This window comes from Haemaphysalis longicornis, unplaced genomic scaffold (genome assembly GCF_048455015.1).
Source record: "Haemaphysalis longicornis isolate Haplotype H1 unplaced genomic scaffold, Haemaphysalis longicornis Haplotype H1 scaffold_6, whole genome shotgun sequence".
NCBI lineage: Eukaryota > Metazoa > Arthropoda > Arachnida > Ixodida > Ixodidae > Haemaphysalis > Haemaphysalis longicornis.
This window is the reverse complement of record NW_027526407.1, coordinates 117,055,757-117,127,845: the sequence shown is the minus strand read 5'-3', so window position 1 is coordinate 117,127,845 and position 72,089 is coordinate 117,055,757. Positions and strand designations below refer to the sequence as shown.

Below are 72,089 nucleotides of genomic sequence, written 5' to 3'. Positions count from 1 at the left end.
TGAAATAGATAAAGAATTTCGGAAGAAAGAAAGTGGAGAAAAAATGCCCGCTGGGTGGGATCCGAACCCACGACCTCCATCGGATCAGACCGGTATTCTGGAGGTCGTGGGTTCGGATCCCACCAGGCGGGCATTTTGTCTCCACTTTCTTTCTTTCTTTCCAAATTCTTTATCTATTTCAATGACATTCCGCATCCTCCGCTTTGCTTTCGTGCCATTCCGCATCGTCCCCTTCGCCATTCCTTTTGAGCTTCTCTACCGCCGTAGCTACCTCTCCGAAGGCCGAAAGTGGCTGCTTGTCATCCCTTGCCACTTGCGCTCTACAATCGGCCACTTCTTTCACGCAGATGCGCAGTGTGCCCACTCCGGACTGCTCAAGACATACCAGCGCCTCCGGCTGCGCTACTACTGTCGCGGAATGTACACGTTCGTCCGCACGTTCGTTCGCTCTCGTGCCGACTGCCACCGCCGAAAGTTACGACCGGACCCACAGGCAGGTGCTTTGCAGCCGTTGCCATGCTCAGCCCGACCTTTTGATCGTGTTGGTATTGACTTGTACGGGCCTTTACCGATAACGGCTACTGGCAACAGCTGGATTATAGTCGCCGTCGACCACCTCACCCCATACGCTGAAACAGCCGCATTACCAACCGGCACTGCGCGCGACGTCGCAAAGTTCCTTTTACATCGTTTCGTGCTCCGACACGGTGCGCCTCGTGAACTGCTCAGCGATAGGGGCCGTGTATTCCTCTCCGAGGTCATTGAAGCCCTACTCGCAGCATGCCCCGTTATCCACAGGACCGCTACAGCCTACCACCCACAGACCAATGGCCTTACGGTGCGTTTCAACCGTACCTTGGGCGATATGCTAGCAATGTATGTCTCTTCGGACCACACGAATCGGGACCAGGTCCTCCCATTTATAACGTACTCCTACAACACCGCTCAGCAGGCCACTACAGACTTTTCCCCATTCTTTCTTCTTTACGGACGCAAACCGTCATATCTCCTAGATACCATCCTTCCGTATCGAGGAGACGCCTCAGAATACGCGCTGATTTCTGAGACTACTTCGCACGCCGACGAGTGCCGACAGCTTGCCCGCGCATTCACTACGGAAGAGCAGTCACAACAAAAACACCGTCCTGATGACTCCAAGCCATCAGCTTAATTTTCTCCCGGCTCTCTCGTCTGGCTCTATATACCATCTACTACTGCCGGCCTATCCAGCAAGCTTCTTTCGAAGTACCACGGCCCATACCATGTGGTGGAGCGTACCTCTCCCGTCAACTATGTCGTGGAGCCACTACCGCCTTCGACGGATCTTCGCCACCGCGGAAGCGAAATTTTCCGCGTTCAGCGCCTCAAGCCCTACTACGATCCTCTTATTTTGTCCTGTCCCTAAGACGCCATGTTGGCTCTTTTCGGCGCGGGGCGTGATTGTAACGAGGAAGACTAGCCACCGTCGACGTAACGCTATCAGCGCAGCTACACAGCGGTGAAGTTGAAAGAACAGCCAGCGGAGCGTATTACTTCATGCGACCTGCATCATCATCATGGCAAGACTCAAGATCATCATCACCAGTCTGTTGGCACGAGAGCTGAGCGCGCACGGCAGAACCCCTTCGGACTCAGCTGAGCCTCTCTGCGTTTCAACGCCTTGCTGCCGTCCTGCCAATAAACCTCGCCATAATATATATATCTATATCTATATATATATATATATATATATATATATATATATATATATATATATATATATATATATATATATATATATATATATATATATATATATATATATATATATATATACAATGTCAGGGTCAGGGAGCAAACTGGTGTTAAAGACATATTAGTAGAAATTAGGAAGAAGAAATGGACGTGGGCAGGGCATGTAGTGCGAAGGCAAGATAACCGCTGGTCATTAAGGGTAACAGAGTGGATCCCTAGAGAAGGCAAGCGTTGCAGGGGGCGGCAGAAAGTTAGATGGGCAGATGAGATCAAGAAGTTTGCGGGAATAAATTGGTCGCAGTTGGCACAGGACCGAGATAATTGGAGAATAATGGGAGAGGCCTTTGCCCTGCAGTGGGCGTAGATAGGCTGGTGATGATGATGATGATGATATACAATGTGGGCATGGATGGGCGACCACGGAGACGCTTATTCGCATTCTTTTTCGTAGTCAAGATTTTCAACGCCCTGGGCGAATAATATTGGTGTGTGTCTTCGTATTCATTCTGTCATCCCCAACGGGTCCACGGCACAGGTTTCTACTTCACTTCCAGCCCAATGGACAACTTTCAGCGTTGCCGTGGAGCCAGTTTGCAACAGCAGCAGCGCGCACCTTGCCCGTGGTTTCGACTGCATCGCCTCCGAGCATCATTGTGCAGCCGTAACTTTATCGTAATGTCTGTGGCGAGTTCCTTAAAGCTTGGGACGGCGCACACCCTGATTAGTGGGCATGAAAGCGGGAGCCCGACGAGGCGCTTACGCGCATTCTTCTTCGTAATCCAGGTTAGTTGCCCCTACCAACTGAAATGCACTTGTTGTAAGTCTGACGATATCTTTGTAGTCGTGCTTCTATGTTCCGAAGCCTTGTTATAACCGTTTTGTTCTCTGCTCTTGACTTGGTGTGGGGATATTGAGAGCAACCCCGGTCCCGATGATATAATTTCCGAGGTCCTAGTGCGCATTCTATCAGCATGGAAAGTGTCCAAAGCACAATGGCGGATCCTACAGCAGAAATTAAAAAATAAAGTGCGGTTTTTGAGGCGATATCCGATAGCAAAATAAGACAAGAGAACGTGGAAGCTCAGACATCTATGATAGAAAAGTGGCAATCCGATCTTAGTGAAGTTCGCGAAAGTGTCAGCTGTATCGAAAATGATACGGCTGGATTACGCAGAGGACCGCTCTCGCTACGACAACCTCATTTTTTGTGGCCTGCCGGATGTCGCGCGGAATCCGGCGAGCAAGCAGAGGAAAAAGTTTTATCAATGTTTAAAAACACCCTAAAAATACGCATACCAGAAGACAGAATATCACGAGCTAACAGAATCGGCCAATTCAAATAGAAAAAATGTCAACCAGTGATTGTAAAATTTTCCTCTTCAAAAACCAAGGAACTTGTTCTGTCTAAGCGTGCACTTCTTAAGTTTAGTCAGGTGGCCATGAACAAAGATTTTTGCTTGGCAACACGAAATTCGAGGAAAAAATGACTGAATATGGCAAAGGGCAGAATGTCTCATTTAGACTTTGGCCTAATGAATTTGTCGTGAACGGTAAACGATACGGGTACAGTCTTTCCTGAGGCAGGCGAAAAGCAAAAACGCCCGTGTGTACAACATTGCTGCGCACGTTAAACATCCCGAGGTAGTCAAAATTAGTCCGGAGCGCTACACTACGGCGCGCCTCATCGCCTGCGTTTCGTCGGCGTGTTAACAATTACAATCAATCAAACCAACTATACGGGTGCAGTCCAGATAATGGATGAGTTGAAATAGTCCCTGCAGGTCGAACATTAGGCGCGGAAGGAATTAATCCCCGAAACCTTCGCTCTGGCAGCGTACTCGAGGCAAATGACGTTGGAAACGAGAGGTGTGGTGCTTGCGCCTTCAAAACACAGTTTCTTTCAATCGTTATACTAACATTCGCTGTTTATACCGCAAAAAAGACGAGCTGAGTGCAATAATTAATAAATGTGGCGCCGATATAATCACTTTAACGGAGACTTGGTTGCCTGATAAATTATCTAATGCAGAGTTATTTAGCTGTAAGGAGGAAGTATTTGATTAATTGCAGTGATCGAGGCTATAGAACTGATGGTTGTGTGTTGCGAGCCGTTGAAGAATGTTTTAAATGTTTCTATATTCCCATCTCTTCTGAAATCTAAGCAATATCGTGTTGTGTGAAAGTAAATTTTATGAAAATGATTATAAGTGTTTTTTTTCACTCACCCTCAAGTGATTCATCATTTAATAATGCTTTTCATGACTTATTAATCGTTATCACGGTTCGATACCCCCGGATAGGAATTGTTTTGATGGGTGACTGTAACTTTCCTAACATTGTCTGGTCCACATCATGTTTGTTTTCTGATCCTTTTTAATTCGAGTCTAGCAACTTCATCACTGTTTATTCGGACTTCGGCTTGTCGCAGCTCCTTATCAACCCTACACGTCTTACAAAGAATTCGTTTTGCCATCTACACCTTACACTTACGTCATCACCTGCTATCTTTTCAACCATAACGCACTTGCCTGGTCTAAGTCACCGCGATGAACTGCAATTTTCGCTTACTTTACCCCGTTCGGCATGGCAACAAAGGTATAAAAAATATTACAGACTATATAGCTAGCCAACTATTCAGCCATAAACAGTAAACAGGCCGGTTTTCTTGAAGTTTTCTTGCCTGATCACCTCGAACATTCATTGAACTTAACTGGCAGCTATTTAAAACAAAGTAAACAAGCTAGTTATCGGCACTTTACTCTCAGACGCGTATTTACTAACAACAAGGCACCCTGGTTCAACCGGAATTTGTTACGTCTCTCTAACACAAAAAAACGGCATTTCCAGAAGACAAAGCATTGATGCAATGCAGTCCACCGGTTAGCCTACAAAGCGGCTGGGGCAGCCTATTCCCTCTCCCTAAAAGTAGGTAAATCAACTTTTTAAAAACCACGCTACCGAATACTCTTGAAACAAACCCTAAGCGTTTTTGGGCTATTGTTAAAGGCGAAGAGTCTAACAGAATGTTTTTCGCGACACCTTCTGGGGAACTTATCCTTAGAAGATTATATTCTGAAGTACTCAATACACGTTTTAACATTAATTCTCGTCTTCCATAAACATCGACTTTCGTCCAGAGATGTAGCCTAGAAACCACTTTCAAATGGATCCAATAGTTTTTGCCTATGCTGGCCTTAAAGGAGTCATGAAGAGAAAACACAAGTTTGGTTCATTCGAACGGTTGCCTCGTTAGAACCATAACAACACCACTTATAACGCAAACTTCGCTCAAAGAAGCTACATAATTAGGAAAATAAGAAAAAAGGAAATGACCATGCGACCCACCAGCCTATTTTCCGACAGAACCTATGATGTCACTCGAGAATGCTCTGCGATTGGCGGAGGCCGGCAAAAGCAAACGCATGTTAGGCAGGGCTTACAGTTTGCATAGCGAGCTATATGCCCGTGAAACATACTGCACATTCTTTTTATGACAAAGAACGGTGGAGTAAGCGGTTGAAGTTCCGAACGAACACGCAAGCGTGTGCGCCAATGCGTACAAAACTACCGCCGGCCGAGCTCGACATCTCGCCGTCGCGCAGACGAATTTTCGGGTTCGAGGCTCTTCGGGGCCAACGAAGCGTTCCAGCACGCACAGCCGCGACCTTGCTTCGTATCGTAATCCCTTCACAGGAGGTTGGCCGTCATATCGCCAACCAGCAAAGGTAAAAATAAAAATGAGGGGAGTAAGGAACAGCAAGAAGCGACGAGATAGTGCCAGTCGTCGCATAAGTTTCGAATGGTGTTGGCTTGCTGCTGTCGTTACGAGCTCGTTTCTAGTTTACAACCACTGAAAACTTAAGTTTGTTCGAGTACTTTACAATAAAATTTCGTTGCTGCGTTTTCAAATGTCCATGTAGTACGGGCAAATCGTCGAGGGAGTGTGACATCCCCGCCGGTGAGATCTCCTTTCATGTGCTGCCAAACGACTAACCGCGGCGAAGCAAGTGGCTACGTTTTGTTAACTTTGCAAACGGAGGAGAAAGAGAGCTAAAGGAAGTACGAGTGTGCTCGCTTCATTTCCGACGAAGTGATTACGGCAGGGGCCCTTACGTTAGCTCACTCCTGGGACATGCTAGCGCTCGTCACCGACTTCGTAAAATCGCCGTCAAAGCGCTCTGACCTTGGGAAAAAAAGCCGTACACACCGCGCATTGACGCTCGTATCTTTCTGGTCGGAGCAGAGAGCTTGCGCGAACGGCTTTCCATACACGACACCGGCCAACTGGCATAAGCGATACTGCTACTGAAATTGTAATAAAAATACGGCACATACGTACCAGTCTGTATTCGTCCGTCGCGACGGGGCTGACGAGGCAGCGGTGCCGACGGCAGGGCGTTCGTCTATTGTGGCTATCGCGGAATGGTCGCTTTCCCGTCCATCGCGTATCCCACAACTCCTGCCGCTCGTGCACTTAGAAGCATTGAGCGTTCAAGTGGTGTGAGGTTGTTAAATGCAAGCCCTAGCTCCTCGGCGAGAGTTTTGTTCTCCGGATCAGGCGATTCCATGACTAGGGTTGCGGGTGCACTAGGTTTTACTAGTATTTTTAAAATGGCCGCCGTCTCGGTTTCGCCACGAGTTTCGGTTCCTGTCTGACTCCCGCGTGTGGGTGCTATATGGAGTCGACATACTAAGTATCTGTTTCATGGACCGGCTCGTATGACGCCATTGTTCACGTCACCAAATGTGCAATTTTAGCGGGAGATTTAAAATTTTCGCTTAAATTGCCTTATTTCTCAGTGAATAAAGCATCATTTGCTTCCGGGAAAGCGCTTGGGGTACTATGAAACACCTAATCTTTCGAATAAAACAAACTTTTGTTTTCTGTTCATGGCTCCTTTAAAGCAATAGTTGATAATTTATAGCTAATATCGTCTTGCAGAATTGACAGAATTATTAACATGGTTTTGAAAAATACGAGTGCATATTGTTCCATACTTTTACAATGCTTACTGGTACTTTGCCCAAAAACTGGAAAACAGGAAAAATTGTACCTCTTCTCAAATCCGGTGATGCTAATGACCAATTTAATTACAGACCAATAACTTTAACCTCTGTCGCAAGCAAAATAACAGAAAACGTCTTTTTCTCAGATCTGGTAAAATTTCTGGAAGAAAATTGTTTTTTTTGTTTAAAGCTGCACGGATTTTGAAAGGGTTTCTCCTGTGAGACGCAACTCCTAAAACTTACAAATGACTTACATGTTTGCCTCGACTCTGGTTATTTGGTTGATTTCTCGATTTTGCCAAGGCTTTCGCTAAAGTTAACCACTCCGTGCTTCTGTACAAAATGAGCGCGCTAAATATTGGCCCCACACTGCCTAGTTGGGTACGCCACTTCCTCACATCATGCGTCCAATTCGTTACTAAAAATGACAATGACTCAGCTCGGATTTCAGTTGATTCTGGCGTTCCCCACGGATCTTCCTTGGGTCCCTTATTGTTTTTAATTTACGTGAATCACCTGCCTAACAACATATCATCTCAAATATGCCTCTTTGCTGACGACTGCGTGATATATCGTGAAGTTTCAAGTGATACCAACATTTTATCCAAGCACGCAGACCTAAACAACATTTCCCAGTGGTGTTGCTTATCAAAAATAAACCTCAATACTAACAAGTGTAAATCCATGCATGTTTGCCGTACTAACTTAGAGTGCGCAAGGTGGTATTACCTGAACAACAATTGACTAGAATCAGTCAATTCGTACCGTTACTGGGCCATCCACATTACTAACATCCTTTCATGGAAATCACATGTAGAATACATAACGGCCAATGCTAATCGCAGTTTAGGTTACCTCAAAAGAAATTTTTACTTAGCTCCATCATCATTAAAATTACTGATGTCCATCACGTACGTTCGCCCACTGTTGCAGTACGCATCTGCAATATGGGATCCGAGCCATGCTACACTAACACACGCAGTCGGTGCCATACAAAACCGCTCAGCTCGTTTCATATTGGCTAACTTTCACCGTACAGTTAGCGTAACCGTCACAAAAGTGACGTTACATCTTCTATTGCTTGCTACCTGCCGGAAACAGTCTCAAATTCTTCTTTTCCGTAAGATCTTCTATCTAAATTCTTCTTTCCGTTCGCCTTGGATTGAACCTGCGTGATTCATTTAATCTCGACGCGATCATTCATAAAAAGATCAACGTACCTTGCCGTAACACATCAGCGTACCAACAGTTCTTCTTTCCCAGAACCAGCAATGAGTGGAATTGTCTACTAGCCGCCCTAACAAGCATAGCCGACCCCATACTATTCAAAAATGCATTGTCACACCTGGTTTTGTTGCTTCGTGTATCAAGCCCTTCTATTGTTCTTTTTTCTCTTGCTGGCGATTTTTTTTAAATTTGCATCTGCTTGCTAGGGTACCTTTTTTGCACATTTATTTTATCTCGCCCATCTCCTTGTGCAATGTGCTTCAATGTACCCTGAGGGTATTAAAAATGAATAAATAAATAAATATAGTGTCCTTGAGATCGTACGACTTCAGGAACTTTGTTGTGGTGAATTCTTTGCTTTGCGGCAGACCCAGAATGACAAACGAAATATATACTTTTTAAGGTGAATACAGACCCATATTTCACAAAAAGACAAAGTTTTCCTCAACACAAAATTCTATCCCAGCAAGTCTAGGCACTGAACATTGTGGATAGGAGCGTAATTGTCGGCTGTCGGCGGTCATTGCACCACCACTAAAGCAACCAGCACACACGAGTCGCTTTCTCTTACTAGTGCGTCATTCACCACCTAATGAAATTTGCACGCGATAACTGACCCTAAAAGTGACATGATCATTGACTCCCCACCGAGAGCTAGTTTTACTTCAGGCTATCTTATCTGGCCGCAAGGGCTCCAAGCCTATTGCGGCCTGGCAGGCAGCACCTTGGCGCACCTAGGCTTCCTGTGCCCTGCATGGCTGCTCCGTCACATCAATTTTTTCACAATACGAGGAGCTCGGGCTTCCCCCACCTCAGTGAAAAAGAACTCCTAGACCCTGGTTTTGACTAATTCACACTCCACGTCCAGATCATTGTGCACCATAGAAATCCGAGAAAGGCCCCGGAGGCGGTGCTCCCTGCCAGTGTTGTACGAAACAGCGTTTCAACGAACGGCGTTTCTGTAAATAGATCCTTTTGGGAGGAACGAAGAAATGCCATATTTTCATTAAGAGTGACTAGAACTGCAACGGTAACTCGTTATGTTTACGAAGGAAGGGCAGAGGAGACGGCGTTCCTTCTGGGAACATTACATTGCTGGGATTTGGCTGTTTTTGATGCCAAGGCTTTGGGGCGCGGATGCTAGTACAAAAAGCCGCAGGCCGCTACTGTGTTTATCTCTCGTTAAGCTGCCCAGTTTGTTTAAGCTGCAGTTTAAGCCCAGTTTGTTTAAGCAGTTTATGCTGCCCACGAAGGACCAACAAACCCAGAATCAGGTTACCTTCTCGTGTCCTCCCCAGGACACGAGAATGGAGTCACCGGCGATCCGCGGGCGAGAGAAAAAATAAATTTTGATGAAACTTAGCTATGGGTATCGATAGCCGTACTAATTCCAGGAAGCCTCAACTTGGGCCACGTCGACAATCTCGCCTATCAAGCGCAGCTGTTCTTCAAGCGGTAACTGGTCAAGGCTCTTTCCCAAAGCACTGCGTAAAGGTGGAGGTTGGTGGAGTCTAGGATAGAGTTTTCGCGGCCACCCATGTTGTGTTTCACGGTCGCGGGTTTTCCACAGAAGCGGCAAGGCGGAGAAAATTGTATTGGTGCAAACAGGTAAACCTGGTGGTGTAGTGGAAGGTATTCACTTGCAGGTCACTTAATCATACTTCCTGGACGTCCGTAGCGATTTTTGTGGAGAGGATAATATTGTAGGCAAAAGTCCCCAGAGTGGCATGATTTCCTTGTACGCTACAAGAGAATATAAGTTCTCGGGCTCCGCTTTTTCAGCGCTAGGTCTTCAGGTGAAATCTGAAGCCTCAAGGCTGGCGATCTTGTTGCCTTAGATGCCGCTTGTCGTCTTTTTGATAAGCAGGCTTGTCGTCTTTGTAGATACAGAGACTGCAACACGCTGAGACCTGCCGGAGAGCGCCGCCGAGACTGCAGAGTGAAAATTTGGGGAAGAAAATGAGTAAAATCCAAACTACCGAGATGATTATCATGCGACTAGGCTTTTATTGCATGCGCTTTGCACGTACTCGTAACCCTATTTACGAGGGTGTTACATCTGCTTCTCGTTACAGTGGTCGTGTAGGGATAACAAAAAATGCTCAGACGTTATACACCTCGATCATGTGTGCATACGGTTATCTTGGGCGTTAAGGATGCTTGATGGGGTGTGTGCTCTAGCAGTGGGATTCTAGTTTGATGGGAAACTTTTGCCGGCAGAACTCAATTTACATTGTCCTCACTCTCACCGTTCCCGCTCCAAACTACCCTGTCTTCTTTCTCTAACCATTTCTTTTGCCTTCCCAGTTTTAGCACCTCTTCACTCCCTCTAGCTCCTCCCTCTGTCCTGCTGTCCGGCTTCGCAGAGGTTTTATTAAACAATGGCTCCTCAGCATAATTGTCTTGGCATGTTAAGGACACACAGAGCACAAAGTTGTTTAGTAGGACAAGGACGCAAAGCACAGTTAAATTGGAAATCAAAAGGGTTCGCGTGCCTCAGGCACGAGCCCCTCTTCTCGCATGTCATTCCCCAGAACACTTGAAAATCTCCACAGTCAGGACTTCGGGCTTTCGGTGCACCTACTTTCAAGTCCACCCAGTAGAACGCTCAGAACGTATCCGTTCTTTTTTAATAAATTGGTAACGAAAGGCCTCTAGGCAATTGCACGGTTTTCCATACAGACGTGCTCTTTGAAATTGGTTTATTCAATGTGGTATGCAGATAAATACATTCATATTACTTTGTGACACTTGAGAGAAGCGTTTAAATGCTTCTCTCACTGAACGAGGCAGATCAACAGACCTATTGTGAAAAAAAAAACGCACTCTTTAACATGGACGTAAAAAGGGAACAACGCAGATGGAATTGAAAGAAATTGCCTCCAATCTACGCTGTGCATGTTGTTGGAAAGCAAAGCTTTGACACCCACAACAATTGCCCATTTGCCCATACGACATCACTTGAATTCACAGATGTAGCTATAGAAAAAGTGAGACCAGTGATTCTCCCAGCGCTTACCTGGAATTCGCGGGGGCGCAGTTTGAAACTCAGCAGCAGCTTCCTCCACAGCGAGGCCAGAGCGGCGGACGCCGCCGCTGTAGCCCGCCCGTGAGTCGGGAGAAAGAAAACGGAGAGGGGCGTATTTCGAAAGGTGAGTCAGCGGTACCTAGCAATCCTGATGTGCTAGCTTGAAGCTACACCACCGTGCGACACAAGCGCATACAACTAAACATTTCACCATGTGAGCTTACAGATTCCTATTTATACCGATTTATACTAGTTAGCTTAGTAAGTTTGCGGATTGCGAGAGCTCAGTGGGCTTTTATAATTCTTATTTATCAGAACCTATTGCTACACACGCCTTTTGTAATACCTCTTAAAATACAACCGAATTGGTAATCACCAATTTAGAAAACAGAATCCAATTCACGGCAAGCCGTGCGTAAAACGTAGTGTTTCTGTAGCGGCAAGATGTCTGAATGGGGTTTGTGCAATTGTTTTCCTGCACTGCAAACCACCCTTTAACGTATGGTCGCCGTACGACCACTGAATTCTCTCGGGTGCGGGTTACCATAGAGGTGCTGTTGAAAAAGTTAACCAAGCCGTGCGAAGGCATCGGGCAATTGAGGCGAAGCTGCACCGAAACAATACCAAAACAACCGCCGCTGAAGCAGACTACACAGTCGAACTGCAGGCGCTGCCGCCGGGGAGCAGGCACTCCCGTGCGGGGAACGCTGGGTGAATTCGCGGAGCCATCTCTAGTGGGCTTAGGGAGTCAAACCCTCCGCTTCCGTTCCCTCCCCCCGCCGCCGCCTCCGACACTTTAAGGGTTGTTCTACCGCAGGCCACGAAATAACCGTTGGCTGGTAGAGCTAGAAAGCTTTGCTTTAAAAGAAAATATCGTTTTCCGTGGTCGGAATCAAACCTGGGGACCTCACGTTACGAAGTCGGCGTCTATCTGATTGCTTCATTTCGACATAATAATAGGGAACGCCAAGCAGCTGCTAGCGATTCACGCCCGTACACCCCTAACCCGAACGTTCTACCCACGTAGCGTACACCTGAGGGTTGCTGTGGGTACTCTAGAAAAGTGGTGCGTACCTTCAGAGTACACACACTCGCAAAACAAGATTGGACAACCAAAGAATTCCTCACGCGAAAGCTCCGCGCTGAACCATCGTCATCTTTAGACAAAAGGTGCAAGATTATCATTGCCTACCACAGATTTAAAACGAACACAATACCGATCAGCCGAATCATAAATAAGCATTAGACATAAACGAATGTCAACACAAAAAAAATGTAGTCATAACATTCTCCAATATCATACACTACAGTTCAAGAAAAAGTGCACTCCCAATACGTTCAGGAGGTACATCTGGTTCTGTAGAGTTCACTGTTCTTCAGGTAATTTATTACTGCAAACAATTGCACAGCGAGACGAGAACTGATGAATATACTGTGCCTGACGCTTACAGTAGAGTTATAGTTCTATGATGTGTTCTCGCCAAACGTTTCATGGGCGCTTAACAGCAGTACTCCCACTACAACATAAAGTGTGCGTAGTAAAACTTGTCAGGTGCGTTTAATCTACTTTTCATGCTGCCTAATCTTGACAATGCTACTAACCCATCTGGCTATGTGCCATGAGGCTTGGCCGACAGTAAGAAGGGGCAGGCGAGTATATGACGTGGGACCCAACTGACGTAAAATAAGAAATCAACGACGCTCGTTGGCTCGAACCTTAAAGTCTGGATGACATCTTGAAACAGGGAATCGCTTCAGCAGAGATCGATTCGCCATTGGGTAGATACGGGTCCTGCAATGAAATTTCCGGTCTGCAAGCTCTGCGTCTCCTGATCTTTCGTACCATATTTCAAAGCTATCCACGGATATCATTCTGGTAAAAAAAGTGGCTGTTTCCTTTGAAATCTTTCGCTGTACGTAAGTTTTGGTCGTTTCGCTTGAAACGCGAAGACAGCGGAGAAGGTTTGCTTATATTAATTTCGGCCGCATTTTGCCACAGTGCTTCTATTTCGTTCCTGTTGTCGACAAGCGAATTCGATATTGTGGGTTGACCTCTGTCTTCCGAATGCCACTCCCCTGTCTGTGACCAATGTATACTTCGCTCCGGTGTAATATCTACGACAGCATTGGACGGAGCTCTCACTTCCTGTAAACCCCACAGCGTGCTAGCAGGCGATTTTAACTCTCACTACGTATCCTGGCACTTCCGAACAGATGCATGCGGTCGACGGTTATCGCAATGGATTGGTGACCACTCCGTTGTGGACTGGCCTCTTTGAAAGCCAGGCCTGGTAGTTAAGTGGGAAACGATCTTGCATGCAACCAATAGTAATCATGTCCTTGTGCGTTTTGAAATTATTGCGTCCGCCCGTCCTCCTAGCCTAAAAATAAAGTAACAAAAGCTTGATGTGGGCGAGTTGGTACATACTGCTAAAAAAAAGTAATTCGTAACTATCAATTGCTGTGCTAAGGAATTACAAGCTGCTCTGTTTACGATGGCCCAGGTGGATAAAGAGCATTTGGCCATGGAGGCTTTAAATATGAATAAGAATGGAGCAGTGAGATCGAAATTAAGTGTCGGCCACATGTAATGCGCACAGCCCGCGGTGGAATGATGATTTGAAATGTGCACACAGACGTAGATCTGCTGCTTGGAACAGACCGCTCCGTAATCAGTGCCCCGGGAATTAGAGTACTTTCAAATTCATCCGCGCTATATGTAAGCGGACTACTGCAAAGGAAAAAGAGTAGTATAAGTCGCGCCGCTTTGCTTCACTATCAGACCCACGGAAAAGGAGTGGCCTGCTTAGATTTTTGCGCGATTAGAATTTGGCTCCTCTAGAGGAAAACATTCACTCGGTTATCAATTCCCAAGATGAAAGAGAAAGATTTTCTTAACCAGATTGGGAAGAGATTGCATGCACGTTCACTTCTGCATTGTGCCCGTCCTTACAGGACTTACTCACAAAACTTCGGAGATGATCCTGTATGATCTCGAGGATGAATTGAGTCGTGTCTATGATGCAGCTTCTGGACCTGATGGTATTACAGCTCGCATGCTAAAGCCTTTGTTCAACGAGTCTACAGACTCACTGCTGCACGTGATTAAACACTCCCTACAGTATTCGTGCGTCCCATCTGAATGCCGGCTGGCAAAGATTGTTCCCCTCCTCAAAAAGAACGTCTGCGATACGCGTTGGACAATACTAAACAATATTAAACCCTTAGCGCTCACGTCCAGTCTCGTAAAACTAGTATAGAGTATTTTGTTACACTGAATTGAAAAGGTGTTACAACACGAGAACGTCTTCAGCCCCAAACAGATTGGGTTCAGGCGTGGCTGTTAAATATAGTCTGCCCACATTGATTTGGAGAGCCGTATTCAGTTGACACACCAATATAAAGAAGTTTACGTGTTGGTTGCGCTCGATATTGCTAAGCTCATTATGGCGTTTAATACCAAATTCCTTTTGACACGATCAAGCGTTATTCTTTCTCGGCTACCCTGTTTCATGGATCAGATCGGACTGTTTCGGATAGAAAATTCTTTTGCCCATAGCAAGGCCTGTCCTCTCCTATATACAGCCAAACTCGGTGTGTTCCCCTGGGCTCTGTCCTGTCTCCAGTGCTGTTCTGTGTCCACGAATTATGGAATCGCCCATATCCAGGCTGCTAATAGCCTTCGCTACATGGCCTTCATTGTTCTTCGGTAGTCTATATGGCCGTGGTTCAAACAACCACAGACGTACTTCGAACAATCTCTACTTCACACATTGTTGTGGGCCTCTTGGCGGCTTCCCTACTTAACAGAGTCTCATCCTGAGATATTTCCTTTATTAATGTTAACAGGAAAGTGTTGCATTGCCGGATACACCAAGATTTTGATGACTTCATATCCATCACAGAAATGAGTCTAGCACAACGAACACAGGAGAAACGCCAGAAAATGTTCATTCACGCGGATGGTGCTTCCGTCTAGGAGAGGTGAAACGAAGTAGTGCATGATGATGCTAACAAGCGTTGGCAGTTGGCGTAAGCTGCGTCGCAGTGACGACGACGGGCGAATGGCGCGAAACGCGCCGACTGATTTGATGTGCAGAGAAGCGCCAGCGGGTAGCGGAATGCGTTCCGCGTGCATGGCTTAAGCTACAAATTTTACATCTTGCGTTCCACAAGCTGGTCTCTTCGCAACAAAATCGTATGCGTATACGGCACGGAGCACGAACGAAGTGGTCGCCCTTTTCCTGAAGCGACCCGCTATCAGGGTGTCGCTCGCCAAGCACACCGACAAGACAGCCGCCATCCCGCAAATCATGCTCCTTTCGCTGCAGATTTCGTGGCACATTTCACTTTCGTGCTTTAACGATTCCTATGACAGAGGAATCAACCACAGTTTTTTTTACCTATAATGCTAAATTCTTTGACAGGCCTCCCACAGGATCATCTCAGCAATTTACCTTCCCATGCCATTATTTGTACCGATACATCTGTCCGGAAGGAGAACGCAGGTGTGGGTATTTTTTTCTCCCGGCCCAAATTGGGCGTGTTCCCTCCAGTTCTCAAAGTTGATTACTCCTTTTTACGCAGAATTTCTTGCAGCAGGCTTGACCCCTCTTATGCTTCTTTCTTCTAAACACGCAATAATTATCAAGAATTCATTTCCTGGTTGTTCTGCACTTAATTCCACAACCTCACCCCCCCTCTAATTCTTTATTGCTTTGCTTCCTCCGAGAACTTCTTTTGGTTTCGCTGCCTCAACATGGAGGTATCTGGCACAACGAATAGGCGGATGCTCTGGCAGGAACAGCATTGGGTGGCTGAGTAGTTGAGGTTCTGCAACCCAGCAAACCTCGTTACTTCGGCTCTCCTTCGTCGCCTGTGCCTACTTTGAAGTACGCCTGATTCTGTTTATGAATACTAGGAGCCTGAGCACCTCCTGTACTTATGGATGTGCAGCATTAGCCAGTGGCGAGCTTGCGAAGCCCTTCTCACCTGCTTTCGCTGCTGCGTGCAAAATTTAGTGTCCACGGCTTCCACCGCTGCAATCTGGCCCAGCCACTGCCATGCGCATTCTGAAACAAACGAGAAAAGATGGATAATTTCTTCATCTGCAAACGGTTCCCCTCTTTACGACCAAGCTATGTAGAAGGCGCATGTAACCGGATAGACGACCCACTGTCTGCCACACTGATTTTAGATGCGGCTGCATCTCATTCACTTGCCTTGTCCTTTCATACGGCGTTGTTGTCCGTCCACACCCCTCCCCCTACACTATAAAAAAATTATAGTTAGCGGCGCCCCGTTTCGATCCCACGCCCTGTGGGCGGAACGCGAGGTACAAGGTCCTCTTCCCACTGCGCCACAAAACCGAGAAAGAATGAAATGCTACGAACGCGCCTTATATCCTTGACTCATTCAAACTACGTCAAGAAGCTACTGATACAACGCATGATGAGGCAATGATTAACACTTGCAATAAAACAAAAGAAGCTCCCACTTACAGCAACAATGATGGAGTAAAGGTCGTTGCGACAGCGAAGCCTCAAGCATTCCACTTCGAGAGGTTGACCTAGATTGGCCAATAAAACATAATAATAATACTAATAAAAAATAATAATCATACGTGTTCCCGAGACGTTTCACGCGATTTCAGAATCAATCCAACGTAAACACCTAGTGAACCCCACGATGCGTCGCATCTACACAGGGTTCCAGTCGCGGGGAGGTGGGCGCAACTTTTATAATTCGGGGCAAAAGTAGCTGGATTCGGTCATGGGGATATTTGCCGTGTGTTACTCATTCATATTACAACCAGGGCGCCTGCCGTCTTACCTATCATCTGGCCCTGCGGGAATCCTATCAAACCTAAACAAACCTTGCAAACTGCTTTGCCTGTACCACATTCTCTCTTCGTTGTACTTACTTCCTAATTTTCATGGAAATGTGTTCTTTCACCTATTTTTTTACTTCTCTTCATATTCTCCTCACTTTGATTTCTCTACTCACCTACTTCCACTCCATTCTCATATTTAAATATTTTTTGGTTCCCCCAAAACAAGTTTCTCTTCCCCCTGAGTGGGTATGAGCCATTTCACTGGTACTGCACCCTCCCCAACACCACCACTCACGTGGCGCCCTTCGCCGGTTCCGAGAAGCCTGCTATCCGCCGTGTATGTAGAGTGATACAAGAGTTATTCGTCTTTCTGTGTTACAATATCTCACCGTTTCGTATTATAGGGGTGCCATCGCATTCCCTTAGTGGGTCTCTGTCGCGTGGCAGCATAAAGAGAAGGCGTTTTTTTTCCCGAACTTCTTAGATACCTTTTACTACAACGTGAGCTATCAAAACCCCAAACTTCTACTTTTCTAAACCCGAGCACCATGGCCAAACGAACGGTTACGATTCAATTTTCGAATAGGGTATTGTGGATATGATCCCTGAATCTTCAAAGCTTCTAAACAATATTGGTTATTTTCAATCTGGCGTTGAACCTTGGCAAGCTTAGTATTAATCATTTTGTGAGCATTGACCAACCGGTCACACCCTGACCTTTAGCAACGCCAGGAGAACAAAGAAAGCACAAAAATTATTCGTAATGTTAACTTATGAACAGGGTCGTCTTAATTCTGTCCGTTGTTGTGGATACATGTCTAGGGGAAAAGGGAGAGTGCCTAAAGAAAAAGACGGCAACAAAAACTCAGCCGAAATAAATGCAGGCGACAAGAATTTCCGCCATTTCAGGCATCTTCGCCCAACCTATTGCCATGGGTCTTAATATATTGTCAAGGTAGAAACAGTACTGCCGGTAGGAAAGTTTATTTACAAGAGCGAACCTGTCCCAAGAAGCAACTTGCTGCATCTACCTTGGAACGATCTCCCTACTTCTTGTTTCTCAACTGGGCCCCGACGTTCTTCCTGCGCACCCGCGTCGTCTTCAGGGAGTTATGGAGCTGGCGATTCCACAATTGGGCACGTGGTGCAGGCATTGATCTGTCGTATGGTTGCCCATGATCATAGCGGTAAAGTTCAAGGCGGTCACGAGTTCTGGCAATCTGTTACTGATGTTGTCGAAGCCGGCAGACTTTGCCACGCAATGTTTGTGTGAATAAATAAAGGAAAATTCGTAGGCAGCGGCACGGAATTCTGGATGCTATAAAAAGACCTGTTCATTTTGCATGCGCGGTTTGAGCCCGCCTATGACCACAACCCTCATTATAATGGCGGCTTGGGCATAGGTTTTCATTGAGCCTCGTTTCGTTCCCCACAAAGAGGAAGATACAGCCTTTAATGCTTATGTTACAGCAGGGAAAGTTATAATACAAAGGGAAAAAATACAGCCCTTACAAAATTTATTGCAATGAAACACACTCAAATTTAATTTTTCTTACAGGTTCAACAGCATTTTAACAATCAATCAGTGATGATTTCAATCGACATCGAGAATTGTACACAGGTGAGCTTTTCATATTAGAAACATGTTTTGTATAGTCGCTAGAACGAATAGACTGAATTTGACGCTTTTACACTTAACAAACCAGATGTATCACAAAATAGCTTAATGGTAGGAACAATTCCGTCCAGAGCTGAAGGTTTGAGATGTTAAACAAGCGTAAAACCTCTTGCTCCGTGGCTTCCAAAAACAATCGAGTTTAACGATAAATCCAAGTGCTGGTGGTGAGGTGTACTCATTGATAATCGCGAGAACTACGAGCGTAATTCTTTCAGTGGGGTATCGAAAAGCATACTGGATTTTGAAACGGTACTGCGGTATTGAAACCATACTGGGGTATTGAAAAGCGTACTGCACTGGGATATTAAAAAGCGTACTGGAAAAAGCGTCAAACGTATTGCAACATAGTTGATCTTTCACATGAATAATGGTCATTCACTTCTCTTTATTGATATTCACCTGGTTGATACAAAGCACTAAAAGTATTAATTCTCATAGAATGACAGCATTGGTGTGCCTTTTGGTGCCACCAAAGCACTGGATGGACCGAAGACATTTGAAAATCTTCTCAACTATACAAAAGGGAAATCTACTAAAAATGACACGGTTTTCTATTGGTTTACAAAGTCAGTAACACACTTTTCGCTTGTGTGCTTCTTAAGATTTTAGTACAGGCTGCAATATTAGAGTCAGAGTTTTTCTTTTTTGCACATTATAAATTCTTGGCGCTGTCAGAGGTCGGGATAAAAGAAACCTTAGAGCCCACTTACAGGATTTAATAACCGGTAGTATTGGTTACTATTGAGAAGAGCATTAATGGTGCGAATATACCAGGGAAGCGAGTTTGTGGCGGCAGTGAAAACACATAAAAACAAGCGTTCTGTAAACACACTTCAACAGGAATTATGAGAGGAAGTATCCGCGCAAGTTGATTCGTAATTTGTACAACTAAAGAATAAAAGTTCGCAAGTTACAAAATTGAAGTTGCGCGTGCACTATTTTAGCCATAAAGAGGCAGCTATGGGATGTGGTCGTTTAGTGTTCGATATAAGTGCTTGCATTGGCATAGCCAATATAAGGTATCGAGGTGCTGTGACTACAAGGTGATTTAGGTTCTTCGTCAGCAGAAATTGGTGCCAAGAGATTTGTAATAAAAACCACAGGAAACATATCGCAGGTAGCACAAAAGGGCTGAGAAACGTATATGCTGGGTTATCCCAGACGAAAAAAACACCTGCCATGTCCACTAACGCAAAATCTCGGGGCGTTACTCCATTTCATCTTCTTTCCAATGGGGGCGTGGCCTTCGGGGCATCTCTGAACTCGTCAGAGATGGCGTCCCATCCGCTACAAGCTTTGCAGCGGCAGCGGAAGCAATGGGTGCTGTCCCAAATAAATTTTGTGATTTACCTGTCCAACTGTTCAATTACTGCACAGCGACCTTCGCGTTTTCAAGAAGATTTTGCTAGTCGCCAAAAAATGTTTAAACCCACACCCGCAACCATTGCGAAGTCACGCTATTGCCTAGCCGATCCAATTGGTGAATAACGATGCCGTGTAGTTTGCCAGCTGCACTACGGTGTAGCTGCGCCATAGAGTTCCTCTGAGCTGTGCAACCCTGCAACCACATAACCCATCGTCGGGTTGCGTGAGTGATGGTGACTGTGACGAGGTTGCGCATTGTGCTTCATAAGCTGTTGTTACCATTGTGAGATGCTAAAAAACCGTGCAAAATTCCCAGCCAAACTTTCCGAATGTGCGATCGTCCATGTCATCGTCAGGGGGATTTTGTTAGAGACGTGATGTGTTCGTGTATTCTTTGCTTTTTATTTAGGGTGCGTCTAATCTCACCGCAACCGTGAGAATTATTTCCGAGTAATTCTCAAGCCAGTGTCTATAAAAGTTTACTGGCCTAAACTTTGCTGAGTGTTATCACCTCCAAACGTTACCTCACATTCATAACGTAACCTAACCCAACCTAACGTAACGCAACCGAACGTGTCATAACCTACCTAAATCCAGCTTAACTGCGACAAACCTAACCTAACCCAGCCCAACGACACATATTAAACCTTATCCAACCCATTCTAGAAGTCATATACGTCGATCGCCTGGTATAGTAATAACCAGAATAAAAAAAAAGCATTAAGCTATCACGATGAACGAAGACTCCAAATATTCTGAACGCCAAAAAACAGAAAGCATTCCCCAAGCCGGACTCGAACCTAAGCTTTCTAGTTAAAACCCAAGTGCTATACCACAGCGCTACAGGAGCAGATTTCGCATCCCCTTTTTAGGAAATTTTTGTTTCAGAGAATCTCGGGGTCGCATGCTTAGCCAATCAGAGGCGACTGCCATGAGAAATTTGTGACGGTAAGTCCCACGGTTGCCGGGATAACAGGCACCACCCTTTATATACGTGTCATAGAGTTTCTTACAGTATATACTAGAGAGGAATCTGGCGCTAGCGTCTATGCGGCTCACATCAAGGTCGTCTGTGTCGTCATGGACCGCCATTATACATCGTGATCGCCTTAGTTTCATCATTGGCTTGGATTGAAATGTTTTAGTCACCGCAAATTTAAAGAAAGTGCCACAAAAATGCGACGAATATTGTGCAATTATGTAAGTAGAAAATAAAAACAGGCTGTTTTAAAACTAAGGAAAAAAGAAGTAAAGCGTGTTTTTTTGCGGAACGGTTGTGCCTGCTGTTCCGCAGGCCAAGGTTGTAGTTACAAACAATGTTATTATTTGGGGGGTAACTCATTAAAGACTGATTTTATTAGTTTTACCATTATTTCAAATGATAAGTTGTTTGAAGAGTTTCGAAAGTTTTTGAGCGTGCCTATGAAAGGGTTGCCTTCGTGGTGAACCGGTGCACCGCGAGCGCCAGCTAGTTTCAAGAAAAATGAAATCGTGGCTTTAAACAGTCGTGGACAATGACAAGATAGGACGCATACAAGTGCCCGCATCTGCCGTATCGTGTCTTCGTCGATGTACGTTTGTTTCTTCTTTTCGTCGGCTACAAAGATCGCAACGGCATATTACCCGCTCCGTCATACACCCTTCGACTGCGGCATGAGCAACGTCAGGTGCGATCACGCATTGCCTGCTGTTTCACTGAACACGGCTGCCATAGAAACGGGAGGATTGCGGCTTCCTTGTTGCTCGTAAACGTGTTAATGCATAGTGAAGAAAGCAAATCCCCAAAACCGCTTAAGAATCCAATTGTCATGCCAAGCCCAAGCCAAAAAGTGTGTCTTCCCATGAACCCCCATGACGACATGGCTTACAAGGGGCAGTTTCCTCTCTAGTATACTTACTAAGGAACTCTATGATACGTGTTACGGCGTGCTCGGCAGTTGAGGGGACATGTAACGTATTTCGCACGCCTCACCGCTTATCGTTTAGTTTTTATGCCGACCAAGCCGGAGTGGCACTGTGTTCCTGTATCCGCAGTGCAGGAATAAAACAAGGCTTTTCATCTCAGGACAATCAAACGTCCTTGGTTCCCACCGGTTGAATTTATGGTTAAATACATCCAATGATGTCTTTAACAATGTTCTTAAGGCTAAACATGCCGTGTAGCTCTACCTTCTGGTTTAAATTTGCTCACGGTGTCTAACTTCACTGCTCCGTAAGCATGTGACTATGCTGTCCGCGAATTGAAATGTAGCGTGCAAGCTGTGCCAGGCAACTGTTGGTGGGTGAGCATCTGTTATCTCAGAGCTCTGCCATGGGCTCTTCGGAGAGTTATGCAAGTGAATGTTCTGAAGAGCCAAATATTGTGCTGTGCTGTGTGACTACTGAAAAGCGGTGCGTGGCGTTCTTAGCTTTTGGAAACGCTTTTTTTCATGGGATAGTGTATGAGTGCGGTGTGGCTGTGCGTGACATTGACTTTTTAAACGACGTCGAGCCCGTGGGAGCACATGTCTTGCTTTCGTTACCGATGTAACTCGAGCTGTGGTTAAAGGGTTAGGCATGTCGATAGTGTGCCTGTATAGAGGTATTTAATTATATAAATGGCACTTGATGTGTCTGGGCTAAACCATTAGGCTTCTGTTTTATTTCATGGGTTAGTAACCACGTAAAACGTTTTCTTCTGTATTAGATACAGTCTCGGGGAGCGATTTAAATCGTGCCCCGTAAATCTGATTAAATTTCAACTTCAACTTTATTTACCAAGAAGGGAATACATTTTTATTTGAAACACATCATCTGGGCCCATAGCAGCCTTGCTTATGGCGGGCCATTGCAATGATTATATCATAATATAGCAACTCAGCTATAAACTAATTCAATACGGTGTAGGCAACATGGTGCAGGCAATCTTCTCTGAACCTGGAGCTGAAGATTTACATGCCCTAAGGGCAGCCCTCAGCTGATACAGTATAAATTCAGAATCTTAACCGCATTTTGACGTTATTGTCACGGAGACACTTCTTTTCAAAAGTGGTATTATGTTTCAGGAAAGTGTTTGTGTAGTGGGCTGAACTGGAAACGTGTTGGAAGTGTTGTGCTAGTGTGCTAGACTGATCTTCGAGAGTGTCCCCTGTTGTGCTGACAACGGGTAGGGTGTATGTATGTATGTTGTCCTTTAAAAGTGCCATTAGGACAAAGCAATTGTTTGGTTCATTCGAAACATTGACTCGTTAGAATCATACTGACACCCCTTTTAACGTGAAATTCGCTCAAATAGGCTATATAATTGGAAAAAAGGGAATGGCCATGCGACCCACTAGCTCATTTCTCGGAACCGAACCCATTATATCATACCAGACTGCTCTGCGATAGGCGGAAGGCGGCAAAAGCAAACGCGAATAATCAGAGCTTTTAAGCTTGCCGAATGACCTATTTGCACCTAAATGTAATGCATATTTATTTCACAGCAGTAAGAATGGTGCGGTAAACAGCAAAAGTTACGAAAATACACGTAAACAGAAGTACCACTGCGCTCTGCTGTTGGTACTGGGCGCACTATGCTTGTTTCAGCTGCACAGCAGTCCGACGCTTTGGAGTTGTCTTATACCCCTGCTACACTGGGGTCTAAATGTCATTTGAACCAACTGTCATTTGGCTCAAATGCCAAGTTGTGCTGCTACACTAGGTTTTTAAATGCCATTTGGATCAAATGACATTTGAGCCAAATGAGCACCGAGAGAGACATTTAAGATTTCAAATGCCATTTCCAGCACTCTCGGATGCAGCGTCTTCGATCGGCAATGAAAAATATAATACTTCCGTACGTAAAACAAACAAAATATTGTTGTTTGTGAAACTTTGTTCACTGTTTATTTACTTAAAATACGAAATCAACATATTTAATTTTCATACTCTCAAAACCAGTGAGTCAGTTGGAAAAAACACAAACAAAAACAACGCAAGACAGCCATATTTACAGTCAAAACTGGTGTCTCTTCTAATTTGATATCATTTTACTGCCTCGGACTGCTCCTAAGTTTGATTGTTGTATTAGTGTACGAAAACGGAACGGGGCAACAACAGCGCCACTACAGTACAGCGAACAGTTGTGAAAGCTTTCAAATGCCATCGAAATTGTAGTGTAGCACGGCGGATTCTGAATGGCATTTGAAGCAACCCATTTGAGTTAAATGACATTTGGTTCAAATGACATTTGGACCCCAGTGTAGCAGGGTTATTACACGACGCTGGCTGATTGGCGTAAGCCACGTTGCGTTAAGTGGCCCTGTATGTCAAGCATACCTCCTGTTTTACGAAGCGATTTCTTTCTACTGTATCAAAAACAAGCCAGGCGTAAATGCGGTCAAAAAGAAAGCAACGCCGGAGTGCTGAGTATGCTAGCGTCATCTGGACGTTTGACGGGAAGAAAGGCTGGAGAGCCGAATGGCGCAGTGGAAGTTCTTTTGTATAAGCGCCGCTATGACTTCATTGCAGACGTCACCGAAACATACGATTTGGCGGGAGAATCAAACTTTTAACCCAAATTGACCAATTTCTCAGTGAATACGGCATCCTTTGCTGCCGCGCAAGCACTGGGGACACTATAAAACAGGAAACTTTCGAACAAAACAAACTTGTATTCTGTCTTCATGGCTCCTTTAAGTTGCGTATTCTTCTCCATACATTGTGTGTGCCTGTGTATAAGTAATGGACGTAAGGAAAATGCGCCAACTCTTTCGTTTCACCTCGCGGTGCACACGTTCCCCAATGCCCTCGCCCTATTAATTGATACAACGTTATTGGAAAGTGGGGTACCGACGGAGGATACCCTACGCCTTGTTCTGGGCCTCCTGCTCTCGCCTACAGTCCTCATTTCACCCGGACTTTCTTTGCTTGTACGGGGAACCAGAGGCCTGGGGAATGGATCTTTCGGCGGCATCGAGGATGTGCTCCGTGCGGAGTTGGGCGGCTTCATATACGTGTAGGTGTGTTATGAATGTGAACTCTAGTTTACATGTTCTCTATATGTACTCCAGTGTGTTCTAGCTTCACTGAACCTTTATGGGGAGATGAACTGTTAAGGCCTTTATTGATTATGTTATTGAGGTAGGGAAGTGGTCACTGTCATATGGGTTAGTGCCAACATCCCACTCAAGAAACAGAAAGAGAACTGCAGACCTAATGGCCAAGTAAAGATGTATGGGTTGCGTCTTAAAAGTGGTATGTCGTCTGTTTCTTGTTGAAAGGGTATGCTCCAGAGGATGTTATCAACTTCTCTATCGGGCGACCTCAGTCATTCGTGCGAGAGGAGCCCCAAAGATAATTGTGCGTATTAAGATCGCATGTGAGGGTGTATGGTTCGGGCAGCTGGTCAAGCAGCACCTCTCAATCAAAGCTCGGAAGCGCGAAATCAGGACTAATGCAAACGGAGCATGCGGTTATCCACGTGTTAAATATTATTGTGCAAATCACTGCAGCCTCCAGGACAGTGCTTAGGGTGACACTATTGTATGCTAATGATTTTCGGGCGACAATAGCAACACCGCAGGCTGCCACAGCCTGTGTGCAGCCATCGCTGTGCTTTCTGAACACCATATATCTATTAGGAAAATTTGTCTCTTTACTGTTAAGGTGAGTTTCTTGCAGACGCATTAAACTTGGCTGATTAGCCTGCAGTATCTCGTGTACATTGAGAAGATTTTAAATGCAGAGCATTTCTTTAACTCACGATGTCACCCGGCGGTGTCGGCGTTGGCGTACCTCGGCGTCCGCAACAGCCGTTCCAGGTGCGCCCTCTCCCCCACTACTCCTCGCCTGCTCTCCGCTTCCCCTCGCATGTTCTCTGCTTGCTCGGATCGCGTTCAGCAACAGCAACAGGTGGGGCGCGCATGCGTCGTAGTTTGGCGCGGGAGCAACAACAGTTGTGGCGTGATCGTGACGTAGTCGTAACGTGGTCGTGGCGCGGTCGTGCCGTGATGGGGCGGTTCTCGGCGTTCGCTCTCGCTGTCAATTTCTTTCGAACAAGATAAAATCGGGTATGTGCAATGCTCTGCATTTGACCGTGCCCCTCGCGAGGGGGATGTCTGCCCTACACTGAAGTTTCGGGGAGTTTCTTTGTGCAGCTGAGCCACCCAGGCTTGGACCACATGATTTTAAGAAGGCCTCTGCAGTTCTATTAAATTATTTCTCTTCCTTTTATGAAGTGTTCAGTGTTACTGGAGTGTGTTGTTTATGTATCGTCTTTCGGTGCTTGAACTGTCGGAGGGAGTTTCTTAGGCGTCGCTGGAGGTTTGCATGAAGGGAACTGTTCCTTACGCTGCGAAGAAGCAGACAAAAAGGGTGCGATGCCCATCTCCTCATCGTATGTCCGGGGAGTTCTCGACGGAGCGGGCCCTCTAGACTAAGCACTCTTGCGGGTTCCCTTTGTTTCAACCATCACCGCCGTGGACATTACGAGTGCCACGAATGGCGCAGGCGGTGCGGCAGGCAAGGGTTGGGGTGAGAGCCGCTAAGGGTCCCTCCATTTTCATCTCCACAGTGCCCGCAGATGTACGGGGTACCGGGGAAGCGGAGAAAGGAGTAGCGGTTTTTTTGTTGCTTGTTGCCACTGCAACCGCTACTTGCTGGCCCTGCGGTGTGGTGGCGAGTTGTTTCGTTGCCTGGGGCAACCCACAGGGGGCCGGCGGTGGGCAAAGTACGGCTGACGGCACTGAGTCCCTGCCAAAACCAGACTCCGCTCCGCCCCTCGGCGAGCTTCGTCGGCGTACGTCCCCAAAGAGAAAAAAGGCGAACCTCTTTCGCGCCTCTGCGAAGGCAATGTTCTCGTTGACTTTCATGGGATTAATCTGTTTTTCCTGCCTAAACGTTCACGGCTGTTGGAATAGGCAGCGTGCGGTCCTTGGCAGTTCGCACAGGTGAAGCTCTGTGATTCACAACTGTCGTTGGATGATCTTGTGCTGCACATTTTGTGCACGTCAGTTTTGTATGGCAAGATGTTGTGCCGTGCCCAAACCGCTAAAACATGAAGCAGCGTCGTGGGTTCGATACGTAGGGACGGACCGGACATTTCATGAAGCCTGCGTTGACGGACTCAGGAAGTGTTGAGCGGTCAAATACCAAGATTACGGGTTTGGTTGATATTATTTGGTCGTTTCGGTGTATTGTTGTCACGCCCTCACTGCTGTCACGCCCTGATCACAAAGGCCCTCGAGTGGATCTGCTTCGGTATCAAGTACATCTTATCAGAGATCACGCATTGAAAGCTATTACGGCTCCGATGGGGCGGGATCTTTATGTCAACATCGACCATATGCGCGTTTGCTTGAGGAGGTTATAGGATTGTTTGTTTTCTACTTCAATCAGGGCTTCTCCCGTTGAGAGTTTCTTATCCTTGTAGGACTTGCCGACAATTCTTCCGAGAAACTTGGAGATTAGAAACATAGTATGTATAGTGATGAGCTTTGAGCTACCAAAGGACTCCATAGTCATAAATTGCGAGAAATTATCGGGCTTTAGGAGTGAGATGAAAGGCAAAGGAGCAAACGAAACTTCGGTGCGGCCCTAGGTACCGATCACGTTTGGGGGGGGGGGGGGAGGGGGGGAGAAGGGGTTAGTAAATACCGTACGCTATAGTATAAAAGCAAAGGAGGGGGTAGTTTCTCATCAAACCCTACCCTGATAGCTCGAGAGGTCCCGGAACTCCCTAGTGGTAAAGATACAGGCAGCCCAGCTGCCGGAGCTCGGCTACAACTCCGACGGCTCCGACGGCCATGGTTTGTGATTTCTACCCTTCCCCTTAAAACACCTCGTCACGGCAGTCTACAACGTATGTTTGGGGGCTCGGGGTCCGCTTTGTCGGCAATACCATTGCCAAGATAACTCAAGGAGCCCCGTGCGGGGTTCCGTCAGACGTAACTTTTCTTGCCTGATGTTACGCGGATCATATCTTTAATTTCCATTTATTTATTTGTATATTTTGTTACAAAACTGCTCCCCCTTACGGATTGCAGTAGGGGTGGGAGGTGAACAATACACCTTGTTCACACGAACAACAAATCCAGCTGTGCTTTAACGTTTTTGGAGGATTTGCTTCCTGTAAAGACCTAGAAAAAGAGAGCATTGCAATACACAATGGACGGTACAAAAAACAAAATTTTAATAAATCTACACGTGGTGCATATGGCTAAAGAGTAAATGGGTTCCATTTCAGGTTGTACCAGACGTCAGTAATTTTTTACTGTGGATAATTTCGGGCATCAGTTTTACCTACATGTCAGGTTAAACCGGACGAAGTATTTTATTTTTTATGGTGTTCCTTAGGTATCCGTGATAGGGCCCCTGTTATTCTCCCTGTTTATTAGCGACATTAGTTCTCTATCCACACCTAATATAACTATGAAGCACTATGTCGATGACACGCTAGTCTACGCCAGAATAAAATCCCGAGACGATCAAACAAGACTTGACAACTACCTCAAATCTGTCAGTGTCTGGTACAAAACGCGGCAAATGAGCATCAATACTGAAAAAACCGTATTTTAGCGCATGACTCGAAAGAAGGCCCCGTTTGAGTTCTGCTACCAAATTGATAACACACCATTGAAGGAAGTCCTAGAGTACAAATATCTTGGTATTTATATCATCCGTACTTTAAACTGGACAGCACACGTTGAATACATCTGTGATAGAGCCCGAACGAAACTTCGGCGCTGCATAGAAATCTGCACGATGCGGAGACAGAAGTGAAACTTCTAGCCTACAAAACTCCCATAATGCCCCTACTTGAATACGCCAGTCCCGTCTGGCACCCGCGCACAGAAAACAATAAGAGAAAATGCGAAAGAATTCATAATAAAGCTCTAAGGTTCATGTTTAACTGTTATCGTCGAACGCAATCGATATCACAACTCCGGGAAAGGGCGGGAATGATGACTGTTCACCACAGAATGAGCATTAACCGGCTTAAATTCTTTTTCCAAATATTGCATGGTCACTATAGGCTCGATATTGCCAAGTACATCACGTGGGAAACTTCACCTGCGCGCACTAAACACACGAAACATATCAAGCCGCTGAAATATAGAACGGACCGTTTAAAATATTCGTTTTTCGTCAAAGTGATTGGCGAATGGAACTCGCTACCTAATGATGTCGTTAATCTCAGTCACGTGAAAAACTTTGAAGCTGCGTTAAAAACCTTGCTGCCCCATGGTAAATAATATTGTATTCGTTTCCTTTGTTATTCACGAACCAGTGAATCCGCACGTGCCTGTTTTTCTGATGTGGTTTTATTGCGTGCCTAAGCTACAATTGTCTTCATGCGCTTCTTTTTTCTTCATTCCCTTTTGCCTGTAAATCTGATTGGTTGATGTAACTCTTCTTGTTTCGTGATGTAAAGTCCTGTCATGGCTGTATGCTGACAGTATGAATAAATAAATAAATAAATAAATTAAGGTATTTCGGACATAACCGTGTATAACCCCCACATAAGTTTGTATAACCGTGCATAACATAACCACGTCTTGGTGTTGTTGGCGTTAAGAGAAACGAAGTCAGCTGGCAGCCTCTGTTCGTGTATTTCAGTGAAATGTATCTTCTTAATAGTTGCTAAGGATATTTCCGGTGGCGAAGTGAGCTATTTTTTAGATTGCGCACGTGAGAGGGAGCGAGAAACTCTTTATTAACGAGGAAAATGCAGAGAGGTTTGCTGACATCAGCTGGCCGATATGCTACTCTGCGGGTAAAGGAGGAGAGGAAAAAAGGTAGTAGGTGTAGCTAAGGAGAGGAGTAGTAGAGAAAAAATACGGTCCTTCTTCAGGGCATTGAGTTCAAAATTTTCTGAAATAAGGGGTTTCGTTGACACACCAATGTCATGATGAAATGTGAATAGCGCGGAGAGGGATTTGCGCTGAGAGGATGGCGAGGCCCATGATCTAAGTACCAATCTCAGCGTCAATGGTCGAGGGTGGAGGCAGTCAATTTTATGTTGTGAATAACACCTTGAGTCGGCATAAGCAGAAAACTCCAGCAACATATCTTCGAAAGTTTCATGTGAACATAATTATCGCAATATGGGGTTGATGTGTGGCTGATTCTATGTAGATAGGAATTTGTTATGCTGCATTGAGACGAAGCTTATGGAACAACGTCTCCAAGTTGCGGGGTACACGTTCTGGCAGCGGCATTTTGATACATGGTCTATGCAGTGTAAAAAAACGTGATGGCACAGCGGCAAGGGCCATAAAAGGTTTCTTTCCGTCAGAGCTAGTACCTTTGTCATTGTGGGGGCATCATGCTTTGTAAAGAAAATCATCCTTCTGTTTCTCATTTGTAGGCCCCTGCGGACAACTTCCTCTGCTTTTTCGATTCCTATGATGCCACTGTGGCCTGGAACTCAATGGAAAGTGACGCGATGTCTAGCGACCTATGCGAGATGGTGTAAATACCTTAGAGCTGGACATATTTGTGAAAGCTGAAACAGCTAGCATGTTGTAAACTTTGAAGTGCTCCCCTTGAGTCAGAGAAGGCGGCCCAACACGATTGCGGATGGCGTAGAATTCATCGAAGAGCTTCTCTAATCCTGTATAACTCCGCTGACGCGGGTGAAGTCGTTCGCTCAAGCTGTTGTGACAATGTTTGTCAGCTCATTAAATAAAAATTCCCGAGGGGCTGCATTCAGGTGTTGCTGATCCGTCGGTACAAATGTGATTAGTTGCAGAGTAAAATCTGTTAATATGTGCAAAGGTCATCTGCAGTACTCCAATTTTAGGTATATGCGTTTTAGAATCTATTCAAGGTATAAATGATTTTATCCAGCGGGGCCTCAGAGCCCAGGCCGGAAAGTTCTGTGGCATGATCGGCGGTGCTTGAGTTGGAATTGAGGCATGATTTCTTTTTATTGTTTGGCCGAAGCTATAATCCTGGTTTTAAACAGCAATAGAAACATAAAATGGGTTGTTGCATGTAGCCTGGGCATCTTGAAACGTTTCTTGAAACGTTCGCTCACTATCTCCGCTTTTGAGGCGCAAAATACGCAGTATCATGCCATATTGTATTGTGGTGCTTGAACACTTTTGCGCTGTGAGCATTGAATGCGATAAAATATTATCTTTAGCTCTCCTGACAAAGATATGCAAATGAAGACAAGATGGCCTTTCAAGCTTCTACTAAACCCTGATGTGGTTCTCCAAGACACGGTTCGGCTGCTGAAAGAGACCGTAAATTATAGAGATAAGTTGGACTATATGGGTAGACTAGAGGGTCATGAATGCAGATATATCACCATATTTGCTGCAGTTTCAATTCACACCAAAATTCTAAGAGCAGGGAAACATCAATCGTGATACATTATTGATAAAAGATACATAATGCACACGATGGACACTTTATTTAAATTAAGGGCACAGGAAATATTTCATAGGTAAAGCCGATTTGTGGAGCTTGTCTAACCGTTCTTTAAAAAGCGGCCCCATTAATGGCACATGTATAGGTGAAAAATCAATGCCCCTAGCTTTTCTCAATCGAAAGATGGTTAAGACCCGAAGCTTTCTCCCATGCAACCTGAGTGAAAATCAAAGTTCAATATTCAGACTGCTTCGAGTTTTCCAGAGTGGTGCAATCGGATAGACATCGGCATCACAAAGTGAGGGGCCCAGGTTTGATTGCGACGACGGGGGGCGTTTTTTTTTTCTTCTTGAGGTGCTTGATTGCCTTTGCAGAACCCATTTGTGTAATTTGGCGTTCCCGCAGTCGTTTTAGGCACAAGAATTTGGATTTTGAACTTTGGTCCGGGACATAAGGACAGTGGCTTTAAACTAAAGAAAGTTTCGCGTTTCAACCACCTTTCCCTTCACCCCATATCAACTTCGTCATCAGAGCTTTTATGGAGTACGTTCTGGGGCAACACCGCCATTAGTCCGGCTCAGAAAGCTTCGCTTTAACAAGTTAATGGCACTACGTGGGTCACCCTCATTGTAAAAGATACAGACGACCCATATGTTTTCATGCGCTGAGCATACCAACGTAGTATCGTTGACCTGCTCCGGGGAGGGAAGCATAGCCACTGCGGATTGTTTGCGCAGTTTTTTTTTTTGTCAGAAACGGGTACTCATTGTTGCAACAGAAGACAGGTGGGCTAGTTCGTATCTGCTCAGATTTGTGTTAAAAACCCGCAAAACACAGCGAGGAAAAAAAAAACAGACGACGTGGCGCTCTTATTTTTGCTCCCGTATTCTCCACAGCAGCGGTTTTGAGCCATTTTGTTTTGAGTTTGCAGAGGGGGTAGTTATTGATGAAAGGGGGAGAGCGATATTGACCTCTTTGGGCGCTGGCTATAAGTGCAGGTTCGATTTCCCCGAAACGACGATGGTCTTATGAGGTCACGAAGCAGACACAGCTAATTTGGGACGAAAGGCCACTTACTGAAGTCAGCGGTCAGCCACCTACATGCTAGCTCGGTCATCTCGTGCACGAACGTTGCACAACAGTTTTTTGGCGTTTTAGGTTTTCCTTGTAATTGCTGCGCTGTGGTTTGCTTTGCTGTGTTTTGATAGATTGATTGTATGGTTTAACGCGCCGACGCAACGCAGGTGATGAGGCGCGCCATAGTAGAGGGCTTCGGATTAACTTTGACCTCCTGGAAATCTTTATCGTGCGCCGAAATCTCGTACACACGGGCGTTTTTGATTTTTGCCTCCATCAGAAAATCGGCTGCCATGGCCAGGAATCGAACCCGCGACCTCATGATTAGCAGCGCAACGCCTCAGCCACTGAGCCACTGCGGTGGGTGCTGTGTTTTGCCTTCCACTCTTGGTGCTTTGTTTTTTATTTAGCACTAGCGGTAGTACCCGGCGGTGCCCGGGTGGGACATTATATTAAAGACAGCAATGGGTATAACACAAGGTCGTTTATTTGTTAGTCGTCATATTAGGCTACTTCATTGGGAAGTGGTACACACTCGGGAGCGCCTGCCTACTGTCAGTACATATGCTCCTACTGCAGGCGCGTCGTGGTAATGTGAAACGACTCGTACTCGTTCGTGTTTTACTCCAACTCTCGCTAAACAAATTGCAGCAAGATGGTGCGCTCGAGCGAGTGAGTCAGTGAGTGAAAAATGTTTTATTGAGCTGGTGAAGTTGGAGTGGTTCCCAATTTCAGAAAGCCATGTGATGAGCGGGAACCCTCCGCTCTGGAGGAAGAATTGTTTGGACATCCAGATCGCTGTTATTCACCAGGTTCTCCCACAGCTCAAGGGTGAGAAAAGTGGATGTAAGAAGGAGGAGCTTGGTTTGCTTGTACTCTTAATATGATAAGAGGAAGAGTGCCAGGTTGCAAACACAACTTGAATTCGGCAGGAGATAGCGCTGGGAACACACTATGGAGGCCGGCTGAGTGAGCGGTATACTTACTCATAGGAAGTGCTATCTCAGAAGATATGAACGATGCTCATCGGTACAGTTTTATCATAACTATCATGGGCTCCGGTAGGTGCGGGGTTGCAGGAAGTCCCAACAGATGCCAAGTGCTAACCTTTGCGCTTTTTACTGGTACTTCTTCTCTTTTACATTTATGATATATAACACCGGCTCCTACGGGAGACGCGTAGTTTCCGAAGGTGTCAACAGATGGCGACCGCTAAGCGAACGCGGGAAAACTCAACTGAATTTTACGTCCAAAAGAGTGCAGATTAAGACATCTCGCTGGGCTTCTTATCCGCATGTTAGGACAAAATCCTGAAAGTGTTTTTGGGCGATTACATGGGCAGCATTTTCAAGAAAAAACGAAGGGGAGATATCAACTGGCTAAGTGGTTATTTACGAATGCGTAAAAAACCGTGTTTTCGCGAAATCCCGATTGCCACTATTAGGAGGGTGTTCAGATAAGTGTTTAGATACGTGAGTAAGTTGCCTATCTCAACAAAAACCAGTTCGATATCTCAGATGGCGGGCGGTAAAAAAAATATTATCTGAAAAACTATTTTACCGCTTTTCCCTCTCACCATGGTGGAATTTTTTAAATTTCAAGAAATATTGACCTCCAAGACCGTAATCAGAATGTGCCCTTGCAATCTGTAGCCGTTTGAAAGGGCAGTTTAGCTAGATGTGTATATAACCTATTAGGCCTTTTTGGCTCATCACCCCTGTCGTTTGTAAAAAAACAATTTGGCCCTTTTGGAGGCGTCGCAGGCCGAAATCATTAAAAACGGTTCTGTGAATTTGTATGAGTAACATATTCCAGCAAAAAGCAGTGGGATAACTGAATCGGTGAAAGATTTATTTGAGCATCTTTAGTAACACCATTTTAGTTCCGGAATGCGGAATCACCTCGCTGGTGTAGGTTAGGGTGAAATCCAAAAACTCCTTTTTAGATATTCTTAAAGGCTACTTATATCAGGAAAAAGCGCTTCGATATGTGAGTGGGTGACCGAGAAAATCACAAATTCGCGAAACCACAATTTCATCCTTTTCCTCGGTTAGGAGTGCAATTTCTGAAAAAACCGCCTTAGTGAGCACGTACTCAATGACGCAAATAAACTCGCGAAATTTCAAGTCGCTAGATCTAAGTTTTGGCTGGGCCTTGATTAGTCAGTCAGTCAGTCAGTCAGTCGGGCACTTCTTTTTATAGGTATAGATGGAGCGTGATTTTGAGCTCAGCAACCTCGTGGTGGAGGCGTCCTCCCTAGTCGGCAGATACTTGAATTGGACCAGTCACACCGACGTAGATATTGAATGACATGTGTTCCGTAGGTGGAGCTTATATAACAAGAAAAAGGCGTGTTGCGAGGTCTCCTAATCGGGTTCTTAGTTTCTCACAAGTGCTATACGTTTTAGACGCTGCCATGAAGCTAGGTTTGGCTATGAAGGCTCAAAAACCTGATTCTATACTAGGACCTCTTTGAATATATATATACCTTTAAGGTATATAGGTCTAAAACTCCTTGAATATATATATATACCTTTCAGGTTTATAGGTCTAAAACTTGCATATATGCCTTTAACAAATGTTTCTGAGTTGAAAGCATCAACGTATTCCTTGGGTGTACGTAGTCCAACGTAACATAGCGTTTTATAAGTCGGTCCGGCGATGGTGCAGGGAATACGTGTTGGACCCTCATAAAGGAGCACCTGGGCTTAAGTCCTCGACGTGCATAATTTTCTTCACTTCCTTAAGATTTACACAATGGGAAGCCAAAATATACCTATATTTTGGAAATGGCATGTTAAACATCGAGAAACATCGGGATTACAAATTCCGAAAGGTGCGTCTTTGAGCAAGAGCACATGACATAACTGAGCGCCTACTTGCGCACAGCGAAGAAAAAAAAAACAGTGTAATACGTACAGGAGCGAGCACTTTAAAATTTGCATGGGAAAAGGAATAAAATACGTAACTGATTTTCTGGCGCAAAAGTCTAGTTATAAAAAAAAGGTTACGGTCAGAATTTGATGGTTGTTAGTTTGTTTTTCCGGTGTAGCTTAAAAACAGATTCAGTGATGTAGTCTCTCAGAAATTGCCACACGATACGCCGAACCACAACGCTGCAGAACGACAAATCAGCGTGAACAAATAAGCAAATTACGCAAATAAAGAGGTCGTGTATAGAAAGTGTAAAACTTCAGCAAAAATATATTCAGCCAAGGCACAACAGGGCACGCCTTGGGCTGCTGTCCCTGCGCAGATTTTATTTTTGACTGAAGCTATATGTTCCGCCTGGTCATTTGCCTGATTTGCCGTGTTGTGTACCCTGAATTGTTGTTATCAAGCGTTGTAATTATTTTATCCGGTGGCACTTCTTAAGAGTGTGTAGATGCTAGCAGTCATCGCTAATTTGAAGATTGGGTTTGGGTATAGGTAACAAGAAAATCCCAAATTTATGTGCTTGAGTCAACAAACTAGCGTTTGATAAATGGTTCAGCACAACATGCTGCCTCCGTAGAATGTTTTCCGGGAAAGGTAGAAAATATTGACTGTAGATGACGTGCTACCGCGACGCAACTTGTGAAATTGCAAAGAACAGAGTAATGAAGGGGTAATTCTATTTCAGCATTCAAGGGGTTCTCCGAAACAGAAACACAAGCGCAATATCATTGCAAAAGGTGACTCATTGGCGGCGTGTATTATCGGTGTCAGCAAATATATCAAGCGTATAGTTTCGATGTTATAGAGTTCCAGGGAGCGGGTGTCTAGGAATGTTACTTTTTATTCCCCTTTTCCTCATCGTCTAGGTTGTTTCTATGAAGTTTGCATTTAACTGAGAAGGATGGTTAGACTGACGTCGCATTACTATAAAAACTCAAACGTATTTTGTCCTCATGATATATTTAAGATGCATAAAACGGCAAAGATAATGCCGCAGAGCCGTAATAAAACTGCACTCACTTTAACGCTAAATAGTGGCGTCATGCGCGAGGCAAACCATCCAAACGGAAAACAAACGTTTGTTGGTTTGTTTTTCTAACAGTAGCTTCTCTGGGGTTAAACGTATTGATTACAACATGCTGTTTTTTTCAGTAAACCTATCTACGAGGCCAGCAACCGTGGTGACCGGCACGCTATCAGCCTTACTGGTAAGTAGCTCTTGTGCTCCGAAGGGCGCTGGTTTTACACAGTTTGATAATTGCATTTATAACAAAAAATCAAATATAACATACAATCCGGAACCAGTGGTTTCACGACGTTATTAGTAAACCTAATTTTAATGCGAAAATAATAGGTAACCCCGTACACAAAAATTCCTGCAGCCCCTGCACCCAAATGGCACACACAACATGTGACCAGATGCACAAAAAACTGAAAACCGCCCAACTATCTTAAGCCAAAGTAAGGTAGGTTTGGGTTGCGCGGTGATCCAGAGACTTCCAGATTTCGAGGGTAGCATGCATACCTAGAACCAGCGCGGGTTTTGTTCTTACAGAGTATTTATAACAAGTGTATAGAAGATATGTAAATTAATATTTACAAATAAGAGTGCGTAGTATTAAAAGTAAAACAGATAACCTGGACATCAATTGATTTATTGCTGTGTGTTTTGTGCCGACGCAACACAGACGTTGCGGCGCTGGTAGTGGAGGGCTACGGAATAATTTTGACAACCTGGGGATCTTTAACGTGCGCTGAATTCTCCTCCATTCGGTATTTTTGCTTCTCGCCTCCGTCATAAAAGCGGCCGCCAAGGCCTGGAATTGAACAACCTGGACTTCGGTGAGGACAAATCATCAACAAAAAATGTCGCAATGCTGAAAATCGAAGTGACACATGACGTCAAAGAGACGTGAAATAATTGTCGGTACTAACATTAAAATTAACTGTTGCCTAAAGAGTGACCTAGAAGATGCCACGGATTTGACGGGCTCGACTATCATGAGGGTTTTCGACAAACTTGTAGGATTACCAGAAAAATCAAGTAACAAAGAGCAACTTTTATAGCCTACGTTTTATAGCCTACGTTATAAGTAACGTTTATAGCCTACTCCACGACCGTTCAAAACGGAACGTGGAATCTATCTAGCGGAACCTTTTGTTGCTATTGCCGTTTGATTTCTGAGATGCCGCCAGGAGCTATAGTAGCGCGGGGAACAGCAGGTGACATGTTTTTGCAGTTGATGTAGTATTTCATTTTCTCTCGCAAAACCCAAGCATCCATGAATGTTTTAATTAATTAGGGACACTGCTAATATCACCTATGTATTGATTTTATGCGATATATTTGCGTAATGTATTGTTCTTGTTCTACAATGTTGACAAGTAAGAACATTAACACCGGACTTAGACGTTTCAGATTTGGCCTTGAGTATGTAAGAATATTGCGGGGCTTCTGTTTCACTTTGGCCGGGTGGATGAATCGAGTCACAGACAGACAAACAGACATGTATACACACACACACACCAAAATTTCTGCATTGAAGTAGCCCAAGAAAGGCTATCGTCTTTAAAGGCGAGCTAATTAAAACCCGAAAGACTAGCACAAACCGTGCTTCAAAAGTCAGTCACATGACGCCAAAAACAACTTAAAAAATAAGTAACACCAGAAAGTACAGAAGCAATGTTCGCCTCACGACTTGGCCGAACGGTTTCATTAAATTAGTAACTAAAAAACCGACAACGCGGCACTAATAGATGTAAATGAAGGTGCGTGAGTCCGAGTCCCCTAGCAGTGACGACTATAGGCCTTATGCAAAAGTGCTGCCCTCTGTCGCAGCCGAATCGAACCCTCGCTTCGACGCCATGTTCAAGGATAGCGCCGGTCGGGAATACGTGTGCGACAAGGTGCTGCGCGTGCGTGTTGTCGCTTCTTGGTGACCCGCTTCACGTCTCGTGCTGTGTTGTCGCACGTAATGACTGATGAATGGTGTGTGTACTTGTCTGCGTTGCCCCGGTTCCCGTCCGGCTTCGCGGAGACATATTACGCGTCCAAAACGCAATCGCAACGGCACCAGGAGCGCAGTTACAAGTTCGCCACCGAATCGTACGTTTGCCTGCCGACGATGAAGACGAAACGGTGCGCCGGGTAAGTACTCTTGGTTTATTGTTATTTGTATGTGCTTTTGAGTTTGCGCAGAAGTTCTTTAATGGTGCCTAGAATGAATTACATTCTAAAGCTTACCGAGCCATCAATGGTGCCGCACGCAAATCGAAGTTTTGAAAAATCAGTTGCTCCGGCAGCCGCAACACGCGTGTTCCGTTTCACTTCTTGTGCGTTTCTTATTTTATGCAATAAATATTTGGCTCACGGCTCTTGTTTGTTCAAGTAGCGCTGGGGTATCGTGTTTTGCAACAAACAGTGCGGTAAATCGTCCTTATGAAAGCGAAAAAACATTGACGAATGCTCGCTCTTCCGCGATTCAACTTTGCGCTTGTTTTTGTAAGAGCAATCCTGGGTCGCTCGCAAAAAAAAATCCCGTTTTTAAGAAATAAAATAGCACTGCAATGCTGCAGCCCGGTGCAGAGTAAATTTTCGATTGATGGAAGCGTTTTGAATGAAAAATAAATACTAAGGAATTCTTGCCACGATAATGAATGTGCAGATTACAAACGATCGAACACAGTTGGTGATTAATTTTTATAGGACTAACGCTATGGACTGCGGGTTGCGCTTTCTGTCGGGTGAAAGCACACCTGAACGCATCATGCGCAAGCGCATTGTTTGTGCGAGGGTCATTAAAAAGGCTGTCATATTTTCGTCACCTTTGCTTGTGGCGCTCGTTTCATTTATTTTGTCTGTGTGAAGACTCTGTTAATTTATTTTACCCACGCTTGTTAACGTGTATACTACTTATGGAGTGTGTAAGGACTCTCTTGTTATGCAGAGCAGGTACTGTAGTCTCCAACATGGTCAAAGACCATGGTGCTCTAGTTGCACACTACGTAAATCATCTTGGATTATTTTTATAATCGCCATAAATGCTTCAACTACCAGCCGTCCTGTTTATTCCCAAGGGTCTGCATTAAAGGCCACGTCACACCGTATTCAAATTTAGGTCTAAATGACGGCTTTCTTCCCTTCTGTTATTTGTAAGCACTAGTCTAGTTCTTGAACAGGTAATGTTTCTTTGCCTTTATTGAATTTCACGAATCTGTTGTTTGGTTTCAGTGTCGCTGGTCCTGCTGTTGCTGTGCGTTGTGCCTGCTACCGGAGCCGGAAAAAGAATGCAGACCCGTACACTGTCAACCTAACCTTCACGATGGCCTGCGAAGTGGAGCTAGCTAAGTGCAGTTGTCCGGCTGGGGCATCAGGTTATTGTAACCACCTGATGGCAGTCTTAAAGACAGTTGTGGCTCTGCAAGAGTTGGGCTACAAGGAGCCACCCGATGAGCTTGCTCCAACAGAACTACCTCAACAGTGGCGACGTCCTCGAAAAAGGATGGCACCAGAAGCCGTGATGAACGTAAACGGGCGGAGAGTGGGTGAAGGTTGCTTATTGACCCCTCTACAGTCTACAGCTCGGGAATTCATGGTTCCAGCACTCACAGAGGAGAACAGCGTGTAGCAACCATAAAGCTTGCCGAGGGCTTGGAAAAAACAAACAGTTGTTGGACGGACATACTAGCGGAAGCAGCATCTGCAAGCTTTGTCGATACGCAGTGTGGGCGAGCATTTGATGGGTCGGCAAAAGCCGTCCAGATGCCATTGTTGCCATCCGGGTTTCAATGCTTGGTGCCGTGGGAGCAACCTGTGCAAGCGGTGCGATGTGAACTTGTGCCATCATATGTGTTTCTGCCCAACGAGCCGAGCTGGTGCCCCGTGGAAGCATCGCACATGAATGAGGTCCTGCAGGTATGAAGCACACATATGCAGGGTACAAAATCCGTACCTAAAATACTGACAGCATGCATGTTGTACACTCGAACTTTGATTTTAGAGCATTTAATTTTTGTCCTTATCTATCAAGGATCTGAAGCTCTCCTCTGAGGATGCGAGCATGCTGGAGATGAACACCAGGCAACAAGCCAGGAGTCCCACATGGCAGGCTGCTCGGGCCAACAGGCTGACAGCGTCGAGGTTTAGCTCGGTCTTGTCAAGGAAACAGCCATGGACAGAGCGGGGCATTGCCAACATCATGAGGCCAACTAGTTTCTCGAACCACATTGTAAGGTGAGACTATGAAATGTGTGCATTTTCTCATAGTTTTCCTTTCTGCCCTCCTTACAAAAAGTAGTTTATTTGCACTGGGATTCTATGTTCTGACAACAATAATAATTTGAATGTGCGTGCTTTTCTTGTGTATTTCAAAGCACAGATTCTGGAACGCTAAATGTCGTGATGCTAGCAAAAGCTATGACAATTTCAAAAAGGCGACACACATTCGCCCATTAGTTTAGTTTTGCAGCAGCATATTAAAAAGCATGTAAACCAACTAAACGATGCGGCATAACAACTTGCTTGATGAAGTGAAAGGTTCTCTTTGTGCGATAACATGCTGCAAAAGTGGGCTGTGTTATCTTTTTCATTTACAATGTATTTGTAGCAGATTATGTACACTTAGTGTGGCAAGAAACTGGGTTTGGTGTTACACTGAGAACTGGTTAGGCACTTGGAATTTTTATATTGCAAGACGAAAGCCCCAAAGTTTATGTTACTAGACGACGAAAAAAAAACGTCGGATGTACATTTTGTCACTGGTTCAAACAACTAGTGTGAATGTGTGTTCTAAATGTATGCAGGTATGGAACCACGAGTGAGCCGAAGGCGGTTCAACGCTACATGGCTCTCATGGAGCATCTCGGTCGTCCTGTCACTGTGCACACATGTGGGCTCATGGTGAGGCCCAGCTGTCCATGGCTAGGCGCGACTCCTGACCGGGTAGTACATGACCCCCAAGAGAACCCTCCCTTCGGCCTAGTTGAGGTTAAGTGCCCCTGGACCAAGAAAGCTTCAACACTGCAGGACGCGCTGTCCTCCAAAGACTTCTGTGTGGAACTTTTGAACAGCACCCCACATCTTAAAGTGTCCAGCGAGTACTATGCTCAAGTTATGGGGCAAATGTTTTGTGCAGGGCTGCTGTGGACACATTTTGTAGTGTACGCAGAAGCATGGATTATTGTGTGCAAAGTGACGTTTTGTCAAAACACCTGGGATGCCATGAAGGCCAAACTTGACAGCTTTTATTTCACTCATGCTGTCCCGTATCTTTCTTCACTGTCGGTATAGTTGTGTGTGTGTGTGTGTTGACGATAACAGGTTCATTCTTCAGCTCATCACAGATTCGTTTTTTTTTCATTAATGTGTGGTCAAATGAATTGTAATGCAAGTGTGTATAAGCTTACCCAACCTATACTCGTTTGCATTCCGTTTAAGGTAGCATTTGGTGCTGCTTGATTAAAGGGGCACTAAATACCTGTAAACAATTTGTAATCATATTGTTACAGTAGTCCAGGCGACTAGCTTGCGTTCAGTTTTTTTTAACCGTCCTTGTAATTTTCCTGACCCCAGCTGTGATGGCACTAGCAAGTCTGCATTGAATGGACCAAGTACATGTTTATCCAATCATAGAGTTATGCAGTAACGAATGCTTCATTTAAGCACGATATATGCAAACGTTCAAGATAGCAAAACAGATTTCAGGCCAGCACGTCATGACGGTACTGTGCAAGTTGGTTTTCAAGGATGCCTGCATAAGTCCTGCAGTCCTTAGAAGTAAACAAAGCTGCTAAAAACTAGGATTTAGGACTAGATAGGATAGACCTTGACAGAATCTTCTCTGGTGCAATAACGAAACTGTTGAAGCAAATAATGAGAACACATTGTTGTCATCACATTAACATTGTTGTCATCATTGCTTGCTTATTTTTCAAAGGATTACACCACTTTGTAAGCAAAAATGTCGAACTGAGCAAATAAAAGAAACAAACAGCTTTTCTGCTGAAAAACTAAATTGTTTCTGGTGTTTCACAGCACGATTCTAAGCCGGTGTTCCTGCCTGGATGTGACACCACCCCTCCTCCTGGTTGCTCTTGCACTAGTGGGGTCAGTTCGTTTCTGTCGGCGCCGTGGTCGAAAAAGGGAAGGATGCTTCAGGACGTTGCAAGCACACTACGACGGCTTCATCAGTGGTGTCTGGTAGTTCGTCAAAAGTGCACAAACTGTCCATATCTGGTTTGCGAGGGGTGCGATGGTGATGGGAATCCGACGGTCAAAAATGTGGAAGCTTTTGATTCTCTGAATCCGCCTTTCTACATGTATTCGCAGGGATGCAATCTCTTCCGTCTTTGCAACGTCGTCTTCAGAAAACTGTCCATTCCTCAGGAAGGGTGGCATGTTGAGGTGCACGCCAATCGGCTCCAAAAGATCCTTAATGGTGAAACCTTTGTCCGCCATTACGACATCCCCCTTGTCGAAAGGCCGAGAGAGAAGCCCGCTGCATTTCACCAGCTCCCTGTCTGAGACGCAGCCCGTGAAAAGTCCAGACACGAATGTAAGTGTTCCATCTGGTGACACGCCAACAAGGCCTTTGAAGGTGTTGGCTGACTTGTAATTCGAATACGTCTCTGATTGCAAGACAAAGGAGCTTGGTACCTCGCACTTGATTTCAGTCGCATCGATGATGACTCTCGTGTGGGAGTGTTTTTCCATGAACTCCTTGGGCATGTGTTTGTCCACTACATGCCGTGAAGGCCACATTGGAAGGTCAACCAAACGGTGGAACATTACGTTGACCCATTCATTAAAGATCCTGCTCACGGTGCTCTGATGAACATTGAACCGATGCCCAAGATCCTTTTGAAACAGCCCTAGTCTCAGGCATACCAGAACCAGAAAAAGCTGGTTTTCCGCACTCAAAACAGTGGGGCGACCGGCCTCTCTTCTAGAACTGCTTCCGTCATCTGTGCTCACATCGTGCGGCTTCAGATATTGAAGCAGTTTTTTGAATTTGCCATAGCAAGGCAACCCAGTGTAAAACTGGAAATCTTCGTCGCTGTCTTTGTATTTTTCGACGGAGAATTCTGCTGACGCATTTTCCTGGTACGCGCACCTTTTTTGTAGCAAAGAAACCCTTGCCTCCAGCCTGGTATTTCTTTCATGCGCTTGTTGCAGTTCTAAGCGAAGGCGGAGAATTTCAGTATCTTTCTCTGACTCGGCAGGGGATCTGCTTTCAGCACTAGCAGCTGGTGACAGGCTCATTGAAGTGTCTTCTTCAGCATCCAAGGTCTGTGGTGGTGGTCGTGTCTCCACCTCGGAAACAGCAGTGCGACTCCTTTTCGGATCTACTGGGATGGTCTGGGGTTTTGGGGGCTTCCTAGTCTTTTTTGGCTTCCTGAATGTGAAGACCGAAGGTACAGGTCCTTCACGCAGTATTCTTCGACCACTTGCTATGTTCTTCAAGAAATCATCCTGAGTAAAGTGCTGCGAACAAACTCTGGCAGTCCTGACATTGAATGGGGGGTCCCTTTTCATGGCAATCAGCCATGCCTTGCGAGCTTCTTCACCATCAGGAATGCAGTGGAATGACACCTGCAAAAATGAGATGATGTGATGATTGCCATGGAGGGAAAAAACAACCTCTTTAGCTTGTTTTCCGTACTGAAAGTGTGTGCTAGCTTGTAATCGCAAGTACGATACGATAGGTTCACCTAAGGAAGGTAGCAAAGAAATACTTAATAAAATGAGAGGGTACAACGGTGGTACACCCCAGAAAACAATGTCTACGAAACAGCTACCCCCTCCTCCCCTTCGTTCTACCTCCTCAATTATGCACTGAAAATGCTCAATAATCATTTATTGCGCTAATTGCAGAACTAAGGCATACAATAAATGTACCTAAACTGCGTCTTTTTCCGTGTATCTTTTTTCGTTAGAAGGGCATCTTTTTTTGCGCAGCTTTTTTTTTTTTTTTTGCGTGTGCTTTTGGCCAGATAATCGTCATTCATGGCAAGAAAAATCGCGGATCAAGCGATGGTTCGTGTTCGGCACGGAGTTCGTTCACGCGACCACTCGAACTCATTTTGCCCGCGATGTAACATCGCGTGCAAACTTCTCTTCGTTGTGAGAATGTAAAAAACGGAATCTTTCAAACAGTACATAAAGTACGTCCGGACATGAACTGTAGCAGCGACGTTCGCCTTGAACTCGCAAAGCATGTAAACACAGCGGTTGCACCCTCTATGTTCAAGCCAGTTGACACTCCTGCCTTCCGAGGGATCAAATAATTTCAAACACCGGACCAGCAAGCACGAACGCTAATTTATCAGTATTACACGCACGAGCGCTGGCCGTTCCATTCAGCACTCGCTGTAATTCTTTTTATAGCTTCGATCGCGTTCGCGCCGATCACCGAAGTAGTAGTCCGCAATCGCCGCTGCGTTAGCGCGAGGTCGCGTTCGCGCCGATCACCGAAGTAGTATCGTCCGCAATCGCCGCTGCGTTAGCGCGAGGTAATTCTGGCATATTGAGACAAGCAGGCAGTTCTTTGGTAACCCCTTTCATATCACACGGACATAATTTGTTGTTGTCATTTTTACATGAACGAATTTTACACGGATACGATTCGCTGCGCGCGCGACACGCACGGCACGCACACACGCGCGCGCGACACGCAATAAACATTAATACTTTGACTTCTAGCATTCTTACCTTTGCCCCTTGAGCATCCTTGTTCCCACTTTGTGTGCAACATGGCACACAACAGTATGTCGGCATCCTGGACGACAGGAAACGATCGATCGCCGGGAACTCGCTGCAGTTCAATGCTCCGCTTACCAGTTGAACCCTTGAACATGGCGGTCGCGCTCGCGGTGGCCGCGAGGGGGCAGCAGATTTTGCATAAGGCCTATAGAGTGAATATCCGTTGTTGTTAGCTCATACAAGAACCCAATACATAGGCCTCGAAGCTCCTGTGAAATCGCTGTGAGATTGTGGGGCATAAGGCGATGAAGGTACACCTCGGCTATGGGCTGCCCCGTGCGGGAGGGCTTCGGATTAATTTTGACATCCTGGGGATCTTTCACTTGCGCCGAAATTTCCACGAACGAGCGTTTTCGCGTTTAACCTCCATCAGAAAAACACCGGCAGTGGCCGGGCTATCGCTGTACGTAAAGTATTGCGTGCTACAAAATATAACAAACATGCATTATGTTTTCAGCACAAAGGAGGTTCCACACCGTAAATCTTCTGAAATAGAAAGATTGTGCGAAAAAAAACTCTCAGCATCAATACGGAGCGTCTTCTCCAGTTCTCGGCGCTAGCGTGTGCTATTCTTCTTGGAATGAAAACACAACAAGGCGTTTTAGGAGTCGAAATGACCATTCATATCGGGAAACTGAGGTGGGGTAGAACCCAATAATTAAAACAGAGCGCAGAACGTTTGGTAAAAGTCACGGCTGCAACAAAAACAATTCCTAACACTGTGGTCTGTGGGAAAACTTTTCGTCTAATAGAGTAATCAGCCGAAACAAATGAGACAATTCTGCATAAGACAGGGCCCTCGACCGAGTTTTGTCGAGTATATTTTCTCTATTCCGAACGAAAGGGCATCACCTAAACCGGATTAACACGAAACGGTTTTCCTGATAGCGCCGTAGAACTTTGAGAATCTGAATTTTTAGATCTACCAGCTATACCTGTTCTCCAAGACGATTGCTGCCCACCATGACAGTCAGTAGTGCGGAAGCACACTTTTGACGGCACGTGCAATTTTAGGAGGTGTAAAAAACTTGTCTCTGGCTAAAACAATAATGTGCAAGCTTTCCTTTTCCTTCATGCGGTTTTTGAAGCACGTGTTGAAATCGACGGAGTTCTTTGGACGCGTAACGAAGTGTCACGTTCAAGTTCAAGAACTAAACAGTAGGTTTTCTTGTAATTTGTAGTTGCCATTTAGACGGCTTAAGTCTACATAACAGATTTTTTCTTACAAGAAAGGTTCGATAAACGAAATTCATTATGAAATAAGCTTTTCTAAACACAGCCTATTCTCTGGGTTGTCCGTAATCGAAGCTGTTACACGGTTAACCGGTATATGATGGCATGGTATATGGAAGTGCCTGCACACAGCTGGCAGGGGCCCGTGGGCGTCGTCTTGTTTTTTTGAAAAGCACACCGAAAGCCTCCGTCTCCATAGGACGATTTCTTATCCATGCCTTATATGTCAGTGGTGAATAATCTTTGCTTCGGCGTTGGTACAGGGCATGTGTTCTGTAATTATATTTTTCCTGCATCCCTTCTTTAGCGCTGTTTTACTTCAAGCGTTATTTGTTGCTGCAGCCTTTCATAACTCGAGGCTGTTTCGCGGGTCGCTATAATCCTGGGATGATGGCTACGTAATTGTAGTACCTTAGAAAACAACTTGTATACAACACAATACTGGGCGGGCCCGTTATTTATAAGTTTGTAATTAAACAGCCTTGTACTTTGTGTTTCCAAGTTTCATGTTTTCCTTTCGTGTCACTTGACGTTCATGTACTATTCCTTTGGTTTCAAGAGACTGTGTGCATTATTTGCAGGCAAATGTCACCATAAGATTAACAACCGCATCAACACAAATATTCCTACTACCTATTTCCACCTTTCCCACCTAACCCTTATCTACATGCCTCGTTATTATAGTAGGTATTAGGAATTGTTAAATTTGGTACTCCAAAGAAGGTTCTTTCTCTTGGCGAGCGTCTATCAGAACGTGCCCGCCACCGTATGTCCACCGGCCGTTACAGAGGGCAAGCGCTCACTAGCCCGCATCTGAAAAGAAACTTTTGTTGCACTTCGGAAGAACCTTGAATCGGCCCTGCTTCGCACGTGGGAATCTTACGCACTCGGTCACGACGCTACACTTATAACACGTGAAGATTGTGGAGCACGTGCTTTGAATTGGTGGGATTTTTTGGGTGAAGGAGATCAAAGTTGGCGTTACAATTATACGCACAAGGAATGGACCGAAATATACCTGCTGTGTTTACCTATTAGATAGCACGTGTGACGTTCTCATCCTGCAGAATATTCTTGTACACTGCTGCCTTTAATTTCAACCCTTTATTTCTCTTCTTCAAAACGTCCGCTACAGTCAGGTAATACTTCAAAATTTCTCCTCCTATTTTGTACGAGCACACTAAGCCAAGCGTCAATTCTTCCTTATAGGTGTCCTCCGTTGCACTAAATACGCCCGGTATTCAACATCCTGATGTTCTAACCTACCCTAAAGCCCGGTAAAAATTTCTAGTAGCACAACTAAGCAACGGACGTCGCCAAAATATGATGTCCAACGTCTCCAGGTTCGAATTATAGAATGGACGATCCCAGACCCACAAGTTCTTACCTTCCTCTGCTGCTGGCTGACATACCGACCGTCATTGCCTGGTTTTAAGTGCGTCCGTACATTTCATCACCGGAGCTGTTTAGGAAGTCGTAATTTTTCGTGTCAGAAGTTAAAAATATCAAGAAATTTCCGAGCCTGTGCCCGTTAGGGCGGGTCTCGCGGCGGCCGCCAGGAAATTAACAAGACCAAGAAAATGCCTAAAACTAGTGTGCACGTGCTCGCGACGAGCCCTCAGCCTCTCCTGCGCACGTTTGTCAAGCCAAGCATACGCACTTAGGGAAAAGGCCCAAGATTGGCCAAAACAGAACGCCAGCGTTCGCCATAATCGTGGCTACACTTGCTCGGAACAAGGAAGACACGTCATAGAGTACACCTCTACAAGGTCATGTCCAATAATTATCACTTCCAAGAAAATGAAGGAAGCTCACACTTATAGCAACTATGATGTAAAGGGCGTTGCGATACCAAAGAAGCAGAAAATGGCTGCAATCGCGGTCTTAAACGTTCGTTAGTTTCGTGATGGTTGCGACCGCTTCGCTACCTTAAAATATTACGCGTTACTGTGAGATTCCTTCATTTTGAACATCGTTCAAGCCGAAAATGTTATTATATAAATCAATAGATATGGTGATCTGACTGATTTGACCTTGGTTACAACCTTTAAAATCTTTACAAATGCACGGTTATTCAACGAAGTGAAACAATAGTTATCGAGAGGATAGGTTTCTTTATTTTTATGCTATTTGGTTATAAATTATTCGTTGATTGTTGACGTAATATGTAACGTGATAGTCTGTGTATTTATTTTAGACTAGACCCACTGCTGGACAGCGAATCTCTGTACAGTACTGATTTACTGCTTTACTTTACAGCTCACTCAGTGGGATCCAGTGCTATTGTAATGTTTTCGCGAGCACGTTTTATCCGGTAATTATGTGCAGGAATAACTTGAGAACCTGCATGAGACTCTGTTTGTGACAACGCTTTTGTTGTCCATCAGTCCTTCAGCACGTGGTTCAGCTGTAAATTCACTAGAACACTGTATGTTCACCCACCCAATCTTTAGATTCTGATTTCTACTCTCTCGAGACAAAGAAGCGGAGACTGGCGAATAGCCGCGGGTTTATTAACGCGTGAGATGTTCTTTTAGTTTGTTTTATATGCGCCAGAAGATAAAATGTACACGGGCTTCCGGATGTTGAGGTAACTAGCAACGTTTATCAGACTTGTTTTTGTATGCCACAATAAGTAAGGAACTGTTTGTAGTTTACAACTCTGCTTCTTGACCCTTCTTTTACACAGAGATTGCCACATATAAAACTTTTTGCTCTGAATCTGTGAGTGCGGCAGTTGTTAAACCCTGGTGGGGAACACGGAATCATTTTAGTACTGTGAAAGCCACTGCAAGAATGTAAGTACACATAATCGCCTCTCTTTATCTCTGGTGAGATGTGAATAGTCCTTAGGCTTAGGACGACACAACTTGTAGTTTTGTATAACGTTCGTTGTTCGTATTCAAAGTAGACACCGGAAAACAGCCCATATCGAGGCGTTGCGCTAGGGTCGAGTGTTTGAGCTTCGTCCAGATATAATAAAATATATTATGCAGATCCCACGCAATTTCCAGAGACAAACCTTCAAAAATTAGCCACTTGTGGAGCGTCAGTTAGCAGCTACCTTCGAAAATATAAATACAATTTCCGGATTTTCAACAAATAATTGAAACACCGGCGGCCGAAGAAATGTATGGTCTGCATATTAGTCCCGCATAGGTATGGGGGGGGGGGGGGGGGGTGAAGGATCGACTGCTCCAGAGTGGTCCGTGAGCGAAACCCAAAAATCTTCAATTGTACCGATGGCCAAGAATATGAGCATTGGCTTATTTTGTGCCGAAGGGTAACCCCACACAACTCAAACGACCAAAGCAAACTTTGATTGATTGGGGGGTTTAACGCGCCGACGAGGCGATAAGGCAGGCCGTAGTGGAGGGCTCCGGAATAATTTTAACCACCTGGGGATCTATAGCGTGCGCGTAAATCTCGAAGACACGGGCGTTTTTGCTTTTCGCCTCCATCAGAAAAGCGGCCGCCGCGGCCGGCAATTGAACCCGCGACCTCGTGCTCACCAGCGCAACGCCTTAGCCACTGAGCCACCGCGGCGGTTTGACCGAAGCAAACTTGACAACGTGATCTTTCACTTGCAGAGTATTGCAAGCCTGTGGTTTCGAACCACAAAGCTGATGTTACGACGAGGTGGCAATTCATGACCAACTTCCAGACATTTTTCGGCGGCATGCTGTATGAAAACATCGCGCGTTAGCAGCGCTTGCACGGATGTGCACCGCATTAGGGCGAAATCTCTCCTCCCTGCGTAACGAATCTCATGGAACTTCACAAGAGGATTGGTAGTACCATGGCCGAAGCAGAAAAGATCAAACAAATTCATAGAGGGATCTGGGACTACGGTTTCCAAATACTTCGGGCGCAAAACCCTCTATCGGTGGTTTACGACATGAGCATTTCCCAAAGTTTCAAAGAGCTGCGCAAGCAGCTCGCGCTCACTCGGTGAGCAGTGGCACAAATTAAGTACCAGTCGAGCTTGGTGGATGATTACGTGAAGAGTACAAAGTTTCAAGCGAAATTCAAAACAGCGCTAAAAGACGGGACGAGGAGCGACCGCAGGAATGGCCGTAGCGATGGCTCAGAGACAGTCTACTTCCGGCCACCGTAGTCAAAGGATGTAGGGCCATGTGCTCCCAAGGGGAGGCATTTGCGGCGCCGCCTAGCCGCGGATACAGGATCGACGTGAATGATAACGAAGAGTGTCAGATTATTTTGCCATCTCTGCCTACCGGCCGCATCGTTTTAAACACCGTTTTAAGTGCGAATGCACTTTATAAGCGACCCCAAACCTTCCACCGCCGGCGGCGGCGGCGGCGGCGGCGGCGTCTGCAGTCCTCCTCTCCCTAGCAACGGCGTGGAGCGGAGAGGAGTGTCGGTAGCAACGGCGCGGTGACGTCACTTCACCACGTGACCGCGCTCGCTCCGCCTCCTCGCCGTGGCTGCGCGGGTGCGCGCCGCTCCCCGCACCGCTCCTCGCGCCGTGACGTCATGGTATGACGTCACAGCGCGCCTCCTCTCCCCAGCAGCTGCCGCGCGCCTCTCTCTCCACCGTGACGTCACACTCTCTCCTCTCCCCCTCGCTCGGCTGCAGCTGCCGTGCGCCGCTGTGCCTCTCCCCTTGCGCTCGCCTCCTCTCTAAGCCACCTGGCTCGGCGCGCTCGGCGCGGCGTACCCCCCTATATATGCAGCGATAAACTGCCAGACCTCCGTGGGTCGGCTCGCGCGCGCTCACGGGCGAATGCCAACGGATTTTAACTTTACTCCCCCTCATAGCATCACCCCGTGCATTCGCACTTAACCATGTTCACCCTCGGGGAAATGCTTGGGAGTTTTTTTCTTCATGGTGACGTGCGCGCTCGACCTTTTCGAGTAGAAGATTTCAGGGACACGCTGGCCACGTCTGGTATGCTTTCCGAGGTAGTTGCCTTGGGGGCATATCAGATAAACCACATCTGGGCGGTTACGTTTAACAGCCCCGAAGCGACGAAAAGGATGCTTGCGACCAGCGAACGGCAAGTGAAGGGACGAAGCTGCCTGGTCATCGATCCGCAGGCTCAAGAGGTGAAATTGAAACTTCACTGGCTGTTGTATGGTGTTGCGGACGAAGACATTCGGGCGGCGTTTGCGGCATATCGCGAAGTTAGTGAAGTCACCCGGGAACGCTGGCGCGTACAAGGTGTGCACGACAACGATTCCACCACCCGCACCGTGCTCCTCAAGCTAAATCCCGGACTGAAGGTTGACGACTTGCCCCACAAAATTCGAGTCGCAGGTGAACTGGCTCTCGTTGTGGCCCCCGGTCGTTCCATGCAGTGCCTGCGCTGCCACACCGCCGGCCACGTACGCAGAGACTGTCAGGTGCCACGCTGCTCCCGCTGCCGGTGGTTCGGACACCGAGACGAGCAATGCGTCAAGACGTACGCGAATGTGACCGGGTCGACAGAGAAAGAGGATTCGTCCGAGCTGCTCATGGACACAGCGGAAGGTGAGGAAGCAGCGAAAGGTGCGGGGAAGGATTCAACGGTGGAGGCGTCAGCGGCTGCAGGTGGACCCAGCGGCCACGGTCCCAAGGACCCAGCCAACGACCGGCAACCGACAGAAAAGTTTCCACCTTTGTCTGTCCAACAGGCGGAATATGGGGTTGACGCCCCCTCTGTGGAAGTCACACCGGATACGACTAAGCCATACGAGATGGGAAGAAACGTCGCCTCTCCTGCTAGCAACGTCAACACGATCGCCAAGCAGTCCAAAGACGAGGCCGGCCACAAGGAGGGGGTGGAAGAAGGTGGCACCAGAGAACCGCCGCAAAAGGCGACAGTCGTGCAGCGGTCGTCAACGCGGCTACGGGCGAAAGTCCAGGCCGACCACAAACCACCGGATTTGTACAACGCCGAGACGACTACAGCATCCGGGAGGCCCGACAGCGGACGGACCGACCTAGCGACGGCGTGACGAGAACGATAAGCACCATGCTCCCGGCCTCCTCCCCTCGTTTTCTTTGAAATGCCTACTGAAGCTCCGCTGACCTTTGCTACGCTTAATGTTCGAGGGCTCTCAGCAAAAAAGAAGCCAAGTAAGGTGCAGCACCTACTTACTGAGCAGGATTTAGACGTAGTGGCATTGCAGGAGACAAAAGTTGAAGGGGAGGACGAGACTGGCAGCATGGTGCAGCGCTTCACTGCTAGGTATTTTGCGTGTGTCAGCCATGGTGTGGGAAACTCCGCAGGCTGTGTGGTTTTTATGAAAAAGCATTCAGGCCTGGAGGTTGAGAGTGTTCGATTGCGTGTTTTCGGTCGTTTCATTGTGTGTGATTTCGTGTTCAATAACGTCGAATGGCGTGTGATATGCTTCTATGCGCCGAACGTGCGAGAAGATAGACAGGATTTCTTTGGCAATCTACGTCAATACCTCACTGACGAGAGGCAAATTATAATGATGGGAGATTTGAACTGTGTGTTATCCCCGCAAGACAAGACAAGCAGCTGTCCCTACAAGGACGCACGTACCGACTTTCTGGCCGAACCTATCGACGAGTTTGGGTTGGTAGATGTGGCAAAATGCCTTGAGAGCGGTAGAGACGTGCGCTTCACCCACTTTCAGGGAACCAGTCACGCGCGGCTTGACAGATTTTATGTGTTACTTGAATTAATCCCGAAATGCCAATCGTATAGAGTACATCCGCCCAATCTTTTACCAATATCACGGGAGCGTCGAATTCGATCGATCAGCGCCGCGTGATGGAGTGATACAGCAAACTGGGTGAGAGTAGCTGCAAGCGCACTAAGCAAAGGCCGCTGCTGCTGTCATCGGCTAGGCTGTTCGAAGCGAAGACAACAGCCCCCGATTTTCGTTATTTGCTTATCACACTGCCTGCCATACTCGAAATTTTTCTTCAAGACCAGGGACGTGGCGCCAACTGAAAACAGTAATCAGCACTTCTAAGCGCAAGGTTCGTTCAGCGCAAGGTTCGTTCGGCAACACTGATTACTGTTTTCAGTTGGCGCCATGTGCCTGGTCTTGAAGAGAAATTTCAAGTATGGCAGGCAGTGTGATGAGCAAATGACAAAAATCGGGGGCTGGTGTCTTCTCTTGGAACAGCCTAGCCGATGACGGCAGCAGCGGCCTTTGCGTAGTGCCCATGCGGCTACTCTCGCCCAGTTTGCCGTATCACTCCATCACGCAGCGGTGATCTACTGAATGGTCGACGCTCCCGGGATATTGGTAAATAATTGGGCGGGTGTACATCGAGTGTCGTTTTCAGATAACTGCCTCGTTAAATGTAGCGTTGGCCCAGAAAACAAAAAACGGCCTTTTCTTGAGACCCCTGGAAATTAAACGCTAAACATTTAAAAGACGAAATGTGCACCGATACTGTTAGGGAAAAAATTGATGAAATAAAAAATGAGAATAATAAAATTGGAGAACAATGGGAATTATTTAAAGAAACAATTAAAGTTACAGCCATCGAGAGATCTAGTTGCATAAGAAACGAGGAAAAAATGAAAGAAGGGATGCTACGTCACACTCTACAAAGATTAACATTAGCGGAAGGGAAAACACCAGGTGTGGTGAAAGATGACATACGCAAACTGAAACTTCAACTTGAGTTAATGGACGAAGAACGCTATCGCGGAGCGCTCGTTCGTGCGAGAGCCGAGCAATTAGCGATGGGGGAAACAACCATAAAACGGGCGCTTGGAATTGAAAAAGCACGTGTTCGACAAAACACTTTAGATAAAATTGAATGGGAAGGACGCAGGTCAAGCCAAAAAGAGGACATTCACCAGGTTTTCTTTGAATATTACCAACAGTTATTCAACTATAGGCCCTGTAATCTAGAAACCTTTCGAAGGGAGTATCTTAGCTGCATGCCAATCCTTGAGGCTGAAACAAAAGACCGTTTGGAACAACCCAAATCTGTTGAAGAAGCCAAGGCAGCTATAGATAATTCAAACCCTGGAAAGTCGCCCGGCCGAGACGGGCAAAGCATAGCATTTCAAAGTTGAGGTTTCACCTAATTTAACGGCTATGTTTAATGAGGCATTCCGAATGAAAACCATTCCACCGCCGAATGCATCATCGCCCATAGTTTTGATACCAAAAATAGAGGAAACCGAAAAATTAGTCTGTCACGTCATACCGTCCAATAGCGTTGACTAACGTAGACCACAAGGCTTTAATGAAGGTGCTTCCGCAAAGGCTGCACACAGTTATCACAACCCTTGTTGGACCAAATCAGACGTGCGGCATCAAAGGACGCACCATCAAAACAAACACACACACCGCGAGGTGTGTACTTAAGTGTTGTGACGCGACTGGAGATGCCGTCGCCCTTCTTCAACTAGACCTTCAAAATGCATTTGATCGCGTCTCACACGATATTCTGCTCTCTAATATTTTGGACCATGTCAAAGTGGGAGCCGTCAGTAGAGACGGAGTGACTCTGGCGTACCACACGTGTACGATGCGGTTAATTATAAACAAGTCACTGGGAGCGCCCATTAACGTGCAACCTTCGGTACGCCAGGGCTGCCCACTCAGCCCATTGCTTTTTTGCATATACACTGAAATGTTGTGTTTAACTATTATAAAGAACGATCAGATTCGAGGTTTCCGTTTACATACGCGTGAAGTGAAACTTCTCGCCGATGCGGATGATGTCGCGGTGTTTTGTCACAACAAGGAAAGTGTCGTTCGCGTAGTCGATTTCGTGAAACGGTTTGGCGTTGTCACAGGAAGCCTACTGAACTCGGGAAACTGTCGGGTTCTCGCGCGGCGTTTGGCCAACAACCCCAGAGATTTTCGCCAACTACAATTGGGTTACTCATCCCGTCAAAAACTTGGGCACTCCACTGGAGTATTATAGAGACAGTGAGCCGTATTGGCGTGCGCAAGCTCAAGAACTGCGCGAGAAGGCTGGCAATTGGAGGGGCTCTGGTTTATCTATGTTCGCAAGGGCAAACGCATGGAACGTTTTCCTCGCCAGCAAATTGTGGTTTGTGATGTCAGTTCTACATTGTTCGCGAGTGAATGTGCAGAAACTTCACTGCGTGTTCGCGGTATTTGTTTGGGAGACGTAGCCGAACAAATCTTTTCAGGCGAGTTCAGGAGGGCGGGCTAGGGCTGACGCACTTGTTCGAGCGACAGCTTGTTAGCAGGTTTTTATTTTTTCGCGATGTACGCGACCTTTTTTTGAGGACTGTCTGTCAGTTTTGTCTCGAACGAGTTTTGCCCAATTTTGTTGTGACGAGTGGCCGCATGAGTGGTGGCCTCCACGGCTATTTAAGGAAGTAGTCGACGCGGTGAGGTGTCTGAGCACGCGTTTTTCAAAAGAGTATTTGTGTACTGTTACACGGAGGAAATTGTATAATGATGTATGTAGCGTTATCTTCCCTCTTCCTATGTACCGAAGCTGATACGCTGGAGGCCCTGGGAAAAATGTTCGTAAACGTGTGAAGAAAATGTTAGTACCGTCAGGGGTGAAATCTGTCTTTTTCAAACTTCACATTAACACATTAACAACAAAGACATGAATGGCAGAAAGGGGCCTGTTTGCTCCGTGGGGTACGCACTGTACACTGTGTAAAACACCCGAAACAGCAGATCATGTTTTCTTACACTGTTGGGAAGGTGTCTTCTTCTGGGACGTTCTTCAGAGGACTATGCGCAAAGAACTCCCCCTGAGCCCACACGAAATTCGTTACCTGGCAGTGGATGACGATGAAGGTATGCCATTGGACAGGATAATGTTGTTGGGCCTCCAGAGTATTTGGCGAGCTGCTTATGTCTACAGCGATGTAGACGCTCGGTCGACGGGGGTGTATTTCAGGTAATATATTTCAACGTATATAGAAGAACATATATTGCATGATTGCGTGCCGGAATGGCTTTCGAATGTAGAGCCACTGGCAGCGTTAAAACCCTTTTAAATTGACAACGCCAGCTCTGATTGGGTTGGTGGCATTTTTTTCTGTTTCGTGTCATACATGTGTTGAACCCTGCATGTATTATGTTGTAAAGTGCAAGCCTGGCAATAAAAAAAGCGATGGCGCAGAGGTACAGCCCTCGATTCCTATGCGGGAGGTGCCGGGTTCGAGTCCTCGTACCACCGGCAACCCACTGGTTACTTTTAATGGATACAGGTGGCCCTGGTAGAGCGGGGACCCTTGAAAGAAAACTCTACGCTGGGAAAGCTGCCTTTATCCTACCAATGAACCCCTGACCCTTGTCATTCCGGCACCCCCACCGCCCGCCCCCCTGGCCTTCTGCAACACCCCAGTGCCGAGGGGTGAATGAGTCTGGCGGCATGTCGTGCCACAGGAGGTGAGAAGTTGAGCGTCCGCCGTGGCTTCGGAAGTCACCATGTACATTGGCGTGCCTTGGGTTGCGCCGGGCGCCCAGCAGTAAAATAGGCACAGAAGACTCCCTGCGCTGCCGCTCATCCTTCTGCGGGGCTACAAGATTTGGAAAATTTACCCGGCTTGCACTGTAATCGCCCATGTGGCAATTGTCCCCCAAAATGCAACTTTCTTTTTTTTTCTTCCCCGCCTTCCTTCTCTCCTTCGGTATATTTTGCAAGAAGAGGAATAAAACTGCCAGCTGCCAGCCAGGGCCATGTGTTGTTGCTCCTCCAGTCTTTTAGCGTTGTTTTAAATTCAGTTACCATAAGCGGAAACAGCTGTGTTTTCGTGATTTCGGTGCAAATTAAAGATCCCCAGGTGGTTAAAATAAATCCGCAGTCCTCTCTCATGGCGCGCTTCATCGCCTGTGAAGCGTCGGCGCGTTAAACCCCACAATCGATACATCGATTGAAGTCAGTTTATGTGCGCCAACTATCCCAAACCACAGTTCTGATACAATGTTTCTGCAGAACCAACCGTTCGTGCTCGACAACATTCCTGGTCACCATTCCCTGTGCACAGCGCTCTGGACGCTCAACCTGTCCCGACGCTTACGATTCGAAATGTTACTTAACAAGTAGGTGATGTCCTCCCCCCGGTGCCGCAGTCCAGTCCGCTGACTCATCCTGTCACCTATGTCAATCTAACAAAGGAAGCCGAATAATCGCGTTCGCTTTGCCACTGTACCAACATTTTCTGCACAATGTAACGATTCTATGCTCAAATGCCTAGTGGACCAATACACGAATCCCGCAAAGGGCATCATGCGTATTCAAGGCGACAGTACTGGCGACACCGCAGACCCCTAGCCCCCATACTCACGCTATATCCAACGGTGGGAATGAGTCTTAAGGGGAAGGGTAAGACACCGGAACTTGCTGTCTGTTTACCAAGCAGGGAGCCCCGGGACCTCTGGCCATCAAGGTAAAGCCAGCGAGAAAAAAACCCATTCTCTGTTTTTATTACATTCGGTACAGTAACTCCAAAGCTCCGCCACACATGATCGGACACTGGAAACGGGGCGCACCGTAACATCCCTTCCAGCCATTCAAACCATCACCGTTTCGAAACCCGACAACTACGTCGTTTCTTCAGAGTTGAATAAATTCAAATGAAATCAAGTACTGTTTCTTCCTAATCCGTATTCTTTGTGTCTTAATTTCTTGAAGCTATCTCTGACAAGAAATAAGACGGTAAAAACTAAGAACCCGTGAACTACTAGTCGAATTCAACGCGCATAAGCACGCCACAAGAATTCTGACCAAACCCCGCATGGAAGATCTGGATATGAGAGTCATACCCCACCCAAGCCTCAACCCCATCCCAGAGTGTGACGTCTCAACCAGATCTTATAAAAGAGACAGAAGCCAATCTGATCGAGGGCCTAAAAGACATGAGATCATAAAATAAAGAACTACCCACCAAACACCTAGCACTAACTTTTACGTGCTGCTCACTCCCCGAACATATAACCACGGGTTTCATTCTTGGTTCTGTCCTGTCGTACATCCCGAACCCGCGGCGCTGTTTCAAGTCCCGGCGGTTCGGGCATGGCACCAACTCATGTCACGACAGCACAAACGTGCCCAATGCGCCCAGCATGATCATCAAACTGACAACGGTATGTACTACAACCAACTTCAGGTGCCCAAACTGCAAGGGGCACGCATGGCATACTGTCGGATTTTTGACAAGTTTTATCTGCGAAAAAATTGGCCGCGTATCGGCTCCTTTCGTTGCAAATACCGTAAAAAGATGATAGCCTTTGTAGACATTTGACAACGAAATGCCCCCTCTTGCTTTCCCGCTCACCTCTCATGCTGTTCCTGTACCGTCGCGCTCATCCCAAGGTAAACACACCAAGGGTCTGCTCAAGGCGACTTGAATTTACCGCGTTCCACTGCTACAGGCCGGGTTCCTCGATGCCAGCGCTGCAGAACGGCGGTGACGCCCGTGAATCGAGGTGGCCGACTTCAAGGTTTATTGAACCGCGTGGCCGTGCTGCGCGTCCGTTCCAAGCAGAACGTGGAACCTAGCTAGTGGAACAACCGATTTAGCCCTTGCCAATCCCCTCTTGTGGGTGCCTGCAAGGATGTTTGAGTACATTGTCATCAGCACCTTTCGTTGCTGTTATGGCGTGATTTTTCATATTCTGCAGTCGATGTAGAATATCATTTGCTGTCGAAAAACCAATCATCCATGAATTTTTATTAAAAGAACTCTGTAAATATCCCTTGCGTACTAATTTCCTGTCTTATATTTGCGTATGTCTTGTTATTGTTCAACAAAGTTGACAAGTACGAATATATAAACCGGGCTTAGACGGTTATCTTTGGCAGTGAGTATATAAGACTATTGCGGAATATCTACTTTGCTTTGTCCGGGAGGCTGAATCGAGTCACAGACAGACAGACAGACAGACAGACAGACAGACATAAAAACAGACCAAAGTTTTTGGGTTTAAGTAGCCCAAGAAAGACTTTCGTCTTTAAAACTCCTAGCGGCGTTCACAAGAGCATAAGAGAGAGAGAGAAAAAACCACTTTATTTTACAACTGGGATTTAGGGGGGAGGGATGGCTGAAGCCCATACGGCTTCGGCGACCGCAAGGGCCCGTGCGGTTAGAGATTCCTGAACCGCCAGGTCGGAGCTCCCCAAGGCCTGTTCCCAGTGGTGGAGCGTGGGGTAGGAGGGAAATGGGTCGTGTGGACACTCACACAGCGAATGAAAGTGGGTATCACGTTGGTGGCAATGAGGGCAGTGTGGTGTTGGAAACTTGTGTGGGTGCGTGTGTGTGAGCGTGGTTCTGTGGGAGAAGCAGTGAGTTTGTAGGATGCGACACATGATGGCGGCAGCGTGCTTTAGTGACGGGTGCGGTGGGGGATAGTGCCTGCGGAGGAGTCGTAGTGCTGGGAGACTTCTCGATCTGTTAGAATTGCATACCGATAAGCCGTCGGGACAGCGTTGTTAGGCGGAAAAGAGAGGCCTGCTCGGGTGGTCAGTGCTCGAGCTTGATGGTGGCCCGCCTCATTACCGCCTATTCCAGAGTGGGCCGGGGTCCACAGCAGTGACACGGGTTGTGTGGGGGGCTTCTTCCGCAATATTTGCAGTGCTACTTTAGATGTGGTGCCTTTGGCAAAGTTGCGAAGTGCTTGTTGGGAATCCGTGAGAATTTTCATGGGGGTGGGGGTTTGTGTGAGGGCGAGGGCCACTGCCGATTCCTCCGCTGTCACCGGGGAGTTAGTGAAAATGGTTATGCAATTGGTTGGTGCATCTGTGAGTGAGGTAAGCGCTACTGCAGTGAAGGCTTCCTTGGAGTGTTACTGTGCTGCGTCCACGTACAGCGTGTGCTCCGAGGGTGGGTAGTGGGTGTTGTGGTGTCTTGCTCTAGCTTGTCGTCTGGCCGAATGGAAGGTTGTGTGCATGTCTCGAGGAATTGGCCTAATCTTGATAAGTTGACGTAGGTCGTTTAGGATGACCTGAGGTGGGTCGAGGGTTACTGGTGGGTTGAGGTTAATCCGCTGGAGGATCCTTCGTCCCGGGAGGGATTGAGACAGTCTGTTTATTTGAGCTGTTCTGTGGGCCTCGACAAGTTCGTCAATGGTGTTATGGACACCCAGGGCGAGTAGTCTTGCAGTCTGGGCGTGGAGGGGCAGTAGCAGCGCGGCTCTGTAGGCTTTGCGGAGTAGTGCGCCTAAGTCGTTTTTGTTGGATTTCGGTAGATTCGCGTATGGCAGATGGTAGCAGAAACGGCTTATTATGAAGCTTTTCACAACGCTGAGGTGTTTCATTTCGGATATTCCATGGTGTCTGTTTGTTTGTAGAGTGTGATTTCGAAGGGCGCGTTGTGTGAGGGTTGTGCTTCTATTTGCTTAAATCGTAAGGTCTAGGATGCGAAAGTTACTTACATGCGGAATGGGGTGATTATTAATTGATATATGGATGTTGTGTTTGGCGGGGGATTTTGTTCGCGGAGGGCGCAGGATTCAGAGTTCGGATTTGTGCACCGAGCATGTGAGACCGGCTTGCTGTGTTGTGTGTGCGACTGCCGCGGTTCCCAGTTGGTGGACTTCCTCGATATGTGCGTCGCTACCGCGGAGTACCCATAGTGTAATGTCGTCTGTGTATCTTTTATATCTGAGCTCCGGTATGTTTTCCAGGCTGCGTGCAGTGGGTATCATTGCCAGATTGAAAAGCAGGGGTGAGAGGACAGCGCCTTGAGGAGTGCCTCTCGCTGGCATTGGGAAGATTGGAGAAATGAGGGGGCCTAATCTGAGTGTGGCAGTCCTGTCAGTGAGAAAAGTGAGCACATACTTGCGTGTGCGTTGCCCTAGGTTGAGAGATGTGATCGCTTGTAGTATTGCAGCGTGGGAGATGTGATCAAAGGCCTTGTGTAGGTCTAAGGCGAGGATCGCGGCATTGTCTTTTTTGGAAGGAGCTTGAATGATGTCGTGGTAAATTTGAATGTGTGCTTCTTGAGTTGATAGCCCTGCGCGAAACCCTATGAGGTTGGGTGGGAGGAGGTCTTGTCCTTCGAGGTATCTCGTTATTCTGTTATGTATTATGTGGTCGAGAAGTTTTCCTAAGCAAGACGTAAGGGAAATTGGACGGAGGTTTTCTAGTTCGATTGGTTTTGAAGGTTTAGGGATTAGCGAGATGTTGGAATGTTTCCATGTGGTTGGGAGGGTCCCTCCCATCCAGTGGTGGTTGAAGAGTGTCGTGATTGCGTCGAGGGCTTGATCGTCTAGCTGTCTTAGTATCTTTTTGGTGATTTTGTCAGAGCCGGGAGCTGTTCCGTGTGGTAGCTTTAAAATTGCGCTATGTACCTCTGCAGTAGTGATTTCTGTGTCTAGTGTGGGGTTTGGATCGCCTCGATATATTGGGTCGGATGGGGAGGCATTTGCTACTGAAGGGATGTACATGTTTCGTAGTGTCTGCATGAGTTGTTGTCCCGTGGTGGCCTGCTTATGCAGTAGTTGGGTTATGCGCTGCGTAGTGCGTGATTAAGAAGCTGCGGTGTCCATGAGTTGGCGCAGGAGGGCCCAGGTGTGCTTCATGGACAGTCCTCCCCTCATTTCGTCGCATACTTGGTGCCACTGTGCTCGGGTAAGTTGCGCGGCATGTTCTATGATCTCCCTGTGTAATTGGGCAAGGCGTTTTTTGAGGGCCTTTCTATGTTTGCGGGTTCTCCACCGGCGTTCTATGCTGCGGTACGCCTCTCACCAATGCTGTATGCGGGAATCGGCGTAGGGAACTGGTTGTTCGAGATCAACAAGTTTTTCGTTCTCTTTCTTTGCTTGCATTATTTGGTTGTGCCACCGTTCTAGCTCTTCGTCCGTTTGGTTGGATGGCGGTGAAACGTTTAGGGTCGAGGTTCGGAAACCGTCCCAATCAGTGATATGTTTTTGTTCCGGTTTTTTTATTAGGGCAGATTTGTACGGGAAGGTTGTTTCAAGAATGTAATGGTCACTGCAAAATGTGTTTAGTGTGGGTGTCCTGGTTATGCCCTGTAGGCGATGGGAAAATACGAGATCAGGTGCTGTGTCCCTTTGTGCGCTGTTGAGAGCAGAGGAGGAGTGCGCACCGGGGGAGAGCAGCTGCGAGAGCAGCTGCGGCTGCGGGCGGCGGCGAGCCACGACCATGACGCCCGGACAGCGAGGAGCAACCAGCGTCCGTGGCGGACGCTGTTCACCCGACGTCGTCACAAGTGACTGAAGACGTTGTCATGAGTGTATAGCACCATGCTGTAACTTTTTGGACAATCAGGGCTTCAACTGCCGCAATGTTTTCTTTACGTGCTTTCCGCGCTTGCTTGCTGTGCTGTGTTTATAGTGCCTAGGAACTTGATTTCTTTCTTTTATCATGTCTTGGTTTTCCTGGAATAAACCAGTGATATTTTTTCTCATGTGGATCGGCAGCACTTCGTCGGGCGGGTTCGGGCTCACGAAACCTTTGCGCTCAAAGGAAGATCCCTCACTGGCGCCCAACGTGGTTTATTTCTTTTTTTTCTGTTATCGTCTTCGAGCCTTGACTCGCCCCGCGAGCTACTCGGCCGCCTACATATGGGAATGTTTGTGAACATCTTGGAACACCACATCGAGACGGGAAATGCGCGTTCACTACGGTTCAACCCCAGGCCCTTGAGGGTCTACAAACAACCACAGCTGGACAGATCCTTGCAGGAGGTAGTAAATACAGGAGCGATAAGGCCACGAAAAGGTCTTTGGGCATTTCAGATTGTGTTGGCGGATAAGATGGTAGTGTCCGAATGGGCGTAAACTACAGTTGCCTAAATGCGATAACCTCGAGAGAGTCGTATCCCTTTCAATACATCGATGCGGTTATGTACGCGCTAGAATCAGCAAAGGTTTTCAGCACAGTCGACTGCAGTAGGTGTTTCCTACAGATCCCTATAGCAGAAAAGGACATCGAGAAAACGGCATTCACTTGTACCAGGGGGCTGTTCTAATTCGTCATGCTGCCTTTCGGTTTGTCGAATTCCCCAGCAACTTTCCAGCGCATGATGGACATCGTGCTTGGGGACGCAAATTTCAAATACGCGACGGCCTGCATGGATGACGCGGTTGTATTTTCAGACAACCTTGAGGATCACGTTGTTCATTTACACACTGTTGCAGCGCATGCAAAACGCAGGCCTCACAGTAAACCCTCGTAAGGTACAACTGGCTGCCTGCAGGATCGAGCTTCTGGGCTTTGTTGTAGACCAAGGTTTAGTCTGAATAAACGAGGAGAAGCTCAAGGCAATCTTGCAGTTCCCGAAACCAGAGAGCGTCAAAAGACTGCAGCGCTTCCTGTGTATGGTCGGGTTCTACAGGCATTTCATTCCCAACTGTGCGGACTTGGCACGGCCCCTTCATCAGCTGCTAAGGAAGGGCGCCAGGTGGTCATGGACGGCTTCAGAGGAGCAGGCGTTTCAGGCACTATCAACAGCCATCACCAACACCACAAGACTGCGGTTGCCACATTTCAACTGCCCCTTTGTTGTTAAAACCGATGCAAGTGAGTACGGCACAGGGGCGTTTTGCTACAGGAGCATAGCGGTGAACTGGCGTTCGCCAGCAGCACACTCAGCCGAACTAAACTATTCAGTGACCGAGAAAGAGTGTCTTGCCATAGTCTTCGCCCTCAAAAAGTTCAACATGTACTTGGATGATCCAGATTTCACGATACAGGCTGACCACCAAGCACTGTGATGATTGGGATGGCTTCAGAACCCTGCAGGTCGCCTCACACGCTGCGCTCGAAACCTGCAGAAGTATCACTACAAAGTGGAATACGAGCAGGGCACCAGCAACAACGCCGCGGACGCCTTGTCACGCGCACCCCTACAAGCACAACAATAACCAGAACAACAGGTCTTTGCTGTTACAACGCCGCAGAAGCCTGGAAAACCTGGAAAGTCGCCAGAAGATGCTTGAAGTGTAGGAGGCCGACAAGCAGTGCAAGAGCATTCCGGAGTCCATTACGGCCGCAGAGAACGGCGATACTACGGCGGCGCGGGTACCGGACTACGACTGCTACGTCAAAAGCCAGGACGGCTTGCTAATGCGGTACATTCCAAGCGCAGACACCGTAAGGGGTCACTGTCCCTTCCGGGTATTCGTACCAAAGTGCGTAAGAAGGTCTTTTTCTGAAATATTAACATGACACTACCCTTGCTGCTCATAGTGATGGTCAGAAAACGTACCACAAACTATGCCGCGTTGTCACGTGACTTTGCCTGAGAAAAGAGGTAATGAAGTACGCCAAGATATGCCCTGTTTACCAGTCTGTAAATCCAAGACGAGGTAAACCACTTGGCCTCATAAAGTCCGTCGAGAGCTGCTTCCCTTGGCAAATCGCGGCGTGTGACGTGATCAGTGAAGGGCAATCGCGACCTCCTGGCAGTCACAGATAATTTCTCCAAGTGGGTCGAGCTGTACGCGTTACGTAAACTTGATTTTAAGTTGTTCCGGGACACGTTTTTGGGTACATTCACCCGCTTTAGTTTTCCAGAACAGCTCATAACGGACAAAGCGACGTACTTCACCAGCAAGAACTTCGTGAACACTTGTTCGGTTCTGGGCGTAGTACATAAGAAGACTATTCCGTGCTATCCACAAGCAAACATAACAGAACAGGTCAACAGAAACTGAAGGCATTGCAATGACGCGGCAGTGCAATGACGCTAAGCCGCCCCTACTTAATTTTGCAGGTTATTCTTCACTTAACTTCATTTCGTAGGGACAGTCGTGGTATAATGGTCGTGCCGTGCCCCCACCAGTGCTTGAAAATTGGGTACGATTGCTTCCTGGTGTGCAAACTGCTTGTTTGTGGGGACGTCGAAGCAAACCGTGGTCTCAGTCTTTACAATAAAGATATCTTAGAAACGTTTCTTGCGGGTCAAGCTGCGATACGAGCAGATATATCTGGCATTAAAACAGAACTGGCCAACACAATTAGCATACTAACGGATCTGAAAAACATGTGCATGCAACTTGACAAAAAGATTTCTGAACCTTCATCATCTCTTGAAACCACGGAATAGGTTCAATCAAGCCTAAACTCGATTGCCAATGTCATGACTTTGCAATCTAACAAGATAACCGGTCTGGAATATCGCAGTAGGCGCTCTAATTTGATTAACCATGGCCTCGAAGAACGTGCAGGGGAAACGGACGAAACCTTAAAACAAAAAGTTGTCGTAGATGTATTCAAATCAACATTAATCGTCGAGTGCACATGAATCGGGCACATTCATAGGCTTGGCCGGCATACCCGCAATAGGCCAGTATTCGTTTATCTGCAAGATTTTAATAAAAAGAAAGCTATTTTGGCAAATGTCACAAAACTAAAGGGTTAAACAATTAATATACAGAATGACTTTTCCCAACAAACCTTGCGCAATTGCAAACTGCTTTGGGAAAGTGCCAAGACAGATATAAAGGAGGGAAAAAAATGGTATATTTGGTCAATGACAGATTAAAAATAGACAAGGATGTGTACACCTGGAATGAAACCAAGGGTGAACGGGTGAAAGTGACGAAACAAGAACCTAAACCCTCTCCACTGCCTGTCATATCTGAGCCTTGACTGAATGGAACATCTGCCGACAAACGGCTCAGACAGGTGAACGTAAACGCACGTAGCGTAATGAATAAGACAGATCTCCTGGAAGTAGCGTTGCTTCAAAACGATCCACACCTTGCCATAATAACAGAGATCTTGTTGCGCGATGAATTCCGTAACGAAGATGTACTTCCCCTCCCTACAGTGTGTTCTGCAAAGACAGCTGTGGAAGGGGCAGTGGTGTGGCTGTGCTAATCAAAAGCCGAATTGAAGCCATATTGTTAGGAAATGCCGACGACATAGAATGCTTCTGCATTAGTCTGAGTTGTTGGGGCCACAGGTTTATTTTATATGCTTTGTACAGACCGCCTGATGCATCGCTTGACTATGTCGTAAAACTGCAAGCGCACATTACACAACATAATAAAAATAGGGTAATTTTAGCTGGTGATTTCAAACTTCCTGACGTTAACTGGGAACGCCATCAGGATTGCTCCCAAAATAACAAGCAAGTTAATATTTTATTTGATTTAATGCTTACTCATGACATTACCCAGGTTGTGCTTCAGCCTACACGTGTCCAGGATAGTTGCAGTAATATTCTTGATTTAGTTTTTCTTCCGAGAACATACGCTGATACTACGTCAGTAGCCGTTGAGCCAGGCATATCTGACCACTTGCTCGTAAACGTATCAATGCCCATCGTACGGCTTAGAAAGCACGAGAAACTACCATTGGGTTTTTTTAAAGATTATTATCGTGCAACAGATGTAGCAATTATAGAGTACATGGAAAATGCTGTCAATAATTTTTGTGACAAAGACATTTGCACACTCTGGAATAGTTTTAAGAATATGTGCCACTTATGCATAAGTAATTTCATACCTAATAAGTTTAAACGCACCTCTAAACAGACACCTTGGATGACGCGTAGTATTATCCACCTTAAGCGAAAAATCAAGCGACTCAAGAAAAAGCACGCTCAATCTTATCTTATAAGCCATGTGCGCGACAGAATTTTGCGCGAACTTAAGAACGCGAAGGACTATTACTTCCGGACAACATTGCCTGACTTTATTAAACATTAACATTAAAAAGTTTGGAATTATTTAGGGAAAAAAAAACAGCCCGTGTCAGAGCTGTCAGTTGATGGAGTATGTATTTGTGATCATGCGTCGATTGCAGAGCACTTCAATAACTATTTTTCCAGCTCAAATTTATGTCTACCGAATGTTTCAGTTTTTGCCGCCTCTGATGTATCCTTTATTTCCTATGCTGGAATTGTTTATATGCTAATAAACTTAAAACCTAAAACCTGTTGTGGCCCTGATGATATCCCGAATACATTTTTGAGGTGATATGCAGAATCCTTGGGAAAGTTTCTTGTTGTTTTGTTCCGTACTTCACTTATATCTGGTATGCTGCCTGAGGACTGGAGGGCAGGCCGAGTTGTACCAGTATTTAAGAAAGGTGACCGATCCCTGCCCTAAAACTACCAACCTATCTCGTTGACATCGTCTTTTTGTAAATTGATTGAGCATATTATAGCCAGCCATATACTAGATTACTTAAAAGAACATGCAGTATTAACACCTTGGCAGCATGGGTTCAGGAAAGGATATTCAACAGTAACGCAGCTAGTAACGATAACTCATTCATTCGCTTCGGTAGTTGATAATAACGGTCAAATTGATTCAATTTGTCTAGATTTTAATGAAGCATTTGACAAAGTACCCTATGACAAACTAATTTTAAAATTAAGAGCAGTAGGCCTATCGGAAATGATAATCCGCTGGATCTCTAGCGGCTTGAGCAACCGCATACAACGCGTGACTGTTGGTGCACAACTATCGGGCAGTCTTCCAGTAACTTGTAACTTCAGGTGTACCACAAGGAAGTGTATTAGGACCCTTGCTTTTTTACTGTATATTAATGATATTGTGTCTGTCGTGGTGCCTGGTGTTAGCATTCAAGTATTCGCGGATGATTGCGTTTTGTTCAAGAATATGCATTCGATTATTCGCGGATGATTGCGTTTTGTTCAAGAGTATATCTTTTCCAACGACCAATATGGGCTTCAAACAAGCCTTAATAACATTATTGAGTGGTGCAGGGAGTGGGGCATTGTGCTTAATAATGAAAAATCCGTTCTTCTTCGCATGACTCGTAAAAAAACTCCCATTCCTTTCACATATACGCTAAGGTATTTTTCTTTGAACCAGGTCACTAACCATAAGTATTTAGGTGTAACATTTCCCGACAATCTATCCTGGAATTCACATATCGACAACATTTGCTCGTCTGCACTACGCAAACTCTGCTTCCTGAGGCACAAACTCTTTAAAACACCTTCAAACGTAAAATTACTTGGCTATCTCTCCCTTATCCACCTTACAGTTGAATATGCCTGTATCGTATGGGATCCCTTCACCGATTCTAACATTAAAAAACTTGAAAGGGTTTAAAGGAAAGCCGTTAGATTTATTATCTCTACATTCTCACCACTAGACTCTCCTTCTGACCTTATGGCAGCTAACAATGTTCCACCCCTTCAGATAAGAAGGAAAACATTCCGCCTGGATTTTTTCTCTCAACTTGTTAACAACCAATTGGCCATTGACGTCAATCAATATCTGTCTCTTTTAATGACTCGACAAACGCGCCATCACCATCCTCATTGTCTAACACCGTATTTTTCTAGAACCGACTCATATAAATTCTCTTTCTTCCCTCGTACCATAGCCGAGTGGAATTCCCTTACAGATCCCGTGTATCGTTCTCAGTGATGTTTCTTGTTTTGTTTCTTTGTATTCATGTTCGCATTGAATTGCTTGCTTGATACTATATAACCACCCATCCTGCATGGACGTTCAATGGTCCGCAGAATTATTTAAATAAATAAAAATAAATTACTTGGAACTGTAGATGCCCCTTTAAAAATCTGGACGATTTTTACGAGATGCTGCATGCTAATCCTACAAGTATCAAGTGTGACCCAGTTAACACTCGAATTATAAGCATACCAATCGGTTAAATAGCCACATGGTATTTAGAAAGGACAGGGAAGGATTTACACGCTCTTCAGGCGGTGTGCTATTGTTGCCAAATATCCGTAGTATGTTATCCCATTAATCTTAACTCTTTCCTGGAGGACGTCGTAATTGACACAATATTATTTAACAGGTAAATAACGGTATGCTCCCTCTACATTCCTTCTGATGACGTGGTATCGAGCTCGAACTTTGAGACTCTGATGTACCATTTACCCTAGCCATTCCTTTTTGCTGAGGTCCTAAATGCACATAAGTAACTTTGGGGCCCTTCGGGCACATCTGTCCAAGGTCGCCTTATTAAGTAGTTCCATACAACTCCGGGAGCGTGCTTTTTCAACAAAAAACAGCCTACACACCATAATATAGGACAGAACATTCATTACATCTTGACCTGGCGATTGACTCCGCACTTCTTTTTTCATCTCTTGAGTGGGACGTGGCCGCAAACCCGTATGGTAGTGGGCACTTTCCTACGACATTAACATACATAGGTGAAGGCCCAGGCAGTTGAACTTCCTCTAAAATGTTCAGTGAAGCGAGAGAACTAGAGTACTTTTTAAATTTGTATGTTTAATACAAACTTCCCCACAAATCCATAAAACACCTGCACGTTGAAGAGGCTGACAAAGCTTCTCATGACCCACATCCTCGTCGCCACCGAAAAGTCCATTCCCCGGGCCTGCGGTGTCCTGCGCAACCTAAAAAGTCGCTGGTGAAACGAAGACTCTAGGTGGGAGTGAGAGGCCCAGAACAATGCGTGGGATGTCCTTCACCTGTACCCCACGTCGGCTAATCTCATATCGTTCAAATGAGAAAAGGCTGTCGGTAACACTGTACTGCGTGAGGCAAAACGATAGAGTTCCCGCAGCTTTCTGGCATCCATAAACTCCCCCCCCACACACACAAAGCTGTACACGGATACAAAACCTAAAGCACCAAGTTACACAGCCTGACCTTGGTTAGCACAAGACGGGATACCCTCGAAGACCAAGCTAATACTCTAGCACAACATTTGTAGCACGTGCCTAGTTCTGCACACTACACAAAGGCATTCGTAAAACACGAAATATATCGTAAAAATAGGTCTTTACGCGACAAAAATAGGTCAAACACCCCTTGCAACTCCCCCTTTTCACTTCATGAGCTGAAGATAGCTCTGAGATCCTGTAAGCCTTCAGCTCATGGTGCCGACGTTACATACACTATAATACAGCCCTTACACGCAGACACACTTAAGATGCTTCTCCACCTATTCAACAAAATATGGCTTTTGGGGCGCCTTCGAAAGAATTACCCACAGGCAATTGTTGTGGCTTACTAGAAGGAAGAGGAGGACCCTTCCTCCCCCGCACGATATCGGCCCATCTCCCTGACAAGCTGCCTGTGCAACCTTTTCGAGAAGATGATCAATAGAAGATTGCTGTACGTTTTAATGTACCATGGTTTTCTCGAGAGCTGCCAGGCTGGCTTCAGGGTTGGGAGATCTGCCAAAGATCAGCTTGTAGGCATGGAATCGTATATGAAGGATGCCTTCGTCCATAAACAGTTTTGTGCAACGTTCTTGTGTTACCTTGAGAAGGCGTATGCCCCCACTTGACGTTATCGGATCCTTAGCGACCTGAGGGCTTTCAGATTTTCATGGAACATGCTCAATATGCTAGATAGCTGCATGTCCAAGCGAACGTTTCGTGTGACGATTGGTTCAGTTCATTCAAGCGTTAAGGTGCAGGAAAACGCAGTGCCTCAAGGCGGGGTCTAAGCGGCACATTGTTCATAATGACAATGAACGCACTTCGTAAGGAGTTGCCACCCTGAATACGTTATTTCATGTTCGTGAACGACGGCAAATGTCTTTTAAATCACTTAACATGTAAATGTGTGAACGCCAAGCCCAGCTATGTTGAGGACACTTGCTTGTTGGGCAGACTAGAATGGCTTTAAGCTGAACCAACAAAAAAAGTGCTTGCGTTGTATTTTCCACCAGGCGCGCCATTCGGCCCGATCCTGATATTAGGTTTAACTGGGGTTTCATCCCTGAAAAAAAGAAAAACAAATTTTACTGCGACGTAGTATTTGTCTAACCCACTAGTTTTCATTCCGGTGAAGCCCTATTTACTCGACGCCGCTCCGGGACTCCCCCTCGCCACCGCCGGCCGCTCTATCAGAACTGCTATGCCCCTGGCCACAATCAATGCCTCTTTCAAAAGTTGTGCTATCGGCTTGCAGCGGCGGTAACGTCCTTATCAGATGAAGACAGAGAGCACACAAACGCGCGAATGAGCGTAAATGCGATTGAATGTCGCCGCCGCTGTGGCCGCCTCAAATTCCACCTCGCCCATTAGGTGTGAATTCAAGAACCACTTGCCCGGTTGGAACGCCGGCCGAAACCCATAACTCTTCTTCAACTTGAGAGGCTTTCCGGTCGACATTTTCGCCGGTGTATTTTACGCGTAAGTATACGCCCATCACCAGTTGCCGCTTTACGCGTGCCCGGTTTGGGGGTGGGGGAAGAAGGGGGCGTGCACGCACAGCTGAGCTGAATGCCGATACGGATACTGCCCGTTGTGCTGGTTCAAAATTTAAACGTGGAAATTTCATGGCTCACTGCATCCTGTCAGCTGTCCTCCGAAATCGAGTTGTTTCAATCTGGGTTGGTGTGTTACACAGACAGTAAGATACTTAAGACGGCGGAGGGAAACGGACAGTCGCATGTTAGTCCGCTAGAATAAAGCTTGAGACCTTCCAGCTTGAACTCGCTGTGGGATGGACCCGTGTCGTTTGCTTGGAGGAAGAGCGGAAATGAACAAGCGTCGGCCCGAATAGAAGCGCGAGTGGGCGCGAAAACAATAAAAAGCGGCTGCTTCCGCAATTGTGTCTAGTTCCAGCGGTGAATCCCTCCAGGATGAACGGCAACTTAGCCGCTTGAAACGCTGATATGGAGCATTGTTACTTCTTCACCTTGAAGGGCTTTTAGAGAGACATTTTCCACGGCCTCTTTCACTTCTAAGCACGCGGACATAACCCGTTGCCGGCGTTGGGGGTTGAGGTGGGCATGCGCGCGAAGCTGTAGGTTTCATGCCCTTATGATATGTTTTATGCCCTTGATGGCATGTCCGTTGGGCTGGCGGGAGGTTTAAAGGTGGACGTCAAATGGCCCAATGTGACTTGTCCGGTGTCCTCTGAGTGGTCGAGCGGATTGGGTTGGTGTGTTACACAAACAATAAGAAGCCTACGAAACGGCAGTAAAACAAACAGCTCCTAGTTTGTGCGCGAGACTGAACCCCAGGTCCTTCATATTTCATTCAGTGATTTGGCTAGGAAGTATGCTCAATCGCACATT

General features: G+C 46.2%; 1 protein-coding gene and 1 long non-coding RNA gene across 2 annotated transcripts; one reads left to right on the top strand and one right to left on the bottom strand.

Annotated features, from left to right (window-relative positions):
- Positions 1–39,962: 39,962 nt before the first annotated feature.
- LOC144141909 (uncharacterized) lies at positions 39,963–41,532 on the top strand. Its single transcript, XR_013316741.1, has 3 exons — positions 39,963–40,141; positions 40,257–40,459; positions 41,029–41,532. It is a non-coding gene; the product is annotated as an uncharacterized LOC144141909 (long non-coding RNA).
- An 865-nt stretch (positions 41,533–42,397) lies between these two features.
- Positions 42,398–43,565, bottom strand: LOC144143214 (uncharacterized). The gene has a single exon (XM_077675003.1). The coding sequence runs from the start codon at positions 43,484–43,486 to the stop codon at positions 42,398–42,400; it is 1,089 nt and encodes a 362-aa protein (XP_077531129.1). The 5' UTR covers positions 43,487–43,565.
- Positions 43,566–72,089: the final 28,524 nt, after the last annotated feature.

Coding starts and splice junctions, on each gene's coding strand:
- LOC144143214 (XM_077675003.1), bottom strand. CDS start 43,486: ATGAGCCTGTCACCAGCTGCTAGTGCTGAAAGCAGATCCCCTGCCGAG.